Source organism: Lithobates pipiens, unplaced genomic scaffold (assembly GCF_037356315.1).
Source record: "Lithobates pipiens isolate NorthernLeopardFrog02 unplaced genomic scaffold, aLitPip1_a1.2 Scaffold_28, whole genome shotgun sequence".
Taxonomy (NCBI): Eukaryota; Metazoa; Chordata; class Amphibia; order Anura; family Ranidae; genus Lithobates; species Lithobates pipiens.
In genome coordinates, this window is record NW_027507789.1 from 169,482,443 (window position 1) to 169,554,531 (window position 72,089).

General features: G+C 43.3%; 1 protein-coding gene across 1 annotated transcript; it reads right to left on the reverse strand.

Annotated features, from left to right (window-relative positions):
- Window positions 1-20,211: 20,211 nt before the first annotated feature.
- Window positions 20,212-53,571, reverse strand: LOC143935775 (keratin, type I cytoskeletal 19-like). Its single transcript, XM_077459883.1, has 7 exons — window positions 53,058-53,571; window positions 46,518-46,600; window positions 38,212-38,368; window positions 29,476-29,637; window positions 28,298-28,423; window positions 22,768-22,985; window positions 20,212-20,529 (listed from the first exon to the last, which is right to left on the reverse strand). Exons 1-7 carry the CDS (start codon window positions 53,469-53,471, stop codon window positions 20,514-20,516), a joined length of 1,176 nt encoding a protein of 391 aa, XP_077316009.1. The 5' UTR covers window positions 53,472-53,571; the 3' UTR covers window positions 20,212-20,513.
- Window positions 53,572-72,089: the final 18,518 nt, after the last annotated feature.

A 72,089-nucleotide genomic window follows, 5' to 3' on the forward strand; every position in this document is an offset into this window, starting at 1 on the left:
ATGGAGAACCAGTCTGTCGGATTGTACTGGCCTGCCCTATGGATCTAACACATTTGGAATACAATTTAAGGGAAGTTGTACCTACTGTGGGAAGAGTCCTCAAAAGCACAGACCTGTAGTTGTACAGTTTATATATTTCCTACAAACTGCCACAATTACATGGAACTTTCCTGCCTTTTCCTTGGTAGACCAATATATAGTCTTCCAGGGTCCAAACTGTTGAATCCAGGTTCCAATCCACATGGTTGAGCTATTGCATTCTTTTAAGGGCTCGTTCACACCGGAACCCAGTGTGGGTAACCCACGTTCTCTGCACGCTTACTTTACTGCATTCAAAATGCACTTGGCGTTAGGTGTCAATATAGTCTTAATGACACTCCAAATGCAGATAGCAAAGGCAGTGTGTTTGCCTGCACCGGATGCAATTTGTGGACAAGTCAGTCCTCTTCAGGGTTGCCTTTTTTGCCTAGAGTACATCAGCAATCATTCTATTGTGTGTGCAGAGCAATCCCGGGGGTACAGTCCTGCCTGGCATCAGTCATTCACAAGATAGCGACACCTTTCCCCGTAACGCTCTGTTACATGCTCGGAGAGTTGTAATCTTCATTTTGTTGTAACTTGACAGGGTAGGTTTAAAAATGTTTTTAGCCAACATTTACTGTGTTTATGCTATTGGAAAAGTAACGCACATGTCCCAGTTTGGCGCTCTGCCTGCAATTTACAGTAAAACGTGATGTGCCCTGCTTGATTTACACAATGTTGCTATATTGTTGACAAAATGTGCTTCTTACTCAGTCTCAAGGGCACTTAAGACCTGCTGCTGACAGCTTTAAGGATTCGGAAAGGTTTTTATAGTCCTTGATGGCTGGAGTGCAAAGGAGTAACCTGCATGATTGCCTTCTGTATCCTAAACAAAAAATAAAAAAGGTTCAGTGCTTTTTCAATGGCCTCTTGATTCTGTTTGCAAAGCAACAAGAAATAGTATAACTATCTATCTATCTATCTATCTATCTATCTATAGAGGAGTACATACTGACTTAATGCAGAAGCTGAGGCAACTGTGCTCCATGAAATATTTAATAAAAATGTGTATTTACTAAGGTGAATTAAGACAATAGCAATTCTCTAATTTGATAAATTGATTCTCAAGTGATAAACCTACAGGCGCACATGAAAAGCAATCATCTAGAACAGGCTTTCTCAACCTTTTAACCCTAGAGGAAATTATTTTCAGGTCTCAAGGAAGCCTTACTAAGACCAATTCATCAGGGGTCAATAGGAACAATAACCCTTATACTGCTGGTCAGTGGGAAGAATGTTCCCCTTAAAGTGATGCTCAGAATGCCACCCTTAAAGACAGATAAAAAGATATTTGGTGTCATGCTGCTGGCTTTGCTAAGTGATGGTGAACCTTGAACTCTGTAGGCACCATCAATAAGGTGGTTCATCAGCCACAGCTCAAGGAACCCCTAGCAACCTCTGAAGGAACCCCAGGGTTCCATGGAACCCCAGGGTTCCACGGAACCCTGGTTGAGAATGGTTGATCTAGAATAACTTGCAGTTACTGTAACAGGTTGCATATCTGGCCAAAGGATCAGACAGAGAGTAACTGTACATCTTAGTTTACTAAATAGGTGCAAATTAGAGTCAGTAAAGCAAAAAAGGAAACAAAAAGGCAAATAGCATGAATACACTGCATAATGATAAAAAAAACTGATTCTGAAAGCTGAACCAACATGGACTTTTCACTGCATTGCCTCTATGGCTCAACCAAAATGACTCCATAACAGTTGTCTTCAAAATGTGGCCCGGGGGGCCGAATCTGGCCCTTGGGCCACTATTCCTCCCACTAATACAAGGTAATCTTCCTCCCACTGACACCAACAATGGGACAATAATTATTGAATTGAAACCAACAGTGGGGCAAAATTCCTTCCACTGATACCAATAATGGGACATTATTCCCCTGACACCAATGATAGGACACTATTCCGTCCAATGACACCAATGATGGGGCACTATTCATCCCACTGATACCAATGATGGGGCACTATTCCTCTCATTGATACCAATGATGGTGCACTATTCCTCTCATTGATACCAATGATGGGGCCCTATTCCTCCCACTGACACCAACAACGGGGCACTAATATTTCTCCTAAAACCAAAGATGAGACATTGTTTACTCCCACTGACCACAGCCCACCCCTTAAAGTCTGAAGCAGTTAACTGGCTCTTTGTTTGTAAAGTTTAGAGACCCCTGCTCTTTAACAATAGAGATTGTAGCTGAGAAGCACAATTTAGTAAAACAGTTTAGAACACAAACAGTTATTTCCACTTATTCTCAGCTTATCATCCCCCTCACCGAAGTCCAGGATAGCGCTAATAAAGGTACTGGAGAATGTCTGGAGAGATCTCTGGCCCAAGACACTCTGGTAGAAATCGGGGAGGGACTCCCCATGGTTGCAGGGTCTTCTGGAGAAGCTGAGTACTAGTAGGCTCTGGCACGGCTGCCCACCCGCTGGTTCTGATGGTGGAGTACCTCACACCTGGCTGAACATCACTTGTCTAGCTACCTCTGCCTCATCAAGTGTGGCATCTCTGCACATCTGAGGGAGGGAAGCAGATAAATGTATTTTCCCTGGGCATGTCCATGAACCCAGTAAGTTATAGTCAAAGGAGTTAAAGGGTTAAATGACTGTAACCTTAGTGGAAGCAGTTCTTAAAGATAAATTGGTGCATAATGTATATTTTTTTGATTTATAGACATCAACACACAGTTCCTTCTGTCAGGTCACCTTGAGGCGAGGTGACAGATGCTCACCGTAGGGATCAGGAGTGCACCGCAAGGCTGTGGACCCTACAGCTGACTGCTGCGGACGGGAGACAGGTTCCACTGGGGTTAAAATGTAAGATTCCCTGGGGCGCGGAGTCTAAGAGCCAGCAGGTGTTCACCAGAGCCTCGAGTGGTGAGGATGGACTTGGCTGCAACTGGCTCCAGGTCGCGACCCTCAGGGTCGCCCAGCTCACACCCACAGTAGGCAACAGGAGGATAGGGATGGTGAGGGACAAAGCCAAGGTCGGGCCACAAGCAGACAGGAATAGTCGAGACACGCCAAAAGGTCAGGATCACAGGCAAACAGGGATAGTCAAAGACACGCCTAAGTCGGTAACGGAACAACAGAAGGGCACACGGCAGGTAACAGGAAGCTAAAAACACAAAGGAATACACAATGATTGATCAGCACTGTTGGCATGCAATGCACAGGTTAATATAAGGTTGCCTGATAGGGCCTGGGGTGGAGCCATGCTTAGAGGAGAGGTTATAAAAACCACCAGGTGGAAGTGGCTGGCCTCTTAGTCTGAACACATGAGGGGAGGTAAGCAAACAGGAAGATCACTGCATAACCATGACAGTACCCTCCCTCTTACGAGGCCTCCCCCTCCCCTGCCTGGGTCCAGGCTTAAAGGGAAACTCCAGATGGAACCTCCTCAACAGATGAGGAGCAAAGACCTCAGATGCAGTGATCCAAGACCTCTCCTCAGGGCCCAGCCCTTTCCAAAGTACGAGGTACTGAAGAATGCCTTTACGGAGCCGGGAATCCAAAACTTGACTAACCTCGTATTTTAGATTATCCTCAGAGACCGAAACCGAAGTAGGGAGAGGACTAGAGGACTTGAGGACTAAAGGCTTTTTAGGAATGGGTAAGGGCATGAGAAGATCAGGAGTCTGAGCAGGGTCCCCCACACCCTTAAAGATGAGCTGGGCATCCATAACAGGACCACCACCTCTGGGCAGAGGTCAGTGGATCCCTGAGGTCAGGTTCGTTAGAAGGTGACATGTCACAAGAGTCAAGCTGGATAGCTGCAACACCAACAGAATGCAGAGAACCCTGAGAAAAAGATTGAAAACCCCTCCTGGCCGAATGAGGTATTCTATCCAAAGGATGGGTTGAGCCTCTTAAACGAGTTTGAACAGACATAGTAGCAGTAGGGTGAGGCCAGGTCACCGAAGGTGCTGAACAAGAAGCAGGAATCTCATTGGGCATGGGCTGGACTGGCATAACTGGTGCAGAGGTCGACTGAATAGTATTGTCAGGTATAGCAACCATCTCAATCGCATCACAGGGCATAGCAACTGTGGAACTTGCAGACAAGTTAGCCTGGCTGTGCGTCCAAGGGAGATTAGGGACAGGCAAAGGTAAATGGTTATGCGAACTGGAGTGAATGATCGACTCAAGTTCATAGGTGGGCCACTCATCCAGAGTACCACATGACCTAGAGAGTGCATCAGTCCCACTATTTCAGGACGCATCCCAGAGATCGCTATATACAGCGGGAAGAGCAGAAGATACTGGGATGAAGGTAACAGGAAGTTTCTCCTTTGGGGTACCCTTGAGTAGGCAGGAAGAGGAACAGGAGAAACCCCAAGCCAGGATCTGTCCAGCAGACCAGTCAACGTGTGGAGAATGGAGCCGTAACCAAGGAAGACCTAATATGATAGGAGATGAAGCCTTAGGTAAGACAAGGAAGGATATCCACTCCTGGTGGAGTGTCCCTACTGACATCTTAACAGGAAGAGTCTGGAAGCGGATAGGGCCCCCTGGGAGAACCGTGCCATCAATCGCCAAGACCACCAATGGTGTTGTAAGGGGAAAAAGGGTAAGTCTCATGGAGGATGCAGTTTCCCAATCCATGAAATTGGCAGCGGCTCCGGAATCCAGATATGCTGAGACCGAAACGAGAGGAAGCACCGACATGAAGCAATACAGAAAGTAGAAGACGAGAAGGTGAAGGTGATATTTCAGGGTCTAATACTCCACCTTCCAGATGTATTAGCCCTGAGCATTTTTACGGACGAAGAGAACAAGTGTCACGGAAATGACCTTTGGCCCCACAATAGAGACATAGGCCCAGAGTTCTGCGCCTAGCACGTTCTTCGGGAGATAACTTTGTCCGGCCCAACTGCATAGGTTCCTCAGTAGGCAGGGGGTGCTCCTCGGATCGAAGAGAAGGGACTGAGGGCTCAGGCTGCCTAAAGAACGGGGAGTGCTGGCGTCTTTTTTCCAGGGCCCTCTCCTGAAAGCGAATATCAATCTGGTTACACAAGGTGATGACACTGTCCAAATCAGCAGGAAGGGATCTTCCTGCTAATTTATCCTTCACTCTATCAGAGAGGCCATGTAAAAAGGTTGCAACTAGGGCCTCATTATTCCAGCTCAATTCAGCTGTGAGGATACGGAACTGAAGAGCATACTGTCCCACAGAAGCGGACTCTTGACAGAGACGTAAAAGAGCGCTAGCCGCAGAGGAGACACGACCCGGTTCCTCGAAGATATTCCGAAAAAGTTTCAAGAAATCAGACAGGCTAAAAAACACTGGATAATTAAGTTCCCACAGAGGGGCAGCCCAAGCTAGCGCCTCGCCGGACAGGAGGGAAATGATATATGCAACTTTTGCCCGATCGGACAGGAAGTTTTGGGGCTGAAGTTCAAAATGAATTGTGCACTGGCTAAGGAACCCCCTGCAAGCCTTGGAGTCCCCAGAGAAACGGGACGGAGCTGGTAGTTGTAATGAATGTGTGGCTGCGACTGATGCGATAGGTGCAGCGGCAGATAGCGGTTGAGGTTGTTGAACCGGGGGTCCTAATGAGGCCCGAACCTGTTCGACACGGGATGCCAAATCCTGAAGGAAACGCATCACCTGGGTCTGATGCGATTCTTGGGTATCAAGTCTTGCAAACTAAGCTCTGCAATGGATCATCTGCAGGAAACGGCACGTCAGCCGGGTCCATGGCTGATCAAACTGTCAGGTCACCTTGAGGCGAGGTGACAGATGCACACCGTAGGAATCAGGAGTGCACCGCAAGGCTGTGGACCCTACGGCTGACTGCTGCGGACGGGATACAGGTCCCACCGGGGTTAAAGCGTAAGATTCCCTGGGGCGCGGAGTCTAAGAGCCAGCAGGTGTTCACCAGAGCCTCGAGTGGTGAGGATGGACTTGGCTGCAACTGGCTCTAGGTCGCAACTCCCAGGGTCCCCCAGCTCACACCCATAGTAGGCAACAGGAGGATAGGGATAGTGAGGGACAAAGCCAAGGTCGGGCCATAAGCAGACAGGAATAGTCGGGACACGCCAAAAGGTCAGGACCACAGGCAAACAGGGATAGTCAAAGACACGCCTAAGTCGGTAACGGAACAACAGAAGGGCACACGGCAGGTAACAGGAAGCTAAACACAAAAAGGAATACACAATGGTTGATCAGCACTGTTGGCATGCAATGCACAGGTTAATATAAGGTTCCCTGATAGGGCCTGGGGTGGAGCCATGCTTAGAGGAGAGGTTATAAAAACCACCAGGTGGAAGTGGCTGGCCTCTTAGTCTGAACACATGAGGGGAGGTAAGCAAACAGGAAGATCACTGCATAACCATGACACCTTCCCATTTGTTGTTTTTCTATCCTATATTTTATAGTACAAGAGAATGAACACGGATCAACTGGTAATTGTGTGCCAAGCAAGGAAGATTGAAACACATGCAAAAAACAAAGGAGGGCTTATATTATAATTTACATAAGGCAGTTAGCCAGGCAAGGCAGATTCTGGAGGAGCCTACAGCAAAAGGGCCTCCATCTATCTCAGGTACAAGTGTTCTAGCACATTCCAGATGGCTGAGGGTACAAGGACAGAACCTAAAGTACTGAGATGAATGGGACCTCCAGTCCACAGCATGAGCAGGCCAGCACTAGAGTGCCTATATCCAACATCAATCCTCCTAGCTGCAGGAAGTACTGCAAAGTATGAAGTGAGAGCCGTAGGAGATAATGGACGGAGGGGCTGCATGACTAGGGGAGGAACAGGGGTCAGGTAACAGTCAGCTAGGTCAGAGTTGGGGGTATGGGTGTAGATCTTACCTGATTTGAGGTAGAAGTCAGAGAGGGGAGGGTCCAGAGGAGAGGGTTTTGCGTGGGGGGGAGGATCCTTCATCATTCCAAGAAGTTAGGAGAAGAGACAACTTCCTACCCTCCCGTCCTGGTGTTAGGAGTTATCAGACTAGACAGGTAATGAGCGTATGGGGTATATGGTGTTTGATGTTTGTTTTTTTTGTATGTGTTCTTTAAAAAATAAATAAATAATAATAATTATATATATATATATATATATATATATATATATATATATATATATATATATATATATATATATATATATATAATTAAATAAAAAAGGATAAACAAATTGGATATGGGTGTGATTTACTGAATGATGTATATTGTTCAATTTTGTCACAGCAGTAGGTGATTCAAGCGGTCATTGGGGGGTCAGTGAGGAAGTACATGGTTACAGGATTAGTGGGCCCCATTTAAGGTATGGTGCTTACATTTGGTTAGCAGTGGTTCTCCCAGGAGCTAGGTCCCCTGGGGGAAGGTAATATGGAAGTATGGGTGATGTCAGAGAGTCCTCGAGGCGGTTGGGGGGCACAGCTGATGACATAGACCATTCCAGTTATAAATTGTGCCTTATAAGACACCCAAAGACCTCTTGCTGTTGGACATTACTTTGTTAAAATTGGCACTTATGGGTATGCTTTACATGATGTTATTTTATTCTTTGGTTAATAAAAATTGGGCTGCTGTGGCCTTATAAAACCCATGTCACGCGGTCTGTGTCTTTAATTTAATGTTAAGGACCAAGGTTGACGAATCCTTTAGTCATGGCCCAGGGTCCTTCGGCATACCTACAGTTACTCAAGTGGCAGGCGGGGCGAGAGGCTATGGAGCAGCAGGCTGAAAGGGAAACTGTCTGTCTTAGCCTGGAGATGACTACGCTACCATGATAATGACCGGCTCAAACTTTTGGTTATCTTGAGCACATGGAAACACCTTTGGCTGTGAGCCACGCAGCCAAATTTACAGTCAAGGAGATCAACAGTAAAACTGAAACTTATTTGTTATCTTTTAAAAAACGTGTTGACAGTACCACTTGGCACTTGCCATAGAAACAGGTAATTCTGGTTTATGATGCCAGGGCTGGAGGTCTATGTGGAATTGCCCACTCAAAAGGATGATTTTAAAGTCATAAAGAATGCTATAAAGTGGAATTCTAGGATTTTACTAATATTAGAACTGCCCCCACCCCTTCTAACACTTCTACTAACTAACCTGTAGAAGAAAGATGCATATACTTATCTATTTTCAGGCCACCCTGGTCTGGTCACATAATCGTCAGCTAGCAGCACCTTTGGGGGACAGAACAGCGTAAACCTATGGGTGACATCACCTCTCAGGCATTCCAGCCAAATGCTCTCGCCTCTGTAGCCAGCACCTGCTGAGAAAAGAGAGATTATATGAACGGACCGGAGGGGCCTGAAAATAGGTAGGTACTCACCGACCACTTTATTAGGTACACCCGTTCAATTGCTTGGTAACATAAATTGCTACTCAGCCAATCACATGGCAGCAACTCAATGCATTTAAGCATCTAGACTCGGTGAAGATGACTTTCTGAAGTTCAAACCAAGCATCAGAATCGGGAAGAAAGGGGCATTTAAGTGACTTGGTTGTTGATGCCGAACTGGCTGGTCTGAGTATTTCAAAAACTGCTGATCTACTGGGATTTTCATGCTCAACCATCTCTAGTGTTTACAGAGAATGGTCCAAAAAAGAAAAAATATACAGTGAGCGTTGTTGATGTCAGAGAAGAATGGACAGATTGGACAAGGTCCCCCTCATGATGCCTGCACCTACCGCACAAGGGGTCATCTAGCCTGCCCATACTGCAAAGCTTAACAGGTGTGTAATGTGCTCTCAGTATAATATAAAGTTGGGATACTTTTTGTGCCACATTTAATGAACATAAGGTTATGGCTTGTAAGGCCTCATCCCATTGCTCGCCCGTGAGTTGACCTATGTCCCTTTCCCAGAGCGGCAGCGATTTTCAGGGGTGATCACGCAAGTACCATGCCAGCAGCATCTGTGTCAGAGAACTCACCATGTGAAGATCCGTCCCCATGTAGCAGCAGTTCACTTTCGTCCCAAGGATCATGCACGGTGTCCCCGTCAGAAGCGTGCGAGTTCCGGTATGAACGGACGCGCGCCAATATGAACACGTGGACGCACTCGCGCCAACCGAATGTTTGCACGTAATTACGCACGCACACGGCCACGTCCACCAATCCGGGCACATCTCGCCCTATATAAACGGGATCCTGACTTGATACCAGTGCTGGATTGTCTTCAGCTTGTCCCTGGAATACCTGATCGTTCTTGTACCTGTGACCTTGTTCCTGACTACCGGCTTGCTCGACTATTCTTTCGGATCATCCCTGTTTACTGCTTCCTGGACTATTTCAGACGTCGGCTTGGACTTCCTACTTCGGCTTGCTTCCTGATTTTGTACCTCATTGCCAGCACGTTACCAGACCCCTTGCTCGCCCCTGACTACGCACCTGCCTTCCGTTTGTGTACCTCGTTGCCTGCCAGTTGCCAACCTAGCCTGTTCCTGACGTGCAGTGTCTTCCTCACACCTTCTTGGCTCCCGCTGTATTCCACCAGTGACCGGCCTACGCCTCTTCATCCGGGAGCACCTAGTATCTTCAGGTCTTCATCTCCAAGTCGCAGGCACCTGCACCCTTTCGCTGCCTCCACACTTCCTGTTCCCACTTCCAGGGGTGTGGAGACCGGAACCATGCTAGAGGCCACCCCCAGCAGTCTGACTCCGTTGTAAGGTACGTGACAATCTGGTAGCATTGTGATATCATTCTCTTCGTACCGTCCGCAGTTTGCAACGCATGGTACACCGGGGTGGACGACAACACCCAGTCCAACACTAAAGTATTTGACCAACACAAGGCTCGCCCAGTGGCTGTTGCACCTCTTCTGCACCTGTGAGCCAAGCTTCCCAGAGACTAGAACCTGGAGCTCCTGGCAACAAGCTGACATGAGAAAATACCCTCAGATCAAGACTTGTGGAAGGCCTGGACACATCAAGAAAATCAGTCCTGAGCAGAAGAGGCCAATTGCACCTGGCCAACCAGCCAGCATTCATTTCTCTGTGCTGATTATCAGTGGAAAAATGAGGGGCAACAACACAACCCCAACCTATAGCTTGTCATGATTGGTAGCTGAACTGTTACTTGCTTATGGGATACTGGCACAGAAGTCACACTCATTTGCCTGAGCTGGTGTACAAAAATGGAATTCATCTCAGAAAAATTCCTTACACTCACTGGAGTTTGGGGAACCTGCTCACTTGTACCTGATGTGTGGGTTTTAATTGATTAGGGGTGGGTAGTGGAATGCTTGAGGCTGAGAGGTTAGAGTCCTGAATGAAATTCCCACACTGGTGCTGCTAGGCACAGACCTGCGGGCTCTGGTCTCATACTCATGCGTTTTCTGATGACATCCAGGATTCACCAACCAGAACACTTTGAACATACCAAGGTACTGTTTAAAGGGTACCCATATCCCCTTTCCTTGCTCAAACCCAGTAGACTCTCTTGAGCCGGACCCGGAAGTCTCTATTGAGCCTCAGCTGCTCTTCTCATTCACCATAAGACAGTTGGCTGGGACTTGTAGTACTGTCTTTGAGCAAGAACTGAAGACTAACCCAACTTCCAGCCCTCCTGTGGAGCATGACAAATAAAAGGTTTACTAGACAATGCAAATCTTAACAAGGAGGATCAGCCCACCAAAGGCAGTGAGGTTGACGTGGTGAATTGCAGCTCCTTGTACCTGACCAATTTTGGGGATAGTTCTTGAAGGTGACACATACAATTCCCCTAGCAGGTCACTTGGTAATCACCATGGTCCGAGTTAAGAAGAATTTTATTCTGGCCTGAAATTCTTACAGCCAACTACCATCAATCTTGTTGTGTAACTTGCCAGTGGGTTGGCAAAGTAGGAGATGCTCACAGGGCTCAAATATAACCTTCTAATATAATTGATGAATGTATTAGGAGGGGATCAGTGGATTAAATTGGGCCACTAGCCACCCCCAGCATTTTAGGCAAATTATACTGTATATCCTAAGCCCTTGTACACACGGTCGGACATTCCAACAACCAAATCCGTCGGATTTTGTCCGAAACTGTTGCATACACACGGTCGGACAAAGTTGTCGGAAAATTTTACCGACAAGTTGGAAAACTTGGTTCGTCAGATACTCCTATGAAAACAGTCCGATGAAGACCACACACACAGTCTCCGACCGTGTGTACAAGGGCTAATAGGATTGGACTATGCCACTGGTGTTCAGAAGCTGTGGCACTATCCTCTTTCAAGGTGGACATTGTCTCTAAAGCTTTGAAAGAAATCCTTATGAGTTGGGTTTCCTACAGAGCTTCTCAGTAATCAAGGCCTGACGTTTTTCTTTTTTCAACCTGATGCATACTCTCTGTCAGAAAATGTCAGAAAATACAGATGACACATGTCTGTGGGAGTATTTCATTGGGACCTTGAAACAGAAGCTGAGGATGTTAGTGGAGTCATGGGGAAGGGAATGAGAATATCTGCCTCACCTGTTTGCCTGCAGAGAGATTCCCTAAGAGTCCACAAACTTTTCGCCATTGGAACGCTTATATTGAAGACAAGTGGGAGGACCCTTGGACCTTTTTTGAGAAACTTGGATGGGCAAGACAGGTTGTTGACATGTGATGTATTATGTGCTTAGGTTCTAGGGAAAAAATAGAAACACTGGTTGGGATGGCATGGAAGAATATGATAAAGGTGAGGGGCCAAGCAAAAATGCTGGTATGATATGCCAGAAAGCGCATGTTCTACTGTCTTCACAACCGAATAAACTACAGGCAGCATGAGAGGGGCCATATCTAATCAGTGATTGAATGACATCACCGAAATTTGGCAAGTTTGGGAGAAAGTGGTGGACGGCAGAAAACTTTCCAAGTCAACATGCCCAAAACACGCCATAAAAGAAAAACATATGGGATGCCTGGCTGTGTACAGGCTCAGGCAGCCACCCCTAACTGCAGGCAATCACGTGGTGTGCAACTACATGACAACCAATGCTGTCAGCCTGTCAATACTTTGTAGAAGTTGAGGGGCCGCCGCCATTCGCGTGCACCTATCATTTCATCCACAAGTATCTGCTGATTCTTGCTGCTTGAATCCGGTAGATGCAGTTAAACAGTCGTGTGAAGCAGGCCTTAAAGTTTTTGTTACCCCAACATTTCATTTTCCTGATATGTTCCTGCTATACCATGTACTTGCAAGAAAAAGTATACTGATCTCTTTGTATTAAATCCTTTGTGTGAAATCCCTGGCGTTCCTGCCAGTCCCTCTGGTTTACTATTAAAAATTGACTACACTAGGTAGCAGAATGCACCATGGTCAGTTCTCTGGCTGTGCTGGGAACTCAGCCTGCTCTCCTCCAATGATCAGACTTGTCCTGATAACCCCCTCTGCAAAGCTATTCACTGGGAAGATCAGTGTACTGTTGCTTCTCCTCCCCCAGTTCTTATGCAATCGAGAACAGAGGGAATGTGATCATTTATAAATAAAAAGGGAAAGAAAAGGGAAAAAAATGGTACTCTATATTGTCAAAAGTACTGGAACGCCTGCCTATACATGCACATGAACTTTAATGGCATCCCAGTCTTAGTCCGCAGGGTTCAATTTTCAGCTTTAACAGCTTCAACTCTTCTGGGAAGGCTGTCCGCAAGGTTTAGGAGTGTGTCTATGGGAATGTTTGACCATTCTTCCACAAGCACATTTGTGAGGTCAAGCACTGATGTTGGACAAGAAGTCCTGGCTCGCAGTCTCCGCTCAAATTAATCCCAGAGGTGTTCAATCGGGTTGAGGTCAAGACTCTGTGCAGGCCAGTCAAGTTTCTCCACCCCAAACTCGCTCATCCATTTCTTTACGGACCTTGCTTTGTGCACTGGTGCGCAGTCATGTTGGAACACGAAGGGGCCATCCCCAAACTGTTCCCACAAAGTTGGGAGCATGAAATTGTCCAAAATATCATGGTATGCTGATGCCTGAAGTGTTCCCTTCACTGGAACTAAGGGGCCAAGCCCAACCTCTGAAAATCCCACACCAAAATCGCCCCTCCACCAAATGATTTGGACCAATGCACAAGTAAAGTCCAATACTTATTGTTCTATACTTTTGACAATATAGTGTAATTTTTATTGTTTTTTTTTTTTATGTTCAAAAATTTTTTATTAACAAAGAAAGCATAAAGTACATAGACATCAGCATTTCGACTTGTACATAAAACAGGAAGACAGAAACAAAATGTACTCCAAAATAAGGCAGATTACAATAAGATTGTCAAGATAGCAATATAAATACAATTGGTCGGAACCTATGAAACACAAGCCTAGAGGTCAAAACTTATAGACAAATACACGCAACATGTAAACAGTCTAGGACAGTATAACGAAGTGCGAAAAACTTTAGTTCTATGCATACCAAAAGCTTCAGAACATTTGCTATATAACTAGTGATATCCAGAATCACCTTCAAGGTGAACGAATTTCACAATCGAATGCCTTAAGAAGGTGGATAATGAGGTACAAGACTAAGAAGCAGAAGAGAGGAAGAAGTAAAAGAAAGAAAAGATGGGGAGACTAGAGAAAGGGGTAGTAAGAAAAAACAGGAAGGAGAGAGAAGAAAGTAAAGAGGGGAAGGGAGAAGAGAAGAACAGATAAACGAAGATTTCGGTCGGTCGACTCTCACTGGGTAACTTAAAAACATCTTTTAATCATTAAGACAGAGAAAAATTTTGTCACGGATCTAATAAATGGTGGTCGAAATGTGGAGGTAGGTAGTGTTCAGCCCAAGGTCGCCAAATTTTAGAGTGTCGAGGGACAGTATCCTGAATGGTCGCCTCAATTTTGCTATGTATCATTGCCTGCGTAACTCTGTTTTTAGTTTCGGTCAGTCGTAGGGTGGGAGTTTTCCAGGCTTTAGCTATTGTTTGTTTGGCTGCTGTAGTGACCTGCAGAGCAAGACGTATCTTTGCCTTGGTATATGAGCTTGGATAAAAATTAAGGAGGGCCAAAGCTGGGTCAGGATCTATTGTGATATCAAACAGGGTGGATAAGATCAGAAAGACTTCAGACCAGAAGCGTTTCACCACAGGGCATGTCCACCAGATGTGTAGATGTGTACCCCTCTCGGCACAGCCGCGAAAGCAGTTTGGGGAGTAGGAGGGTAGAAATTTTGCTATTCTATCTGGCACAAGATACCAACGCATGAGAACTTTATAACTCGCTTCCAGGGCCACAATATTTTGCGAGGAGATCTTAGTATGTAGCCAGATATCAGGCCAGTCGTGCTCCTCCAAGTGCAGGTCGAGGTCCCTGGACCAACACTGTGCATATGTCGGGAGCGCCGAGGGTTGGGATGTAAGATGTGCGTACAGTTGTGATATGATGCCTAGGGCATGCGGGTCGGAGTTACATATATTTTCAAAAATTGTGTACGTACCCCTTCCTCCTGCCAGGCCAATAGTCTGTTTTACAAAATGTGAAATTTGAAGGTATCGAAAATATTCACTGTTTGGTAATTGTTTTTGGGCCTGCAGGGAGGGGAACGATTTGATTGAGCCACCCGCCACCAGGTCGCATATGCGAGTTAGATCTGACTGTATCCACACTCGGAATGAGAAAGAAGAAGCGCAAGCAGGATGAAATTTAGGGTGACCAATATAAGATAGTAAGGGGGAGTGTGGGGAGATCAGCCGAAATGTCTTGCATAACCTATCCCACAACTTGATAGAGTGAAAGGTGAGGGGATTGGAGACGGGGCCTCGAACTGCGGGGGGGGAGCCAGAGAAGATTAGTTAGGGATATAGGGTGAAGATCTACCGCCTCTAGGCTCACCCAGATGGGAACTTCAACCGTGGCATGGTAAAGTGCCAACTGGGCGAGCTGGGCCGCGTGATAATAATGTTGGAAATGAGGTATGCCTAAACCTCCGGCCCTATAGTGGCGGAGCAAAGTGGACCTTGAGATCCTAGGTTTTATGGGGCCCCATATATAAGTAAAAACCCGGCTTTGGATTATACGATGAAAGTAAGAAGGTATTGGAATGGGGAGAACTCTATATAAATAGAGCAGCTTGGGGAGCAAGGACATCTTGACAGCTGTAATACGTCCCATCCACGAAATGCAGAGAGGACGCCAGTCCTGGAGCAAAGACGAGAGGTGCTTCAACATTGGGAGGTAATTAGCGCGAAATAAGTCTGCGGGGTCACTAGTAAGTTTTATGCCTAAGTAGGGAATAGAAAGGCTGGACCATTGGAATGGAAAATTAGTCTTAAGAAGTGCCATGGTGTCGCGCGGTAGTGTTACGTTAAGGGCCCTGGACTTTGCTTGGTTAACTTCGAGGCCGGATACTTTAGAAAATGTATCAAGGAGATCAAGCAAGTTGGGGAGAGTAATATGTGGGGAAGTAACAAACAGTAGAGCATCATCTGCGAAAAGGCACAATTTCTGGGTGGTAGAGGCTATTTCTAAGCCCTTAATATCCGGGTGAGCTCTAATAAGCGCGGCCAGGGGTTCAATAGCTAAGGCAAAGAGTTGCGGTGACAAGGGGCAGCCCTGGCGCGTCCCTCTACGTATTGGAAAGTTTTGGGAGCTAAATCCCGAGTACCTCACTGAAGCCTGGGGATCAGCGTATAGGGACATAATCCATTGAAGGAAATGGGGGCCAAAACCCCAGCGTTTCAAAATGAAGTGCAGATAAGGCCAGGAGACCGTATCAAATGCCTTTCTGATATCTAGGGATAAGAGGTGCATAGGAATCGAACGTGTTTTCGCAAGGTGTTGCAATAGGATGACTCTGCGTATGTTGTCACTAGCTTGTCTACGGGGGATAAACCCTACCTGATCTTTATGAATCAATTTGCCTATAATCAGATTGAGGCGCAGGGCAAGGACTTTGGCTAGGATTTTGATGTCTACATTGAGTAGGGATATGGGGCGAAAATTAGACCATAGAGTGTTGTCAGAGTTGGGCTTGGGGATCATAGCTATCGTGGCCATCAGGGAGTCTCTACCTAGGACCTGCTGCTTTAATAGTGCATTAAATGAGTTTGTAAGTAGGGGGGCTAATACGTCAGAGAATTTTTTATAGTAGTTACCGGGTAAACCGTCAGGGCCAGGACGTTTATGGGGTTTGAGCGACTTTATAGCCAATAGGACTTCCTCCGATGTAATCGGAGCATCAATGGAGTCCCTATCTGAAAGGGATAGTTCAGGTATAGACAGATTTTGAAATAGGGATTCAGCTTGGTGTTGGGAGAACTGGGTTTTATTTGAGTATAAGTCAGCCAGTTTTTCACGAAATTCAGCTAGTATCTTAACAGGGTTACTAGTATAAGAATTTTTGGTGACTTTGAGTCTAATCGGTTTATGAATCTTGTCAGGTTGACGAAGACGTAGGGCCAGGAAGGTATCAGGTTTATTCGCCTTGGTGTATAACGTGTGGTTAGCCCTACGAAGGACTTTGTCTGCCGACTCGGCTAGTAGAAGGTCTAGTTCTAGTTTGGTTTTTTCTAGGGTAAGTCTATGGGGTTCCGTGGGTGAGTCTTGGAACTGAAGGAAGTGTTGGTGGTATTCCTCTTCCAACTGTTGCTGCCTACGTTGGCGGTCTCTTTTTATGTGTGTGGCTAGAGAAATGCAACTGCCCCGAATTACCGGCTTATGTGCTTCCCAGAGGAGAACCGGGGATATGCCTATAGTAGCGTTGTGGCGTAGGTAATCAGTCATAGCAACACGGATATCAAGACAGAAAGTTTGATTAGTAAGATGTGCCTCATTCATACACCAAGACCCATTCTGGATTCTGGGAACCAATGAGGTAATAGTAGTGATAACAGCGCAGTGGTCAGTCCAGGGGATCGGGCGTATACTGGATTGGAGCACGACTGGGAAGGAGGCCACTGGAGTTAGAATGTGATCAATCCTAGAAAAAGATTTGTGAGGGTGCGAATAGAATGTATAATTCCTCTTCAAGGGATTGCATTCCCTCCGAGTGTCTAGGAGGGTTGCCGCATGGAACTGCTTCCTAAGCTGAGCCGAGAGGGAGTGACTTTCTGGTGTGTATGGTGATTTGTCTAGGTGGGGATGTAGGGTTAGGTTGGAATCGCCACAGACAAAAAGCGTGCCTTTGCAGTGAGTTTGAATAACCTGTAGGAGATGTGAAAAAAAAGGGTTAGGGTTGCCATTTGGGGCATAGTAAGAGACTAACGTGACTTCAGTGTCCTGGAGTAGACCAACTAAAATGATGTAACGGCCTTCAGGGTCCTTAATTTCCGTGATGGGTGTGAAAGGCGAAGAGCGGTGGAACGCTATCAGTACACCCCTATGTTTGGTAGATGCCGAAGCTGTAAAGACTTGAGGGTAGTAGGGGCTAAAATATTTGGGGGTTTGGGATAATGCAAAATGCGTTTCTTGGAGGGCTACTATCCCAGCGTTCAGGGAGTGGAAATTTCGGAAAGCCTTAACCCGTTTGTTAGGGATGTTAAGACCCTTAACGTTTAATGATAATATGTTCAGGGGGGCCATTTGCAGATAGGGTGTGAGATATCATAGGATAGTGTATAGGGTGTAGGAGTCGACCGACCGAAAGGAAATAAAAGAAAGGAGATAGAAGAGATAGAAGGGGGAAAAAAGGAGAAGAAAGAAAAAAACTTGTCTGCAGGGCAAACCTTAAAAAGGCAAAAGCCGTCGAATACCAAGGCGGTTTGCTCGGCAAGGTAATGCCCAAACCCCGGGGCCCCAAACATGTTGCCCGGGAGAGAGTGCATTAAATAGGGGGGGAGCAGTGACCGCTCTCCGCCGCCGCAAGGGTGACAAAAATGCGTGAACAAAACAATTAGCTGAACCAAGCAGATATTGAAATAAGAACAAACTAATACAAAGGAAACAATGATAAAACATAAGGACCTAGCCCAGATAACGGTATCACAGGGAGCGCTAGGGATATATTCAGGTTAAAGAATTATACCTTTACAAGACCATATCACAAAGGTTTTCAAGCAATAGGGAGGATAAGGGTGGGGTAGGTAAGGATAGGGAGGAGGGTAAATCAGGGTAGAAGTGGGGGAGAGGAGGTAAAATCTAAGGAAAGGAACAAGGGAAAAGGGGAGGAGATGGGGGATAGGGAGGGACAGGGTTGCATATGGGAGGTCAGTAAGAAAACTGTCATCATTCCGTACTAATTGAAGGTAAATCATGTAGACTTAAAAAAAAAAAGAAAAAAACACACAGAAACATTTACCAAGTTATAACAGGCGACCATGAAGCAAGTTCAAAGTTTCAGCGCCTCATTACAAATCAGGGGCTACCTGCATCAAAAAAATCTGGGAAAAAAAGATACTGAGAAAAATCAATGGAAGAAAAAAGAAATTACATACGGAACAGCCCACAAGTAGGATTCGGTGGAAGATGGCCTCCGGTACAGAGGTCAGTTGTCATCTTCCGCACAGTTGTCCAAATCCTAAAAGATCTCACAAGGGGAAATGGAAAAAAAAAAAAAAAAAACTTTTAGAAAAGTAGCATGAGAAAGATCAGGGGCACCTGATTAGCCAGTTCAGCGTGGAGGGCGAGATTTAGGAGTGGAGGCTATACCATCCGACAGCCTGGCAGGGGTTCCCTTACGAACTGATACAGGACCTGGTAAGTTGCGATGCGGTGTGGTCGGATAAGGGTGAGCCGCCGAACGAGCCGGTGTACGAGGCAGATTCGTCTCAGTGGGCGGGTCCGGGTGAGAAAGATGGAGGCCTTCCAGGAGACGCTGTAAGGACTCCGGGGATGAACAGGTGTGCTGCTGACCTTGATAGGAGAACTGAATAGCGAACGGGAATCTCCAGGTGTATTTCAGTTGATGGTGGAGCAGAATCTGTATTTGAGGTTTCATGGCTCGGCGTTTGGCAATAGTGAGGGGAGCCAAGTCTGAAAACAATTGATACATGTGCCCTTGGAATTGTAGGGAATCTTTGTTGCGGGCAGCATTGAGAAGCTGTTCTTTTGTGCGAAAAAAATGTAGCCGAACAATAATGTCCCTAGGTGGACCGTCTGCCTGCCGTCGAGTGAGGGCTCTATGAACCCTATCAAATTCTAAGCGTTCAATGGGTATGCCCGGGGCTAGTTCTTGGAACATGGCCGTCACAAAGGACTGGACATCATCTACTGTTTCAGGTATGCCCCTTACCCTCAAATTGGCTCTGCGGGAGCGATTCTCAGCATCCTCCCAGCGTGAGAGGAGGGTGACATTTTCTTCTCGGAGAGCTATTTGTTCCTGGGCTTGTTCCTGCAAGGCAAATTCGATGTCGTCTACCCTGGATTCTAAGGCCGCAGTGCGTTGGCCTATGTCGCGTATCTCTCTGGAGAGCCGGTCTGTAATTTGCTCCGATGTGGCGTTCAGGGCCTTCTGCAGCATGGTCTCCATGTGTTGAAGGAAATCACTGGGTATCATTCCGGACGGTAGCGGGGGTGCTTCTGAGGGGTTGTGTGTGCTCACCTCCCGGTCTTCATCACTGTCCGAAGTTTCTCGGCTGGGAGCGGAGGACACCTGCTGAGCAGCGAGGGCCTTCGCCGCCATTTTAGACGAGGCGCGGGCGAGGGCTTCCTTGATGGGTTTGGGTTTATTCTTCCCTCTATGGCCCGTCAGCACCATTCCACAGGATGCCAGGGCTGGCGGGGGTGAGGCACGATGCAGTGGGTTGAGGATTGCGAGCCTGGTTCAGCGGTAAGGTCCCGAAGCGGCGGCGGGGAGTGCGGAGCCTTAGCAAGACACGTCCGCCATGCTAGACCTCGCGCATGCGCCCCTTTATTGTTTTTTTTATATCTATATACAAATGGTTTGCCTTTCATTTCTATTTTAAACTGAATGGGATTTTTTACAAGGTGATCGTTTACAATCACTTTAAAGTCTAGCATCTACAAATCATCGAATTGTCAGTTTTAGGTGAATTGACTCTAAACATTTATAGATGAGAAAAGTGACTTTTAATTGATATTTGGAATTAACGCCTGAATTATTCTGATGTTACCCCGGAGGTACACATACCACACACTGGGAACCACTGCCATGAACTACAATTTAAACTCACACAACAAAAAAAGCTTCATAGCAAAAACTCCCTCTGTGTAGACAGGGAAGAGGGGTAGCAGTTAGGACTTGCCACAGGATATAAAGTACACAGAAAATTAAAACAAATACATAAAGTATAAAGGCTAATTGATTTCACAAGAGAAAATAATTTATTTGGGGATAAAGAATACTAGTACTAACTTCTACATGATCATCACATTGATAACAGTGTTCTTTAAAACATATCTCTGCTGCCAATGCAGTGGTTTGGCAGCAGGGGTTGGCTCTGCCAAATACTCCTTGTCTGTTGTTACAGTGTTTATACAGTTTCATAAAGCATTTTGTCATATATAAATGTCGTAAGAATACAAAAGTCCAGCCACGTAGGGTAAGTTTATTTGCGTATGCCGTAGCGTTTGTTTTCCTTCCATTAACTTTTCAGTATGTCTTCATTTGGGTATTAAGCTGTAAAATACAAAAGGCTCATGTTGATTATGTATAGTGCAGACTTGGAAACAAGTCAGGACACTGTCATTCACACCTGTCTTTAATCCTCTATTTTCCCATAGACAATGATATTAGAAATCTATGGTTCAAGGTTGACGTTCTCGTGCTATGCTGAACAATCCCCTCATCCTTTCAAGCCTTATGTCATGGCTCTTACCATTGGCTCCGACACATGAAAGAGGTAGTTATATTGTTAATACTTGATCATCTAATATTTAAGTGACATAATATCTTTTAATGGCCCTTTTTACCCTTTTGAACTTGGAAGTTTTTTTATTTCCATAGAACCTACAGTATTTGACAATAAAGAGACTCTGGGAAAAGTGCTCTGGTGAGACCCCCAAACCCCTCATATCTTCTATGCACTGTCCTGTTGTTCTGTTGGACTGTAATCTTAGCCCTGTGTAAAGTCTGCATTTGATCATGTCAAAATTTACAAAAGGTTATTTTTATTTTAAAAGGCTTTTACACATCAGGTGATGTTTTTCGGGTCTTGAAATTGGCTGCCCGGACCCGTGTATTACATCTTGGGTATTTATTATTAAAGGCTTGATAGAGCATATGAACAGCAAAAGAGTGCATGAAAAGTAGGTATAGTGGGTGTGTTTTTTTATTTTTTTTATTTATTATTATAGAAGAGCCAGTAAGGGAAAAGTTCTCTTTAATGTAGAACTCCAGCCAAACCTTTTTTTTTCATAGAGAGTGTAAGGATTAGAACCTTTACTTCATGCCACAGAGTCACTACAGGAAATATAAATCTAAATATTCCCCAAATTAATGTAAAATTCTCTCACGACAGGTGTCCCCAATGAAAAGCACTCTCTCTATTCTTGCATTGATAACAACTATTACATTTTGGGCTTCTACTCACTTTCTGGCCTGATCACAATAAACACCGAGAATCATAGAGAGGAGACGTCTACTTAAAGAGGAAGTAAAGGCAAAAAACAAACAAAAAAAACACACCCTGTAAGGCAAAGGCATAATGAGCTAGTATGCATAGCATACTAGCTCATTATGAATAACTTACCTGAGAACGAAGCCCCCGAAGCGGTCCTCTGTCTTCCTCTTCGCCGCTGCCACGGATCCTGGAGTGACTTCCGGGTCTCGCTGCTCCGGCACTGTGATACGCTCGTGGGATGGTACTTTCCATAGCCAATGTTTTAAGGTTATCTGGTTAGAGTCTAGCACCAGAATTATTGCTCTCGCTCTAACGTTCGTGGTGATACCTCATGTTTGGTGCAAAAAATGTTGACATATGCGTGCACAACCAACGTATGCGCTCTCTTCTGCGAGTGAGCACGGAGAGATGGGGGTGCTTTACATTTTTGACATTTATTTTTTTGCTTATTTATTTTAATTTTTATTTTTACACTGTCCCTTTAATTATTTTTTTGATCAATTTTATTCCTATTACAAGGAATGTAAACATCCCTAGTAATAGAAATAAATATGACAGTTCCGCTTTATGGAGAGATTTGGGGTCAAAACGACCCTAAACCCCCTTTACCTTTAAAAGCAAAAGCAAAAGTCCCAAAAAAAGTTGATCTTTTACTTTGAAAAAAAAACATTTGTTTACTTCCTCCCTAGACCAGAAGTGACGTCATGACATCACTATGGTCCTTCAAGACCATAGAAGTGATCAGAGATGATCTGATCTCTGTTCATCTCTTTGACCAGGTGGATGCACCGACAGGTCGATTCCCGTGAAATGCTGATAAAAACAGTAAGCCAGAGAAACACTATTGAGTGTTTGAGTGGCCAGGGGGGGCTTCCCCTGCCGCCATTTCTGAAAGTGATCCAGTGGATAATTCTGACTGCTTTCATTAGAAAGCCTTCCATCAACTGAAAAAAATACTGGGGTTATGGCTGATAGCTTGGTAAACCACTTGCAAACTGCAACGTATCTATACGTATTGCGGTCGGCAAGTGGGTAATAAAGGCCTATGAAAGGTTCTAATCTCTCCTCACTCTTTCTAAAAAGCTCACAAAACTCCTTTATAGTCTCTAAAAAAATTGTAACGATGTCTGTAAAAACTCTCTTGGATCAACATAAGTAGATCTGGAACAGAACTCTTTATCGGACAAGAAGCTGAGTGAACCAAGCCATTGCTGCCTACAGTAACTGAAAAATCTGTTTTTGGTAAACTTATTATTTCAGGGATTTTTTAAAATATTCACTGTGCCATTACCAACCTAGTTCCCCCATCTAGGAGGCTACGGTAAGTTGCGATCTCAGCTTCAAGACGTGTCTTTAAACTCAGGAGAAGAGTGAATTCCGAGATCTGATGATTGACATCTCCTCGTGTTTGTTGAAGCATAGATTCAACATAGGTAACATTTTCTTGTGCTTCTGTGAGCTGCGTGGCATATTGAGCATTCACATTGTCCAAAGTTGCATCTGCAGCATTTTTCTGCAACACAACAATAAAAAAACAATAGATTATTAACCCATGAAAATAATAATATTGTGTGCCTTCATGCATTTCAGATCTATTTTAAAACTAGAATGGCTATATGACACACTTGGACTGTAAGGGAAGGGATGTAAAATGGATATGACTTTGCCTGCTGTTAGGGAACATCTCTGGTAGGGATGAGCCGAACACCCCCCAGTTCAGTTCGCACCAGAACATGCGAACAGGTAAAAAATTTGTCCGAACACCGTTAAAGTCTATGGGACACAAACATGAAAAATCAAAAGTGCTAATTTTAAAGGCTTATATGCAAGTTATTGTCTTAAAAAGTGTTTGGGGACCTGGATCCTGCCCCAGGGTACATGTATCAATGCAAAAAAAGTTAAAAAAACTGATGTTTTCTCGGGAGCAGTGATTTTAATAATGCTTAAAGTGAAACAATAAAAGTGAAATATTCCTTTCAATTTTGTACCTGGGGGGTGTCTATAGTTTGCCTGTAAAGTGGAGAATGTGTCCTGTGTTTAGAACAGTCCAAGAGCAAAATTACATTTCTAAAGGAAAAAAGGTAATTTAAAAGTACTCGCGGCTATAATGAATTGCCGGTCCCGGAAATACACATAAAAGTTCATTGATAAAAACGGCATGGGATTCCCCCACAGGGGAACCCCAAACCATAATTAAAAAAAATGCGTGGGGGTCCCCCCAAATTTCATACCAGGACCTTCAGGTCTGGTATGGATTTTAAGGGGAACCCCGCGACAAAATTTAAAAAAAATGGTGTGGGGTCCGCCCAAAAATCCATACCAGACCCTTATCCAAGCACACAACCTGGCAGGCCGCAGGAAAAGAGGGAGGGATGAGAGGGCGCCACCCTCCTGAACCGTACCAGGCCACATGCCCTCAACATGGTAGTCCCCATAAAGCACCTTGTCCCCATGTTGATGGGGAGAAGGGCCTTATCCCCACAACCCTTGCCCTGCGCTTGTGGGGGTGTGCGGGGGGCTTATCGGAATCTGGAAGCCCCCTTTAACAAAGGGACCCCCAGATCCCGCTCCCCTGTGTGAAATGGTAATGGGGTACAAATGTACCCCTACTATTTCACAAAAAATGTTTGAAAATGGTAAAAAAAAAAACACAAGACATGGCTTAGGACAAATCCTTTATTAAAAAAATTACAAAATAAAACTATCTAACGAAGTCCTCTTCTCTCGCTCCGAAACCCGGTTATGTAACTGAGTGACCCCACCCCCTCTGACACTACAGGGAAGCCATAGGGATGTCCCTGTGCGTCAGAGGAGGACGGGATCACCCGGCAACGTAATGGTGTGGCCCTGCCCTCAGTTATAAAAGAGCTGTCATCTGAGAGGCCGGTTATTACGGCGGTTGCCTCCCATGAAGGCAGATCGTAGGCAGCATGTGGCTTTTTTTCTTTTTCGGTCAGTCGGAGCGAGAGAAGAATATGACTCCATGGGACAGTGTTATTTTTTTATTTTTTTAATAAAGGACTTGTCCCAAGCCCACTGTGAAATGGTAGGGGTACATTTGTACCCCGTTACAATTTCACACAGGGGGGGCCGAGATCTGGGGGTCCCCTTGTTAGGCTCATCCCTAATCTCTGGCAATAGTTCAAAAGATTCAGAAAGGCTGGGTTACATAGAATATTTCTATATGTCTCCCTGACAAACCACTAGGATGCTTATTGTGAGTTTCGCATGCTGGGGGATGATATAAATATTTGGGGTGACCTTGTGAGATCCCTCTTATCCCTGAGTTCCTTCCTGGTGAAGGACATGTGTTGCAAGGCTCAAAGGGAGGGTACCCATGTGTTCATGAGACAAGGACCGAGTCTGGGGCCTGGGCCCGTAGTGCCTTGCTTACCTAGAAAAAGTGGAGTCAAACCTGGGAAGGAGCACCAGGGAGGAACTTAAGCTGGAGTTGCCTAGGAAGCTGAAATTTAACTTGGACCTTACAGGGAGTCTTGTGTAATGCCCAGGAAGTCTGTGCTGCATCTCCTTCACAGTTGAGAGTTCAAGAATCACTGGATATCAGTCTGGCTCCTTTTAACTTTGAAGGCTGTGAGTATGACTTACTGGAGTTCATTGTTTTCTCTCTGTGTCCTGTGCCCTAGCCCTCTCTCCCTGGGTGCATAGTGGCTTTAAAGTGAATGGCCCCTACTATAAGTCAAAGACTTTACCTTGAGGTGTAATCTCAGCTTACCTAACCTCTGAGGGTCCTCTACTAGCCTATAGAGACTAAGGTAATGCTACATACTGTAAAGTTAAAGGCATAAGTGTTTACTTGAGTATATTACAGCATACATGATCTTTCATGGCTCCTGGCAGCAAAGATGGTAAACAGATGCATGAAAACAATACCTACATTGCTCTTCTTACCACAGACACAGTGCAGACTGTAGACAAGCTGCATATCAACAAAACAATGTTTAAAGCAGAGCTCCACCCAAAAAGAGAAGCTCCACTTGTTTGCTACCTCCCCCCCACTACCTTTCGGGGGGGGGGGATCAGCTACTGTTTTTGACAGTAACCCGTACCCACTTCCGGGTGACCCCGAAAGTTCGTTCCCCTCCTCCTTCCACCATTGTCGTGCCATTCAGAAAGTACAGAGCGCTACACATATGCGCAGTAGGGAACCGGCTGTGAAGTTGCAAGGTTTCCCTTACAAGAAATGGCAGGGGCAATACCCAAGAGCTGATTGAAAAATCAGCTGTGGTGCCTACATTGTGGGATCCCTGCACAGGTAAGTGTCTTAATATTAGAAAAATCAGCAGCTACAGTATTTGTAGCTGCTGACTTTTTTTTTTTTGGTGGGCGGCTGGAGCTTTGCTTTAAACTAGCCTGGATCTCTAATAGCAGCACTGAAATTAGAGAGTTACAAGGTTCTATTTGCAAAGTTGTTTGCTAGATATAATAAAATATCTAATATGTTCTGGAAGAAAAGTTATCATTTAACCACTTCAATACCGGGCACGTTTACCCCTTCCTGCCCAGGCAAATTTTCAGCTTTCAGCACTGCCACACTGAAAAATGACAATTGCGTGGTCATGTAACACTGTACCCAAACTAAATTTGTATCATTCTGTTCACACAAATAGAGCTTTTTTTTTTTTTTAAGTTTTTCTTTGTTTCTGTTATAAAATGTTGCAAATAGATAATCTTTCTTCATGAATTTAGGCCAAAATGTATTCTGCTACAATTCTTTGGTGAAAATAACCCAAATCAGTGTATATTATTAAGTCTGTAGCAAAGTCCACAAACTATGGAGTAGATCTGAAAATGTATAAATCCTGATGTACTGATGGTCTCATTTCTTGAGGCCCATAAATGTCAGGACAGTACAGATAAAAATATTTTTTTATTCATTTTTTGTAATGTATTTTTAACAAATATTTTTTTTAACACACTTTGACCAGAACAATATAATGTTATTATAGTAACATTGTACTACTCTGAGGAAGTGATCAGTATATATTTTTTTACATATTTGAATGAATTTCATTGAGTTTTTTTCCATGAGTCTTACCGAATGAAATTGATTTATTCAGTGGGTTTTGTTGTGATTAGCTGTGATTATCCAGAGCTAAACACATGGTACAGATTAGCCCAGTCTATACCATGTGATCACACTGACCAATCACAGCTAGCAACACAATTGCATACAATGGATGGCTTGAAAGGAAGCCATCCGTTGTTTACAACTGTCATATGACCTGCTGTTGTTGGTTACAGTGGTCACATGGTACCGGCAGTGGGCTGGTACAGTGATCAGTCATCGGCTGTGCTCGGTGGATGCAGCCGGTGACAGATCGCGTGGCCCGCGATCCGGAAGGATTTTATATGACATCCACCCAAAAGGACAAGAGGTTCCCGCCAGCATCATCTTGCCATGGGCCGGATGGGAACCAGTTAAAGCAACCCTATGCCTAATAAATAGGAAGAATGCCAGCCTGTTCAGTGGCAGGGAAGTTAGTTGCTTGATCCAGGCATGGGTGCTACCCATCATGGGTGTATCATATAGCTCCCGCTCCTGGCTGTGGTTCCTCCCATAGTGTATGTATTGGCTGGTGGGAGGAACCACAGCTATCAGTTGGGGCCACACCCAGAAATGTAGGATAACAGTGACACTAGGATCTCTACGAGAGCGTGAAGTATTCACTTGCTGCCTACAAGACAGGAATGTATACAAATATTTTAAACATAGCAACAGGGTATCTTTGAAAAGCCTTCATGTAATGGAAACACCTTCTACCAATTAACCATGTGTCAACTTTTTTTTTTATCTCTGAATCCTAGTATAATATGGAGCTAAGATGGGTGTGGACATTTTGAATTTATAGATAAGTCAATATAATTGTCAGTTTGTGTCATTAGTTATGACTCAACAGACAGAACAGTGACAGAATAATGACATTGCTTAAACAAATACTATGATGGATAAAACTTAAAGTGAAAAATTGAATTCTGAAATCATTTCATTTTGTTTGATATTTTAGAAAAAAAAAATGAAACCATCCTGTACCAGGAAGTTCCTCTTGAAATCCAATCTTTTTGAAGCTCACGATGTTAACTCACTGTCTATGTCAAAGAGAATTTACAGTACTTTCCATCAGAATAAACTCCGAAGGTCTTTGCGACGGAGTTCTGACCGAACGGACTTACCCCCACACAATCACACCAAAGTCTGTTTGTTTCTAATGCAATGACGTACAATGGGATTAGAAAGGGAGGTTCGATAGCCAGTAGCCAATAGCTGCCCTTGCATCATATTTGATCCATCAGACCAGCATACAAACAAACGGTTTTCCCCATAGAAATTGATTCCGTCAGAAAGATTTAAAGCATGTTCTATTTCTAGGTCTATCTGAATTTTTGAAGAAAAAAGTCTGATGAAGCCCACACACGATTAGAATGTCGGACAAAAAAATTCCATCAGACCTATTCTGCCGGAAAGTGTGGTCATGTGTACAGGGCATTAGAAGTTCACGCCGTTTTTTTATTGTAGTCAATGTCTGAATTGGGGAGATTTCCATTTTCTCCCATGCTAGTGATGTGAAATTTCTCCATTAGAAATTTCTCCATTAGAAACAGAAAAAACCCTGTCAACCTGAAACTAATTGGTGGACTAAAATGTACTTTTTTGGGGAACTTTGATGAAAGAAGACTGAATAGCCTATTGATGTCACCATGGTACCTGGGACATAGAATAGAATGTAAAGGTAATTCTCCAGACCAATATATTTTAACAATGCAGACAAGACTGTGTATGCTACATTATGGCTTAAGATTAATGACCTTGCTAAGTTCAGACTGGCGTTCTATTTCCAGTTCTTGCACGGTTTGCTTGATCTCTGTTAATTCCTTCTTGCACTTCTCTAGTTCAGTGGTGTTGATGTGCACCTCCTCATTCCATTCTTCCACCTGCAATTAAAAAATAATGATATTGGTATCCAACAACTGAGACCTATAATCTATTAAATTGGTAGCTTGCAAGATCTTTTATTTATTACATTGACACTTCTTGTGTTTGCTCAAAGGCACACCTTCTAATCTATTCAGTCTGTTCCTCTTGCTGATTTATTGTACGCATCCTTATCCTACTTCCTCTAGGATCCAGATGGCATTTTAATACTGAATCTAGAAATATATCATCTACACAGCAAGTCCATGTAGTCCATAGAACTCACAGACATCGCTTAAATGTTCAGGAGTCTTATTTGGCTGATGCTTTGCCATTAAACGCATGCTGTACTGTAGGTATATGAAGTACCTCTAGAATTCTTCACTTTTTTATGAAAGTATTTTCTTTTTTTTAGATATTTACTATGCCTTTTGTATCACTTCTGTTTTTTTTTGTATCAATAACTATGTGTGCCAGACCCAATCAGGACAGGGGCTTTTGGAGGGGACAGCAGGGTAGCCTCTTGTCTACTGACTATGGGCCCTGGCATTTGAGGGGGGCTACAAGAATTCAGCAAGATGTCCTGTTATATAATGCAAGATGGCATTACCACATTTAGCAATCAAGGAAGCCATGATGGTCTCTGTCAACTTGAAACTTGAAATTTAGAGAACATGTACTTGAAGGCTCCCAGGTTGGGTGCCAGGCGGTCCCTCGCAATATGTATGTATATTTTCTGTATACTATTGAGTTCCTTAAGAGCTCATTGACACTTCAGCGCTGCATTAATGAATGAGCATTAATGCATGTAGGGCCCTGCAATAACATGCATTAAGGTTAGGGCAGCATGTTCATTTTTAATTGGCTGCCAATTTACCACAAAGCAACCAAAATCAGACATGGGCCATTTTTTCCCAACACGGCACAGTGCAACACATGACATGTACATTGTAGTATTCTGCAGTGCAGGGGCATAAAGAAACTATGCGTGCCACTAATAATTTGTTAATACCATAATTATAAATTGTCTCTATTTGTTACTTTTAATATTTATTGGTAATGACTTTCTCACCTTTTTATCAAACCAGGATGCTACTTCAATACGCTGTTTTCCAATCATCTTCTCATACTGATCTCGCATATCCTCCATGGCTTTGCCAAGGTTTACAGTTGGAGCAACATCCACTTCAACATCAATGGTACCAGATGATTGCTTATGAAGTTCACTTATCTCCTGCATAGGGTTAAATATATAAATCAGAATAGCTTATTAATGGATACCAATGAGGCTATGCAGAACCCACCACCCAGAACCCACATTAACGTATACAGCCTCACTCCAACTTCAAAAAATATACAGTATTTTGGCTCCATTCCTTCCCTCCTAGTAATGCAACAGAGGTTTTTTTGATTTGAGGAAATATTCCTTTAATCAGGAAAAAAGGGTGCCTATGGCTGGTACATGAATGTCCTTCTACAGAAGTAATTGTAGGAGTAAGATATTTTTCTGTGTGGTGGAGACATCCATGCTCACAGAATAATCGCTTACCAAAGTTCCCCTGGCCTGGGGGAACATATAGTGGGGAATTTATGCCAAATGAATTGAGTACCAGTTGAAGGATGGTAAATCTCAAAAGAAAAAATCTCCCAAACGGGGACACAGACAACAATAAAAAGCTGAAAGAGATTCTAACTAAGTTCTGCTCTATCTATAAAAAATAAATCTATAAATATTAAAAATTTGACAGGTTAAACTTGCCTGTGCATGGCACATTGACTGATTTAGAGAGTAGATATTGTTTGCATTGTTTATGTATTTTATGTGAGTAATATACAGTGTTTATTCTGTATTTGTAGGCCCTTTCTATGGGTGATTTTATCTGTAAAATAAAGAACACAAGTGACCAAAAGGAATTTGCCTTTAGATAACTTTTTTGGTGCTTTCCTTTAGTTATTGTCCACTAGACAATGCCAGACTAGAATTAAAAACAGATGGGCAAGCCAAACCCACATCTGCATACATTAAAAATATTATTATAATGGATTTAAATATAAAATCAAAGGAGGCAGTACAATTGAAAAATGTCAAGATAAGAGGGTTGGGAGGGCCCTGCTTGAGAGAGTTTACAATTCATGATCATTATAGGGCCACAATGCAGGATAATGTCTTGGTTATTTTTACTATATATTATTAAAGATACACACACACCGAACCCTTTACCTAGTGTATCACCACAGCGCTTAAATGACACGAATTCTACACCTTAGCTGCCACTTGTTACAAACTATCAAAATATATAAAGGTGCATACAAAACTAGTGCTAAAGATATAATTAACTAATTAGCTGCACGTGGCGCTGTTACCTGTGTGCCTTTCAGTCAACACTCCCTAATCTTCTAGAAAATCATATCCCACATCATACAAAATGTGATAAATAATAAACACTTAGGTAAATACCCAAATTTACATTTAGATTAAGTATACAGTGACATAAATGAGCAAACGTGAATATAGTCCATCTGCCAAATACTAAAAAAAATCTAGAATGTATAAAAAAATATATTATCCAAAAAAAAAAAAAAAAAAAAAAAAAAATTATATATAATATCCAAATAATAAAGAGTCTTTTTATAGAAGCGTGAGATAGTCTCCAGTGTTTAAATCTCCTTATACACGTGACTCCTTCACCACACCATCCGTGCTTAATGACCCCCCTTCGTGAAAAAACTCACCAAATGCTAAGCCTTACACTCTCGTGTGAGGCAAAAGGGCTTGCAACAGATCTCTCAAGATGTAATTCAGATATCAGCACATCCGATTTTATCTTCTCCAATTGCGTACTTCAATGTGTATATATGAATACCTCAAAGATAAATCACAGAGGGAGACCCCAATAGTGTAATACTGCAATCACTCTTTAATGTAAAAAATCGCACTCTTTATGCACTCACATGAACTTAAAAGGGTAAAATCACTTCAAAAGGATAAAGAAACTTGCTTCACAAATCCACTCCACAACAGCATTCTGAATACGTCGGGGCATTGGTGGTCACAGCGGACTTATTAGATACGGTACTGGATCACTTAATCTCACCCCTCCTCGTGCGTCCCGCCTGGTCCCACACAGCAGGTCCGTTCGAAAAAGGCGCCTTCAGATCAGATGATTCAGTTCACTTAGTCCTGTACCTCCTTCCCAGCTCCGTGTATGTCAGCTCAATGTTCACCAGATAGCCACGCCCCCGACATGTTTCGTCATATCAGACTTATTCATTTTTTTTTTTTTTTTGGATAATATATTTTTTTATACATTCTAGATTTTTTTTAGTATTTGGCGGATGGACTATATTCACGTTTGCTCATTTATGTCACTGTATACTTAATCTAAATGTAAATTTGGGTATTTACCTAAGTGTTTATTATTTATCACATTTTGTATGATGTGGGATATGATTTTCTAGAAGATTAGGGAGTGTTGACTGAAAGGCACACAGGTAACAGCGCCACGTGCAGCTAATTAGTTAATTATATCTTTAGCACTAGTTTTGTATGCACCTTTATATATTTTTACTATATGTATATGTTTACTAGTGAGCTAGTGTATATAGTTATTAGAGTAGGTAAATTTGGCTTGGCTGGCAGCCAAACCTGGGTTGAATCTAGGTCAGGGCTGAGTGACTCAGGGAGGCTGGATGACTCTTCAAGCAGCACCTCTGGTAACACCCCCTGTTCTCTGGAACCTTGAAGAAGATTCCAGAAGTAGAGGGTGGAGTCTAGGATTAGCTGCTTGGAGTATTGAGCAGGGACACAGTCAATCCCCAGGAAAATGGGCTGGCAGGGTACGGGCACCTCATAAATACTCCTGGGTCATACCAGCAGGGGCAGTCAAGTGGAAGATGGAGAAAGAGTGCTGAAGAAACCATCAGAGGCCCTTGAGGGTGCCCCCTAGTCTGGTGGGGTGACCTTGGGCCTGAGGCTCTATCACATGAAGGATATCCTTCCTGGATGCACAGGAGCAAGTATGAGGACAGTGGGAGAGAGTCAGCATGGTCAGAAGTTCTCCAGGGTTAGTCAGCCGGGTGTGCTGGTGAGTGTGCAGACTGGGAGGACTGAGGAGAAGTAGCCAGGAGGGCTAGCAAAAGGGGCAGCTGCAACCAAGTGGGCTGGCAGTGCCTGAAGAGGTGGTGCTGGGATCAGTAGCCACAGTGATGTAATCTGGACACTGGACTTTGCTACACAACCAAAGGGGTCCGGGGTCCTTGCCTGTGAAGGCTCTTGCTTTGATCTGGCTGAGTGCTTTTCCAGATCCACTTAAAGTGTCCCAGCTGAGTCTATTTTTGCAAGCAAGTGCTGGAGGCAGCAGAGCAGTGTACATAGAGACCGTGTATAGCTGTATATAGGATGTTGAATGTTGTCCCTGAAGAGTTTTTCTGAAGCCAAATGGGCATCCCATAATACTCCCATCCCCATCCAAGTTTAAATCCCTCAATAAAACAGAAAAACAAAGTACTAGGCGGTTTACTGACTCAAGCATGCCTGTGGAAATTTGGTGTGCTTAGCTGTGCAAGGTGAGGGATCCCAGTTCACCAGCAGCTCCTACATGGGGTACGCTACATGTAGAAATTCTTAAGGCATAGGTTCAAAAAAATGTACCCTAAAACCTGCCTCTAGAGCAGCCTTTAACTCAACCTTTTTACTAGGGAGCAACCCTTAAAAAAGTTATCAGGTCTCACAGAACCCTTAGTGGGTTTTTTTTTTATGTCTACAATCAGTAAGTTAGCAATAGCAGTCTATAGTGAAAATTGTAGACATTTAACAGATAATATTTTACTGACTGTGAAAATTACATTGGCGGCACTGGTGTACATCTGTGTAGATTGGAGATCAACCTACCAATGCTCTCTCCTCAAGGAATCCTTGGCAACCTCAGGAGGATCCCCAAGGTTCCACAGATCCCTGGTTGAGAAAGGATGCTCTAGATCAGTGGTCTCCAAACTGCAGCCCAGGAGCCAGATGCAGTCCTTTGTTTTTCTTAATCTGGCCCTTGGGGCATTATTCCCGATGATGTATCCAAGCATTGTTTACTCTCATTGAGGCCAGTACATTTTCTACTTACACTGGCCACCCCCAAAAATGTCTGAAGGACAGTAAACTAGCCCTTTGATTACAATTTGATTAAAAAGTTTGGAGACCCCTGGTCTAGAGTATATGCCAATTTACTTTTTTCTTTTATTTTCCAGTGGTGAGAAATCTATGTATGTACATGAAATGGGACTGAGAGGCAATGCTGACAACACTGGCTGGGATTTCAGTGCAGCAAGGGCACTGTGTTGTCAGTCCAGACAGGAAGTTAGGAGCACACTGGATTTCTGGCAGATAAGTAGGTATTTTTCTGTACTTGCAATATTTTGAAAGTGATAAAACATGGGCTATATAATGAAGAGATGTGATGATTTTTTTTTCTTACGTTTTATCTTTTCTTGACATAACAAAAAGTGTATACATCTTGTCAGTCACACCTGTCCTTCTGGCCAATACCAAAAAGGTTTTGCCAGGTTATCAGAGGATTCTCTGGCAGACCCAATGACTAACTCTTTACAAATATTACATATTTTATGGAAACTGGTGCTAATAATTCAGGAGCTGACAATACAAATGCCATTACATTGTCTCATATTTAGTTACCACTCCTTTTAAAATACCTACTGGAATTTCAGTAAATACAGAGATGACTGACAATCATGTATTAAACTTTAATACAGTGTATTCAACTTTGTGTAATTTAGTGATGTCAGTAAAGTTGTCAGAATGGGCTATGCCCTACTAACAGATTATACTGACTAAGAGGCTATCTGAGACACTATGCAATTATAAGTTCATAACTAAGAATGAGCAAAATAGAGAGTTTTAATTTGGGAGAATGTTAGAAATTTCAGCAAAATGCCCTTTATTTGGCAAAATGCATTAAAGTCAAAGGAGAAGGCGAAAGTAATTTAGTTTTTGCAATGGTACAATGGTACCTATGGGGTGCTGTACCATGTGCTACACCATGAAAATACAGCATGTGCAATTTTTTTTGTTGGTGCTGATGCAGCTCATGCAAAATGAAAGGTATGCCTTAGGAAATACACATTGATGTACAATATACTACATCCATGCATACAGTAACAATTGTGCCTTTACTTCCCTTAAAGGTATAAAGAGGGTCGAAAATGGCCCCTGGTGGTTACAAAAGCTAATTTCAACTTTCCTCAACCTGTTTTTTGTCCAAAAAAGTCTCTTTATTAGCTTCCTTTATTAGACATGTGCACACTGAAATATTTTGTTTCGGAATTTCGGTTTCATACGAAAAATACATTTATTTTGTTAGTCCCAAAATTAGTTTTCATTTATTTTGTTTCATTTAAAAATGCATTTATACGAAAATCCAAATGAATTAAGGTTGAATCTGTCAATTGAGGGCTTATGGTGTCTGTTGGAAGCTGTAAGAAGATTTTATGAAGCAGCTAAACTGTACGATGCCGCAATGGTACATTTGCGGTCGAATGCTCCGTCCACAAGCTATAGTAGAATTCTAATGTTGTTTGACTAGTAATAATTAGAATTATTATTACTAGTCAAACAACATTAGAATTCTACTCTAGCCTATGGGTGGAACATTTGACCGTAAATGTTTGCTCACACAGATCGCAATTGTCACCATCATGTCGAATCTTATATCTCTCTATATATCGAACTGTTGTTGCAACGATACAAAAATATAATGGATACCAAAATAAAGCATTCTTTTATTTTGGATCTTTTGGATTTCCGAATTTTGCGCGTTCATTAACGTTTTGTTAAAACAAACAGGAAAATCCCAGAAATTTGGACAAAAATACATTCCGATAATGAATGCAGGTGTCTTTCATTTATAAGACATTGAAGGCTAGGCGTGCCAGCTGCCACAGTACCATGCTTAAGCTATGTATTTCTCTTTATTAAATCCCCCTGGTTAAGATAAGAAATCAGATCCCAGAAGTGTTGATTCCTGCAAAGATGTCAGCCAATGATTTCCGTTGATCGAAGAAGCAGCATATGGCAAGGACAGCAGGTGAGGTAAGTATTAACCTTCAATTTAAACTTCAAGAGAATTTTTTTTCAGACTTTGATATTGATGATATGGGGTATTATTAAATAGAGATACTCTCTCTCCATCCCTATAAGAATATGTGGGCAGGAGTAAGTACCCCTTTTAAGGAAACCTTTACCAGGGTGGGTTTTGTGGATGGGGCTAGTTTAGTCCTGTATAATCTAGAGCCACAAAAAGCCTTAGGTATAGAACCCTTTCGGAATATACCTGGAACAGGCCTCGTTGGAAAACCCACCTATGGGGACCTACAGTAAGGACACAATGGAAGAGTAGGGTGTTCATCCTATGTTAATGTTAGACTTGAACTGTGCAAAATTATTGATTTTGGGACAGAAAGGGTGGAGGTGAAGGGCGTGCTGACCAATAACTGATCATTATGCTTATGCTACAGTAAAAATGTTAAAAGGCTGAACATGTGGACCCTTCCCATCCCTTGAGATGGGCATTGGGCCTGAAAAATATGAGTTACTGAAGATAATAACATCTCCACGTTACTGGTGTGTGTACACTATCTCATTCCTGAGCAGGAGGATGATGGGAGGGGTCCTTGGCCAATATGGGCATTGTTGCCAGCGAAATGGGGCCGTGCTAACATAAACAGTATCTCAAAAAAGTGAGTACACCCCTCTCATTTTGTAGATATTTTATTATATCTTTTCATGTGACAACACTGAAAAAATGACACTTTGCTACAATGTAAATTAGTGAATGCACCGCTTGTAGCTGGCATCAAAAGTGAGTACACCTCTAAGTGAAAATGTCCAAAATTGGGCCCAATTAGCCATTTTCCCTCTGCGGTGTAATGTGGCTCGTCAGTGTTACAAGATCTCAGGTGTGAATGGGGAGCAGGCATGTTAAGTTTGGTATTCTCACTCTCACTTTCTCATACTGGTCACTGGAAATTCAACATGGCATCTCATGGCAAAGAACTCTCTGAGGATCTGATAAAAAGAATTGTTGCTTTACATAAAGATGGCCTACGCTATAAGAAGATTGCCAAGACCCTGAAACTAAGCTGCAGCACAGTAGCCAAAACCATACAGCGGTTTAACAGAACAGGCCTCAATATGGTCGATAAAAGACGTTGAGTGCACATGCTCAGTGTCATATCCAGAGGTTGTCTTTGGGAAATAGACATATGAGTGCTGCCAGCATTGCTGCAGAGGTTGAAGGGGTGGGGGGTCATCCTGTCAGTGCTCAGACCATATGCCGCACACTGCATCAAATTGGTTGGCACGGCTGTCGTCCCTGAAGGAAGCCTCTTCTAAAGATGTTGCACAAGAAAGCCCGCAAACAGTTTGCTGAAGACAAGCAGATTAAGGACATGGATTACTTGAACCATATCCTGTGGTCTCATCAGGCCAAGATAAACTTATTTGGTTCAGATGGTGTCAAGCGTGTGTGGCACCAACCAGGTGAGGAGTACAAAGACAAGTGTGTCTTGCCTACAGTCAAGCATGGTGGAGGGAGTGTCATGGTCTGGGGCTGCATGAGTGCTGCCGGCACTGGGAAACTACAGATCATTGAGGGAACCATGAATGCCAACATGTACTGTGATATACTGAAGCAGAGCATGATCCCCTCTCTTCAGAGACTGGGCTGCAGGGCAGTATTCCAACATGATAGCGACCCCAAACACACCTCCAAGACCACCACTGCCTTGCTAAAGAAGCTGAGGGTAAAGGTGATGGACTGGCCAAGCATGTTTCCAGACCTAAACCCTATTGAGCATCTGTGGGGGCATCATCAAACGGAAGGTGGAGAAGCGCAAGGGTTAAGAGTGTTAAGGCAGTGCTGGAAAATAATGGTGGCCGCAAAAAATATTGACACTTTGGGCTCAATTTGGACATTTTCACTTAGGGGTGTACTTACTTTTGTTGCCAGCAGTTTAGACATTAATGGCTGTGTGTTGAGTTATTTTGAGGGGGCGGGAAATTTACACTGTTATACAAGCTGTACACTCACTACTTTACATTGTAGCAAAGTGTCATTTCTTCAGTGTTATCACATGAAAAGATATATGACTTTTGTGAGATACTGTATATTCATTGTGCAGTGTACCTATGTATGGATTTACTAAGTTGATCACTGAAGTAAACTGTACATTAGATGGTCTACATTAACAGATTCAGCTTTCATACAACCTAGTTTGTTAATCCTGTAGACAAATAAGCAATTTTCAATCTAACCTTGAGCCAAATGCTATTAATATTAACTGCCTAATAAACCAATGTACCACTTGCTTGAAGAGAAGAATAACCAAAGCTTGTTTGGTTATGGTTTTTGTGTGGATTGCCGGAGTACACTTACTTTTGCAATCCTGTGTCCCAGAATTAGCCAACAGTGGGCTAAAGCCTGCTGTTTACCGATGTCAAAGATCTACTGCAGTCTCTGGATGTTCCACCTAGATGCCTGGCCAGCAGCTGATTTAGCCTTCCAGCGCACCACTGTGAGCCTGAGCCAGTCGATCCTGCCCCCTCTCCTGCTGGGCACTCCAGTGAGTGCTGGAGGGGCAAGGCACAAAATTACGACTGACAGTCAACGCTCTCTGCTCAGAGCAAACACAAGAACTGATTAATTAGCTGTCACATGATCATTTGGGCTTGCAGGCATTGCATTATAGGTGAGTAGGCATGTTAGTTTTATTTACTTCACGTGCTTCTTTTATCTCCACTTACTTCAGCATGGTTCCTCTTGAGGTAAGCCAGTTCCTCATTCAGATTCTCTATCTGTGCTTCAAGCTCAGCCCTGGCAAGAGTGAACTGATCTATAGCTTTACGCAGCTCAATGGTGTCTTTTTCTGTTATGAAACGGAGAGCTTGCTCATTCTCAAACCTAGGGGAAAATTTATCCGGTTACAAATGCTACAATATAGTTCTAAAATGATCTTTTCTTCCTTCAGCGGCTACAATTTATCTATGCTCAATTTTTTGGACACTGTGCCATATCGGTTTTAATTTCTAAAATGGAAGCCAAAGCATCATAATAAAGAAACAGTTCAGTAGTAGTCCCCCAGCTCATGCACTGCAATACATTGTAAAAGTAACAATAATTACTTCTAAAATCAGTTTATAGTACCCTGCTATCTTTTTTTTAAAAGATACAACCCAGGCAGAGGCATTCCTGCAGAGGCTCTAGATCAGTGTTTCTCAACTCCAGTCCGCAATGCGCCCCAACAGGTCATGTTTTCAGGCTTTCCATTATTTTGCACAGGTGATATGATCAGTTCCACTGCCTTAGTAATTACCACAGTTGTTTCATTTGAGGGAAATCCTGAAAACATGACCTGTTGGGGTGCCTCGAGGACTGGAGTTGAGAAACACTGCTCTAGATTCCTGGTGCCCAACCTGTGACCTGAGTGCCACATGTGGTCCTTTGGTACTTATGTGAGGTACTTACATACCTATGGTGAGGCCATCGAGTCCCAGTTGCTAGTAGTGGAAGCACTGATTTGCAACGATTCTAGAAGTCTCATGTAACATATTCACAGTCACTCAGTCTCCTGCAGGGTACCGCCAAGGCCTTCAACTATATCTGTAGCATGTCACTAATCTCTTACCATATTCATAATTGTGTCATCAGTCTTTGACAATCCTATGCAGAACAAAATATATTATGTGCAGCCCTCAAGGGATCTTAGGGGCTACAGTTGAGGCCCCCTGTTTCTAGTAAGTTAACCACCACTGCTCTTGATGATAAAATGTAATGTAGTTATATGACACATAGGGGCTGATTTACGAAAGCCGTGCGCCACCAGTAGAGACGCACAGCTAAGCGCAAATTGTACTCTACCACTTTGTTGTGTACACCCCAACTTATTAGGTATTTTGGGGTTTATCAACCACTTGCCGACCGGCTCACGCAGATATACGTCAGCAGAATGGCACAGGTGCACAAAACAACGTACCCATATGTCACTCCATCATCGGCGGCTAGCGGGCGTGGGACCAATGTGTGCCGCGGACGGGTGGCCTGTGATTGTGGTGCAGAGAGGCAGAACGGCGAGATGCAAACAAGGCATTTCCCTGTTCTGCCTAGCAACATGAGAGGGATCTATTGCCCCCCAGTGATCGGGAGCAGTGATCTCTGTCATGTTCTAGTGAGCCCACCCCCCTACAGTTAGAACACACTGAGGGAACACACTTAACCCCTTGATCGCCCCCTGGTGTTTAACCCCTTCCCTGCCAGTGACATTTACACAGTAATCAGTGCATTTTTATAGCACTGATCGCTGTATGAGTGTCAATGGTCCCAAAATAGTGTCAAAAGTGTCTGATCTGTCTGCCACAATGGCAGATCACTGCCATTGCTAATAAAAAAAGAATAATATAAAAATGCCATAAATCTATCCCCATTTGAAGATGATATAAATTTTGTGCAAACAATATATGCTTATTGCGATTTTTTTTTTTTTTTATACCAAAAATATGTAGAAAAATACATATTGGCCTAAACTGAGGAAGAAATGTGTTTTTTGGGTTATTTATTATAGCAAAAAGTAAAAAATATTGCTTTTTTTTCAAAATTGTCGCTCTTTCTTTCTTTATAGCACAAAAAATAAAAAAACGCACAGGTGATCAAATACCACCAAAAGACATCTCTATTTGTGGGGGAAAAAAATAACATAAATTTTGTTTGGGTACAACCTTGCACGACCATGTAATTGTCAGTTAACCCTTTGAGGACCATAAGCCCCTGTACGCACGGTCGGAGATTTTGCCAACCAAATCCGTCGGATTTTGCCCTTCGGTTTTAGTCCGACGGATTGTGTCCGAAACTGTTGCATACACACGGTCAGGCCAAGTTGGCGAAAAATCCGATCTTTCAGAACGTGATGACGTAATTTCGTTACGATGGGACTACATTCAGGCTAGTAGCCAATAGCTTTGATGTAGGAATTTGATCTGAGCATGCGTGGCACTTGGTCCGATGAAAATGCTCTACACATGATCGGATTAGGTCTGTCCGGCCCAGTTGGTCGGGAAATATTTCCAACATGTTGGAAAATTGGGTCAGACGGAGATTCGCACGGAATCAGTCCGATGCATACCACACACAGTCGGATTATCTGACGACACGGTCCGATAAGACTCATTCCGACAGATTCTCCGACCGTGTGTACAAGGGCTAAGATTACCATCAATTTTTTTTTTTTTAAGTTCTTACACTTCAGTTGCTGTAACTAAGCCATTTTATGAAATAACTGGCAAGATGTATTTGTTGATAAGAACTAATATTTTCACTCAAACCAAAAAAAAAAAGTATTTTAAGTTCTTAATCAGATGATACAGGCATTTAAAAACATGGGACAAATATGTCCCTTGGTCCTCAAAGGGTTAAAGCGAAGTAGTGCCATATCGCAAAAAAGGGCTCGGTCAGGAAGGGGGTAAATCCTTTCCGGGGCTGAAGTGGTACTTACTAATCTGGGGTGTACACAGCAAAATGCTAGAGTACAATTTACCTAATGGGGAAACTATTTAGATAGACCTGTGTGTCCCCAAGGAAAGACATTGGTAGGGTTTTACCCTCACTTCCTCTTTGGCTATGTGACAGGACGTGAATAAATTTGAAGGAGAAAGTAGCAAAATTTGGGAGGTGTCTACACCTTATCACCCTGCACCCAAAAACTGAGAAGACTTCTAATCCCTCTGCACTCTATCCCCAAGCAAAAACAAGAAAGGATTTCATTTAGTTTAATTTTGCAAAGACACATTCCTATGTTCAACTGTAATGCATGTCAATGGCCCATTTAGATATATAAACTAACCTTTGATAAAGTCACGTGAACAGTGACGCAACGCATCGGGGCAGTGATTTGGGTGACGTTCGTTACCGATCTTAGCTGGGATCGGTAACAGCTTGCAGTATCGCTGTATTTTATCTTCTTAATTGTAAGTTTTCTACTCTTTATTAAGCCGTTTGTCCTTAATACTACACTATGAAGTCCCTCCTTTTCTCTGTTTAAAATTCCTTGGCCGAGTGTTTGGAGGACCTGGACTGTTTTTCAGTGGAGGACAGAGACCCATAGGAGCAGGGGGAGCCTGAGACTGGATTGGCCGTTGTAATTATCTGTAAGGCTGTCTGTTTCTTTTATTTGAGGTGAGAGGCTGGGGCAAACACTACCCACTATTGCACTAGAGAGTGTGCTGGATGGGGTCACTGGTCAGGTCACTTGTGCAGCTGATGAACTAGATTGCATTGTGAAAGGAATCGGCACGATTTGATTGCATTGCACAGTGTATGGGAACTTGTTTTTTCACTAACTTTTCGCACCTACTATTTTTTACAATTTATATTTTTTTTAGACCGTTTTTTTACAGGGTTTGTGCACATATATGGACTATTTTGGATACCACAGATTTTTTTACTGCAATTTTTTGTTATTTTCAGCACTTTACAAGGACCACAGCAATGGAACGCTCTACCAACCAACGTCCGCTTGGAAGAAAACCACCAGGTCTTCAAGAAAAAACTCAAGACCTTCCTCTTCTAAGAAGCTTGACAACACAGCTCATCACAGCGCCTTGAGGCGATTCAGTTCGCGTTGTGAGCTATACAAATTATTCATTCATTCATTAGGTGCTATTTATCTATTTACACAGATTGTTTTTTATCTGCACAGATTCTTGCAATTTTTGCACAAAACATTGCTGCACATTTATTGTTGCACTTTGATTTTAATTATTGCTATTTTGCACAGATTGTTTATTTTTGAACATATTTCTGCTATTTTTGCACTTATTGCTAGATTGCACGTTACGGTGTTACTTTGCACTTTATTTTTGCTCATTTGCACGGATTATTTCACACTTGAGAAATTATAGTATGTACCTGTCATGTGAAAGATGCTTGTTTAACCACTTGCTTACTGGGCACTTAAACCCCCCTCAGTCCCAGACCAATTTTCAGCTTTCAGCGCTGATGCACTTTGAATGACAATTGCGTGGGCATACAACACTGTACACAAATGAAATTTTTATAATTTTTTTCCCACAAATAGAGCTTTCTTTTGGTGGTATTTAGTTACAGCTCTGAGTTTTATTTTTTGCTAAACAAACAAAAAAAGATGCAAAAAAAAATAAATAAATCATATTTTAATAGTTTGTTATAAAATTTTGCAAACGGGTCATTTTTCTCCTTCATTGAAGTGCGCTGATTAAGTGGCACTGATAGGCTGCACTGGTGGGCACTGATGGGCTGCATTGGTGGGCACTGATAGGCTGCATTGGTGGGCACTGATAGGCTGCACTGGTGGGCACTGATAGGCATAGTTAAGGTGGCACTAATAATCACAGATAAGGCGGCACCGATGGGCACAGATAAGGCGGCACTGATGGGCAAAGATGGGCACGGATGGGTGGCATGGATGGGTGGCACGGATGGGCACTGATAGGTACCACTGATAGATGGGACTGATGGGCACTGATAGGTGGCACTGGTAGGTGGCTCTGATAGGTGGCACTGCTGGGCACTGATGGGCGGCACTGCTGGACACTGGTAGATGACACTGATGGGCACGGATATGTGGCACTGGGGTGCAGCACCTTTGAGGATTGTGGGCACTGCTGGGTGGCACTGCTGGGTGGCACTGCTGGGTGGCACTGTGGGCACTGCTGGGTGGCACTATGGGCACTGCTGGGTGGCACTGACGGGGGGCACTTACTTTTATTAAATGTGGCACTGCAGGGGGCAGATGGGCACTGCAGGGGGCAGGTGGGCACAAGCAGGGCTGGCCGTGATCGGGACTGATGTCCCGATCATGGCCGCCGGTGATCGGCTTTTTTTTTTCTTTTTTCTGCTGACAGCGCGAGGAGGAATAATAGCCGATTACCGGCTCCGTTATATCACATGATCAGCTGTCATTGGCTGACAGCTGATCACGTGATAAGGGGTCGGGATCGACCCCTTGCACGGATCGGTGATCAGGCGAGTCTCATGGACTCGCAGATCACAGAGCGTGCCGCCGCGGGCCGCTCGTACACGGGTCTACGTCTATTGACGTTGTCCCGGAAAAGGAGATCCGCGCTGTAGCCGTCATTTGGCTATAGCGCGGATCTCAAGTGGTTAAATAATCGTTATAACATTGGATTTGAAGTAATTCTACTTATTATTGGAAGCACGGTCATTCATATTGATTGTTATAGCATTGGTTTATTAATCTGTGGCTATACAATTTTGATGGAAAAATTTATATAAGGACGCTTTTATCTCTTTGGATTTATCTTTCTGGAATTTCCAAGGGATTTATATTTTACTAGTCAGTTGTTTAAGTATTTGTTTTTAGTAAGCGCCACATTATTTAATATTTTTTCAATGGCCCATTTAGACCTTGTTTAACAGAAACACCAGTTGCCTTTCACTAGCAACATTTGTTAGTCCAGTCCTGGAAATTTGCATCTGCTTTACTATTAATTTCCCTAAAAATTGGGTTCCTGCAGCTAGATGCGTGACCGCTGTGTATGTGAGATGCGCAACTGCTGTATGTGCGGAGGTATGTACCCATGACGCATATCTGGTTCCTGGAAGCGATGGCCAGCACACAGGATTGACATCACGTCCCTACAGGAAGTTGCTTGTACTGCTGCTAATTTCTTCCCACCACCATGCCCTGCTCACTGTTCTCTGAGGAAGAGATGATCCTTATTTGCAAATTAAGATAATTTCCTATTTTTTTTTACATGGCGTGGTGTTTGGGTGGGAGGGAACATGCAAACTCCAGGCAGATGGTGTCACAGGTGGGATCCAAACCAGTGACCCTTTTTGCTGCTAGGTGAAAGTACTAACCACTACACCAGGGATATGCAATTAGCGGATCTCCAGCTGTTGCAAAACTACAAGTCCCATCATGCCTCTTCCTTTGGATGTCATGCTTGTGGCTGTCAGAGTCTTGCTATGCCTCATGGGAATTGTAGTTCTGCAACAGCTGGAGGTCCGCTAATTGCATATACCTGCACTACACCATTGTGCTGCCCAAATACATACCTACAGATGTAGATTCTTGTGTCCAGAGAAGTTGGGTAGATGCCACACTCCCAATTCTGGAGGCATAATAATGGTCTAGCACAGGGGTCTTCAAACTATGGCCCTCCAGTTGTTCAGGAACTACAATTCCCATCATGCCTAGTCATGTCTGTGAATGTCAGAGTTTTACAATGGCTCATGGGATGTGTAGTTCTGCAACAGCTGGAGAGTTGTAGTTTGAAGATTCCTGATCACTCTAGCATGACTTGAAAAAAAGTGGTTTCTCATGTGCCTTGTATAATGCCTAAGAAATATAGTTTGGAAAAAAATGTGGGTCATGACACATCTACATTCCAAATTTGCCACTTAGGATGGTCATGCACTATGCAATTTGATTGGTCAGTCTCTGTCCAACTCGATATTTAGACAAAATAGGTAATAGGAAGACAAACTTGAACAATTCATTCAAATTATAGGAAATCAATCAGGCTCTTGCACTAAATCTAATTTATTTAAGATCTAACCGATTGCAGTGTATGGTCACCTTAAAGATCAAGATCTGAAAATATACATTTATTGGGTTTAGAAACACTTCTCTGTTCTTTGTAATGTATTGAAAAAAAAGAGAAAAAAAATGTCAAAGATATATTAGAAGTGATAGGAATGAGATTAGCATCAAAAGGGTTAATTAACTGAGATCACCTACTAATTGCCTAACAAGACACATCCAATGAGATGAAATTAACCAATTGGATTGGGCGTACGCTATTATCAATGAGAAAACCACAGTTACCCTACTGACAGTTGCAGTTTACATACGCGGGTACTTATTATCGTTATTTGCGATTCAAAGTGCACTGGTTCGCATGTTTGGTTAATGCCTTTTCCAGCGCACCAATTAATGTATGAACTAGCGCAGCACATTCTTCTTAGTAAATCAGCCCCATGGTTACATGGGAATAGATTGTGAAGACAACCAATTTCTGTGCATAGGGGAAAATACAGCAATGTTTTGATGCCACTGGAGTGCTACACCTCTGCTGCCTACACAAAGCCATGGCATCAATTCATTGTGGTTGCACCACTATGATCCATAGCATAGCTCCCAACTATGCCTGATTTCGAGGGACTGTCCCTGATTTGGAGCAATGTCCCTCTGTCCGTCATTCCTTCTCATTTCTCCCTCATTTTGGTCTGATCTATATAGATGTATATAAAATGCACTTTTTATCTATCAAAAAGTGTTTTCCAGCACTAAACCTTTCTAATTTCTAAATTGCTGCATTTGTAATTTCCAGAAGCCAATATAAAGGAATAGTAGTGGTAAAAAAAAAAACACTTGTGAGTTTAACCAATCTTGTTTTTTTTTTACAATTCTCATTTAAGGGGGCGTGCCCTATACCTGCACACTTTTGCAGATAGGTGTTCCTCATTCCCAGCTCAAAAAGTTTGGAGGTATGCCAAAGGGATCTGGGCCAAATGGTAGTGCCTAATTTATTAATACTTTCAACTAAAGAGCAATAATGTAAAAGGTAAGACATCAATTGATGGAGACAAATTAAGATTGACAGTTATGGAAAATATCCAGATAAAACATTAATCTTAGAACAAAGAACCTGTTTACTTTAATGCCTTCCATCCCAATAGCAGTTATTCACTTTTCGTTCACTCCCATGTTCCTCCATTCAACCACCGGGAGTGTGAAAAGGAACCTTGTATGCCCTTGTTACAGTATACACAGGGCTAGGGACTCGTGTTCTGCCTCCATGTGACAGTTTTGGGCCAATCACCAAGCACCAGTGCTGTCACCTGACAGGAAAGACAATGAGTCATATGCTACTTCTTACCTAGAACTACTAGATATATTTTTCTCCCCTGGCAACTGAGAGGGGTGAAAAAATAGCATACTTCTATGAAGGGAGACCTTAGAACCTAACTTTTCCTTTCCCCCTTATGGGTAAAGCACATGTTTTCTTTAAGTTAGCAAATTCACAGGGGCAAAAAAATATTACATTTTCCTTACTTCATTCTGAAGTCATCAGCTGCCAACTTGGCGTTGTCTATCTGGAGCGTTATGGTAGCATTTTCCACAGTGGCGCTTATGATCTATCACGATGAGGGGAAATTAATGAATTATTAAATTATTAATTCATGAATAAACAAAAATATACTTCAACTGAATTAAATAAATCTTATATTTGGCTACATTTAGTAATAAAACTCAATAGATATCTTAAAACCAAAGGCACTCATAGACATTGGATAGCATTGTCAGTTGGATCTGTGAAGATCTATGGACACCCTCGAAGAGTACTGCACAAGCATGATTAGGCAATAAAGTGATTGGAAATGTTGGAAAATATTGTCCAATTGCTACCATTTATGTTGTGTTTGCAGCAAGGGAGGTTATTTTTCCATTTGTTCCTGCTAAGCACTAACAATTAAGCCAACTGAGCGGTTCTTCTTACAGCCAAAACTAGCAGTCAGATATTGAGTTTCTAAAGCCCCGTACACACGAGAGGATTTATGTCCGACAGACTTCCGAAGGAGCCCTGCCGGAGTTCTGCCGGAGTTCCGACAGAGTTCTGACGGACTTTTCGACTGAGCGGACTTGGCCACACACAATCACACCAAACTCCAACGGATTCGAACGTGATGACGTACGACTGGACTCGAATAAGGAAGTTCATAGCCAGTAGCCAATAGCTGCCCTAGCGTCGGTTTTAGTCCGTCGGAATAGCATACACACGAGCAAATTTTTCGAAGGGACCGGGTCCGGCGGAGTTCCGTCGGAAAAATTTGAAGCATGTTCCATTTTCTAAAGTCCGTCAGACTTTTGCGAATCAAAAGTCCGTTGCAGCCCACACATGATCGAATAGTCTGACGGAATCATTCCGTCGGACTTTGGATGTTGAAAAGTCCGCTCGTGTGTACGCGGCATAACTCTTCTCTGATGTTCTTGGCCAACTTAACCTCTTGCCAACTGCTGCACGCCGATATACGTTGGCACAATGGCAGCAGAGGACAAATGGGTGTACCCGTACCTCCCCTTTAAGAGGCGGGGATAGCAATCGCATACACGCCTGCCGTGTACAGCGTGACCGTGCCTGCGGGACCAGTGGACTCGATGTTTGCCGGTCTCCTAGGGGTTGGTGTCATGGAGCCTCAGAACAGGGAAGTGCCTATGTAAAGAAAGCATTCCCCTGTTCTGGGTTGTGTCATGACAGAGATCACTGCTCCCTGTCATCGGGAGCGGTGATCGCTGTCATGTGACTTGGAGCTCATGCCCCCCACAGTTAGAATCACCCCCTAGGACACACTTAAACCCTTCATTGCCCCCTAGTGATTAACCCCTTCACTGCCAGTGTAATTTACACAATAATCATTGCATTTTTATGGCACTGATTGCTGTATAAATGACAATGGTCCCAAAATAGTGTCAAAATTGTTCGATGTGTCCGCCATAATGTCGCAGTCCTGATAAAAATCGCAGATCACCGCCATTACTAATAAAAAAATAAAAAATAAAAATGCCATAAAACTATCCCCTATTTTGTAGACGCTATAACTTTTGCGCAAACCAATCAATATATGCTTATTGCATCTTTTTTTTACCAAAAATATGTAGAAGAATGAGGAAATGAGGAAAAAAATAATTTTTTTAAATATTTTTGGGGGATATTTGTTATAGCAAAAAGTAAAAAATAATGCGTTTTTTTTTTCAAAATTGTCGCTCTTTTTTTGTTTATAGCACAAAAAATAAAAACCGTAGTAGTGATCATATACCACCAAAAGAAAGCTCTATTTGTGGTAAAAAAGGATGTAAATTTTGTTTGGGTGCAACATCACATGACCGTGTCAGTTAAAGCAACGAGGTGTCGAATCGCAAAAAGTGCTCTGGTCTGGAAGGGGGCAAAATCTTCCTGGGTTGAAGCAGTTAAAAAGACACTATCACTTTGCTCTTCAGGCAAAAGTAACAGTGTTAGTTTAAGACCCCTTTCACACTGCCAGCATTTTTCAGGCCCTACAGCACTAAAAATAGCACCTGTGTAGCGTTTGAAAAAAAGCAGCTCCTTTGACTTCGTCAGAAAAAGTCCTGCCAGCAGCTTCTTTGGAGCAGTGAAGGAGCGGTGAACTCTCCGCTCCTCCACCGCTGCTCCCTATTGAAATCAATGGGGCAGCACTGCGATACCACTGGCAAAACACCAATCTGGCAGCATTCTGCAGGTGGATTTAACCCCATTTCGACCGCTAGCGGGGTTGAAAACTGCTCCGCTAGCGGCTGAATAGCACCACTAAAACTACGGTAAAACGGCCCTAAAAATAGCGCCGCTTTACCACCGACGCCTGGGGTGGCTCGGTGTTAAAGCCATCTTAAGCCCTCAACCAATTTATACTAACTACTACAGATGGGCGAATGGTTCGGCCCAAGCATAAGTTCGAGCCAAACTTTCGCTGTTCGAAAGTTCGGCAAACAGCCAAACAAACGGGTTGTTTGACCGTTTGTTCACCCCCCCCGAACTGACCACAATGCATTGCGGCGCCGAACAGTTCATTGCAAGCCCTAATTGACTGAAGCAGTGAAGGCTTCCTTCAGCCAATCAGGGCACAGAGCGCTGTCAGAGTCATGATTGGACACTGTCATCATGACCTTATCCAATCATGGCCATATATTTACAGTATACGGTCGGCAAACGGTTAAAGAGTAGGTAAACTCAACATTTAATATTCCCGATATGTGCCTGCTGTACCATATACCTGTATTAAAAAAGTATCCTGTTCTCTTTGGAGAAAAAGCTTCCTTTTTGTGAAATCCCTCTGCTTTCCTATTAAAAACTAACCATACTAAGCAGAACACACCGTGGTCAGTTCTCTAGCTATGCTGGGAACTCAGCCTACTCTCCTCCAATGATCAGACTTGTACTGGCACACAGACCCTGCACAGCCTTTTACTAGGAAGATCAGTGTGATGCTGCTTCTCCTCCCCCAAATATGCAGCTGGGAACTAAGGGAATGTGATCACTTATAAAAAAAAAAAAAAGTTGTAATTTTTTTTTTAATATGTATACACAAATGTTTTACCTTTCAATTCAATTTTAAACTGAATGGGTTGTTTTACAATGTGAGGGGTTACAATCATTTTAATGCACACTGCTAAAGTTGCAACATTGCAAAATTCATACAACAGATTGCACTTGAGAGGCAGTCCTGCAGCCAAACGCAAGCCTTTTAACTGACTTTCTCCAAAATTCAGTATGTAATATAATTAGTATAAAAACATTTGTTTGAACAAGCACAGCAAACACTTTAGTGGCTTGCAGTACTTAAGTCATTTTACTTCCCAATTTACCACGAGATGTAGTTTAATTTTAAAATGTCATTATTGGGTAATCAAAGATCTAATTTCTTTACAAGCAAAATGAAATGGCAAAGAAAATAAAACCTAATAAAACTCTTTCAAACCACTACAAAAAACAATTAGGTGTGGAGAATTGTATTCCACAGTAATCTAGGCAAAGTCAAATGAATACAAATGTTAGGATTATGGCGTTGCTTGTAAAGCTGTCGTGTAGATACTATAAATTGGCATTAAAAAGCTTAGTGGTTTTCCAAAGAAAAAAGTAGCCAACAGCATTTTACCAAATCTAGTATGGTAATAAAACATTATTAGGCTTTACAAGATTGTTCAACACACTCCTAGTCCTTAAGGTAGTTGTACTAGAAATGGAACTGTGTCTCTTGTATTCCAGCATATATTGTTACAGAATGTATGGTACCAAAACATTTCTGAAATGCTAATTAAAGCATTTAAACAAGCAAGTATTCAACAACTTTCTTTCTTGTTTTAATAGACATAGCAACTTAAAAAAATCTCATTAAAATATATTATTATCTGGAGAAATGTGGAGATAAAAAACAAACTGTAAAATCCCATTTGGGGTCCTAAGGCTCATATTGCATACCTCCAGGCTATAGCAAATTTGTAATTCTAAGTTTGAATGGGTGAAACTATAGGGGGGCTTGATACCCAAAATAAACTTTTCCATTCACTAAACATGTAAACAAAGCTCAGTCCTCATAAACTGCTCCATCGGCTGTTTCAGACACAGTTCTTCTTTTCCCAAAACATGTAACCCAACATGATTAAACAACTCTGGTACTGATATGCAAATTTTGACTATTTGTCAAAAGTCATTAGCAAAGGGTTCATCTCATGTTTTGACCGTTCCTCCTAGTGGCTGACATAAGCTGCCTGCTGCCCTCCGCAGAAATCAATAGCTGAGATGACTATCACAGGAGGGGCAAAGGTATCTATGACTCCCTGACATTTTCATTTCTATGCTGTACCAAAGACAAGGAGGTCTGAGATGCCATTGTTTGTCTGGTTGCAGACTTTTCCTTTTTGAAAGACAAGATGGTGATGCCAAATGGTATGGATGGACATACTGGAGCAGAGACTTTATTCACTAACCACACATGGGTGTGTTGATTATTAACTGAGTAGTTAAAATTTTGGTAAAATTTTTCCTAGGGTCCATACACTCTGGCTTAGGGTCCATGCATACTGGCTTGCTGCTCCTAGAGGAATTTCATTTTTTGCCTGTAGATGCAAATAATGTTATCCCGTCCATGCACATTAGGTCATTTAGAGGCATAGTTTAAGCTCAATTTTTAGAGGCATAAAAAAACCTTCATTTTTGAGAGCAGTTTTCTGGCTCTCAAAAATGCTCCTAGTACAAATAGGCTCAAACAATGCTCACAATTAGCTTTTTTTTTCTGCCAAGAGCACTGGTATTTATGTAAGCCTGTGGTCATGGACCCTTAAAGTGACTCTATTGCTATTTTTAAAAACTGAAATTAACAACTCCCTACAAAACTGTGAATAACTGTCTTGCTGCCTACACTGCTGAACTTTGCAGAGCTCAATGAATCTTGCTAAAAAGTCTTCTAAGTTTGAAATTTTTATGACTTTTTATGGCATCCCCAACTGTGCTCTGTGGTTCCATTCATCAGTTACTACATCAATACAGAAGAAATAAGAGAAATCACTTCTTTTGCCGCGTACACACGATCGGAATTCTTGTCGGAAAAAGCTCTGATGGTTTTCCTGATGGAATTCGGCTCAAGCTGTCTTGCCTACACATGGTCACATCAAATTCCGATCATTTATAACGTGGTGACGTACAACACGTATGACGTGACTAGAAAAAGGACGTTCAATAGCCAGTAGCCAATAGCTTCTGTCTCGTAGTTGAATCTGAGCATGCGTGATTTTTGGCGTGCCGGAATTGCATACACACGATCGGAATTACCGATAGAAAGTTTTTCCGTCGGGAAAATTGAGAACATGCTATCAATTTTTGGCTGGTGGAAATTCGGACAGCTAAATTCTGATGGAGCATACACACGGTCGCATTTTCCGATGAAAAGCTCTCATCTGTCTTTTTCTGGCCGGAATTTTCGGTTCTTGTGATAATGATGACCAGGACACCAGTAGAGGGTAAAGCTCAACCCCAGGGACACAGACTGACCCTCAGGGGTTCTTATACCTTACAACTCTTTTTAAACCTACAAAAATGTGTTTTGCCTTGTCTTTCTGGTGGTACATAAAGCACCATGGGAAAGATTTTAAGTGAGGAAAGAAATGTTGAGCCTCAAGTGAATCTAATTGGCTCTGTTACAAAGCATAATACATTGCCACAGCTACTATAAAGTTATCAAGTTGGTAGATGTCATATCAAGAGTGTTTATATCACAACATTTAGGGATAATGATGCCAGACAGGGCCCACAAAATAGTCCCTTTCCACCCCATTCCATCTATTTGAGATTCATCAGCCAGAGAGAAGGGACAATGTTAGGGGGAATCGGTGCATTGGGGGGACAATTACAGAACAATGCACAGTCTGTGTCTGTCCCTGCTCCCTGCGATTGGCACCGAACCCTCCTGTATCCATTCATAACTGAGCATAGTAAACTGAACAGCCCCTGTGTCCTGTTCACTCATCTTCAGGAATTTCTGTATTTTTTAAAAAAAAATTGGGGGGGGGGGGAGTTTCTTGTCTGATAAGCCGTACGATGCCTTGTGATTTCTAAATATTGTATAGCCCTGCCAAAGAGCCACATTTTTGGGGATCACAGAATCATTTGGGTTTCAACATCTAAAAGAAAACACCACTGACCTATTCCCCACATACAGTATCTCACAAAAGTGAGTACACCCCTCACATTTTTGTAAATATTTTATTATACCTTTTTATGTGACAACTCACTTTTGTTGCCAGCGGTTTAGACATTAATAGCTGTGTGTTGTGTTATTTTGAGTGGACAGAAAATTTTCACTGTTATACAAGCTGTATACTCACTAGTTTACATTGTAGCAAAGTGTCATTTCTTTAGTGTTATCACATGAAAAGATATAATAAAATATTTACAAAATGTGAGGGGTGTACTCACTTTTGTGAGATACTGTATATAGTCCATTAAGGGCGCAGCAGGTAATAATTCTAACATTCTTCATACATTAGTATTATAATCCAATAATGTTATAATAGTTGAGTTACCTGATTTTGCAGATTCCTTAAAACCTGAAAATGATGGTCATCATTTCTTTGCAAGTTCACGGTATTCTTGCTGTACCACTCTCTAATTTGTGCCTCCAGATGGGCATTAGAATTTTCCAAAGAGTGGACTTTGTCTATGTAGGAGGCCAGTCGGTCATTCAAATTCTTCATGGTCTCCTTCTCATTCCCAAAAATTTGAATTTCTTGGTTTCTGAACTGTAGATGACCCCCGGCAGTCACTGTGTTTTGTGAAGTAGCAGAAATTCTGGTGCCCAGACCTCCTGCTCCAGCATAAACACTGGAAGCATACCCACCTGCTGATACTTTTCTGTAACTTATTCCACCAATGCTGGGGCCCTGGGCAGAGCCAGCTTTTACAGTGGTTACCTTCTTGAAACCAACTTGACTGTACATTTTCAAAAAAAAAAAGATACAACTAGGCCTATACCAAGCTCCCAAGCTCTTTCTGGGATATAACAGAAGTTAGACTCTTCCTTTGAGTATTTGTAGTTACCTAACCTTAGACTAACTGTATTTAAATAGTAAATTTTCCGTGGTATGTTTAAACAATGATAAGTTGGCAGGTATCATTGTCTGGTGGTGTCATCTCCTGTAGGTCATTGGCCGGTATCAGGAATGCTTTATTTGTTCTATCTATTTAGTAACAACTGTGGAATTTCAAGGGTCAGCCATCAACTCATTTTTAATGCTGACTTGTAAAATCCCCCCCAGCAAAATTATATTTGGTTCATCATTTTTACTATGTAGGCTTTGCTGCCATTGGTCACTAAGTATGTTGCCATTAACTTTCTGGCTTGTAAAACTTTAATCCGGAAAGAGATAAACAAATTAAATTGCCCCTCCACAGCAGATAAAGATTGTATTCTCTTGTTATTAGAGGATGGGCTAAAATACAGTAATTTCCACCTTAAAGCTGAAGTTTATTCTGCCTATGTTTTGCCTTTTTGAGTTCTTCCCTCTCCCTCATCAACATGCTAATAACATTTAAAAATAAAATGCTCAGTTTTTAGTATATTCTTTATTTTAGACCCAGTGATGTTCGCACTGGGTCTCTGTGCTTCTCTATGCAATGCACAGCGATTATTTTTGATGGGAAGGTCTCACAGGGTGCTGTACATAGCTTGCTGAAAACATCACAGCACCCTGCCTCGGTACTCCTCTCAAAAGCCCTCAACCTTGATGAGAGTAGTGAGCTCCTCTTAGGAGGAGTTATATAAATATTACATTTTAACAGACCATGAGGCCGCTTTGCAAATAACTCCTGGAGCCACGTGAGGTGAGGCCGCCCATGACTTCTGGTTGAGTGAGTGGTCACTGCTTCTGGAGTCACCAAGCCCTTAGCTTTGTAGGCCCACTGAATGGCCTGAACAATCAATGCTGCTATAGATCTGGAAGAGGCACACATTCCATCCATTATTCTTTCCATGAAAAAGAAGAAACAGGTGGTCAGACTGACAGAACGGAGCTGTAGCTTCTAGATACTGACTCAGAGATTTCCCGACATCTAGGGGATGAACACTGGAATCTCTGGCAGATCTAAATGTTGGAAGAGCAATCTCCTGATTGTCATGAAACACAGATGAAACTTTTGGAGGTTAGAAATGGCTCCTTGCATCCCAGAGAGCTGATTTCAGAGACCCTCTTGACCGATGTTATAGCCACCAGGAAGGCAACCTTTAGAGAAAGTTCCTTAATAGAGGACTGATCTGTATGTTCCAACTCTCTTCCTTAGAAGAAATCCAGGACAAGGGGAAGATCCCACTTAGAAAATCTTGGCTTTTTCTGATGTCTGAGCCTTACTGCTCCTTTGAAGAACTGCCTAATAAGAGGGTGTCTGGCCCAGGAAATGCCCGTAAAGGCAGAAATTGCAGAGACTTAAATCTGCAGTGAGCTGACTGACAAGGAAAGATCCAAGCTCATTTGTAGGAAGCCCAGGATATCATGTATCTTTGGATTATTGCAAGACCCTGCAGTGGAAGAGGTGTAGTCTGCAATTTTTTTTCCAAATCCTCTGGTAGACCATGTTGGTACCTGCTCTTCTGGCATGCAATAACGTGGAGATGGCCCCACTTGGACAGCCTAGGGCCTCCAGCCTTCCCCTCTCAAAAACCAGACCATCAGATGTAGATGGGCCGGGCATGGATGTAGAGTTGCCCCTTGTGATAAAAGATCTGGTCTGGAGGGCCCAAAAGCTGGGTCCCGGAAGCTGAGTTGCATCAGCAGGGGAAACCATGGCCTGTTGTCCAGTATGGGACTAACGCCACAATCTCTGCTTCTCCCATCCTGAACCTCCACAGAAAACCGGAGAATGACAGGAACTGGGGGAAAGGCATAGGCCCTGTGGAACCACCAATGGTCTGTCAGAACATCTACCCAAAAGCCTGGGGACAACAAGACCTTGTCTACTATCTCTCTAGTCTGAAGTTGCACGGGGAGGCAAACAAGTCTACTTTCAGAAAGACTCCCAGGGACAGGACCCCCTTGAAGACTTTGGGTTGGAGAGTCCACTCATTATTGTCTAGATAAACTCCTGGTTCTTCTGGGCCCAGGTCAGGATGGGCTCTACTTCCTTTAACAGGGAGAGACTGCAAGTACCCCCCTGTCTCTTGATGTATGAGACTGCCTTTGTGTTGTCCACTCTTAGGAGAACTGAGGCTCCTGCTGTTAAGTGGTGAAAGGCCTGTAGAGCGCAGAACACTGCATTTTCCACTGAGCCCACATAACCCTGGGTGTTGTTGCTACCATGGTGCAGATGATTTTTAGGCATTGTGAGGCTCAGAGATGATAGGACATTTCAAGCTGAACTCTGTCCTGGATCACTGGAACTTTTTCCAGGGGCAAGGAGATGGTGCTCTTGAGAGTATCAAATTGAGCCCTGAGGAATACCAGGGACTGCATAGGATCTAGATGGCTCTTTAACAGGTTCAGTAGCCAACCGAATTTGAGTACAGTGGAGATGGCCTGGGATCTGTGGATTAGCAACTGCTCCCTGTCCCAAGATAACAACAGCAGGTCGTCCAGATAATGATACAGATGGATACCTCTGGTCCTGATCAGTGCCACTACAGCCAACACGAGTTTCGAAAACACACAAGGTGATGTCGTAAGCCCAAAGGGGAGACAGGTGAACAGCAGATAGACTTGATCGACAGCAAAGCAAAGGTATTTCTGGAACTCTGACCCTATTGGGACATGGAAGTAAGAGTCCTTCAGATCTATAGACATGAGGCAATCTTCTGGCTGGAAAAAAAAGATCTCAGTTGTTTATGTTACTAAGAAAAGCTAAAGCGGACATTGTATACCTCCAAGAAACACATTTTAGATCAGATAATATCCCCAAACTTTTCAATCCAGAGTATCCAACAGTATTTCATGCCACTAATCCAGACTCCAAATCAAAGGGAGTATCTATTCTGATATCTAAAAAATGCCCATTGCAGATCCAAGATACTTTGATACTAATGCAAGATATATTTTTCTAAAAGGCAAATTGCATAACAAACTCGTTACTTTGACTAATTTATACACCCCTAACAAACAACACGTTCCTTATTTCCGTGAAGCCTTACAAAACCTTAGTACATTTCACGTAGGCATGCTCATCGTCGGGGGTGATTTCAATTTGGCCTTGAACCCCTCACTTGATACGTCCTCAGGTGCCTCCTCTATCACGCATAGGGCTCTTCGGGCAATAAAAACACAGTTATCTAACATGGAGTTACACGATACTTGGTGCACATTGAACCCAAACTCTAAAGATTTCACTTTCTATTCCCCTCCATATCGTAGATACACAAGAATAGACTACTTCTTCTTATCACAACCGGATTTGGATCTAATTCATTAAGCTACAATTGACCCAATGGTAATTTCAGATCATCACCCTATTTCTGTCACAATCACATTTTTTACATCCAACACTAGACAATCAATCTGGCGAATAAATAGCTCTATTTTAACAGATCCAGTAAATGTAAAGCGTATAAATGATCGCTTGTTGCAGTATTTTCAGGAGAATGATTCCTCCGAAATTACCCCGGTTACCCTTTGGGCGGCACATAAGTGTGTCCTACGGGGAGAACTAATTTCCATAAACGCTCAATGTCAAAAAGCTAGACAAGCTCTGATATCCAAATTATCGGATAAAATTCATTCCCTGGAAAGACAGCATAAACAATCATTGGCTGATCAAACTTTTCAAGTTATTAAAAACTAGGGAAGAACTTGTAGAAGAACTAGGGAAATCCATACGTCGCAAATATGCCCTATCACAAAAAACCTTCTATGAGTTTGGGAATAAATCCAGCAAATTTCTAGCTAAAGCCCTGCACTCTAAAAAAGCAAATACTATCATTCATTACATAACGAACCCCAAAGGGAATAAAATAGAATCATCCAGTGGAATTGCAAATCAATTTAAACATTTTTTTTCTAAACTTTACAACATACAATCCCATTCGCAGATAGGCTCAAACTTTTTTTGCTAATCGTATACTTCCTCTTTTGTCCTCTTTGATTTCTCTGGACCAAGTGGGATTTGTCCCAGGCAGAGAAGCTAGGGACAATACCCTGAAGGCACTCAATATTCATCATTGGCTGACATATTCCAACACCCCTGCGTTTTTCCTTTCCCTCAATGCGGAGAAAGTGTTCGACAGAGTGGCCTGGGACTATATGACGGAAGTCTTACGCAAAATAGGTTTCAAGGAATGCATGATGAACTATATCTTAACCTTATATTCGTCCCTAACAGCAAAAATCAGAGTTAATGGTCTTCTGTCGGATGCTTTCTCCATGTCCAATGGAACTAGACAGGGTTGTCCCTTATCCCCCCTTATATTTATACTAACCATGGAACCCATTCTAAGCAATATTAGAGCCAACAGACATATTAAAGGAGTTGAAATAGCAAATACTCATTACAAATTAGAGGCTTACGCCGATGATATTCTTCTTTTTCTTACTGATCCCATCATAACAATTCCAAACTTATTGAAGGATTTTGACCTTTTCAAAAAAATCTCCAACCTCCAAATAAATTTATCCAAATCGAAAGCACTCAACATTTCTCTGCAGATTCCATTGTGTCGCAATGTCAGTCCAATTTCCCGTTTGGCTGGGATGCATCAGCCATAACCTACCTAGGGATACAATTGCCATCAAAACTACCTGATCTTTACAATAAAAATTTTGCCCCCATTTTAAAAACCATACAGAAGAACCTTCAAGAATGGAACAAAGGCAATTTTTCCTGGTTTGGTAGGGCAGCGATTATAAAAATGAATTTACTCCCCAGACTCTTATACTTACTCCAAACAATTCCTATAAAATTACCGCCAGCCTTCTTCTCCACATATAAAAGATTATGTTTAAAATGTATCTGGGCAGAGAAACCATCACGGGTCAAATGGGGTATTATTATTATTATTAATTTATATAGCGCCAACAGTTTACGCAGCGCTTTACAATGTATAGGGGGGGACAACACAATTACAATACAATACAAAAGGTACAGGAGGGCCCGGCTCGTAGAGCTTACATTCTAAAGGGAGGGGGTGGTGGTACAAAAGGTAATAGCTGCAGAGAATGATTTGATGGGGGTGGCTCTGGGACAGTTAGGTGGGTGTGGGATAGGCTTCCCTGAATAAATGAGTTTTCAGGGAACTCTTAAAGGTGGACAGGGTAGGGGCTGAGCGGACAGACTGGGGCAGGGAGTTCCAGAGGATGGGAGAGGCTCTGGAGAAGTCTTGAAGGTGAGCATGAGAGGAGGTAACAAGGGAGCTAGAAAGCAGGAGGTCCTATTGAAAGGGGGAATAGGTCTTCCAGATATTCAAAAGTATTACTGGGCTTGTCATCTGACTAGAATATTAGATTGGAATTTACATCACAAGACAAAGGCCTGGATAGGTTTCGAAGAAGCTGTCCTCCATTTACCAATGTTTTATTTACCATGGATCAATCCACAAAAATTAACACATGAGTTCAGATCACATCCTCTAATAGCGCCCACATTACAAATCTTCCATTCGGTTTGCAAGAAGCTACACATTGCCTCAGTTCCGGGCCCACTAACCCCAGTTGACCAGAATCCGGACTTCCCTCCTGGTATTTCGCCTAAATCCGATGCTGACATATCTGCAGTGGAACCTATGAGAGCTAAATCCTTCTATCACAATGGTCAGATATTATCTTTTCAAGAAATTTTAGCTAGTTTCCCTGAAATGAAAATTCCTTTCTTTAAATACCTTCAAATAAGACATTTTTTTGCAAAGCTCTAACTCCCAATCTCAGTGGTATAGAGACCATACGACGTTCGAAAACTTATGCTCCAAAACAGACACCTCATTTCATTTACCTATTCTTTAATGTTCCCAGATGCTTCTTTCTCAAATGACACCGCATGTAAGAAATGGGTAAGGCCGCGTACACACGCGGGGACTGTTCGCTCAACTTTGTCCGTCAAACAGTTTCAGCGAACAGTCCGCTCAAAATTAGCATGGACGGACTTGCCCACACACGACGAACGAACAGTTTGCTGAAACCGTGCGCGATGACGTGAACGGCACGTACGACGGGACGGAAAATACGACGTCCTATACACTGCATTACAACTTTCGGCGTGTAAATCCTTTCTGAGCATGCGCGGAACTTAGTTTGACGAACAAGCCTACACACGAGGGGACTGTTCGCTGAAACCAAGTTTCAGCGGACAGTTTTTCGGAAATTCCGAAAAACTTTGTTCAGCAGACTGTTCGCTGAAACTGTCCGCTGAAAGCCCACACACGGGCGGACTGTCTGCCGAAACACTGTTCAGCGGACAAAGTTGGGCGAACAGTCCCCGCGTGTGTACGCGGCCTAAGAGAACTGTCCTTGGATTTAACACACGAGGACTGGCAAAACATATATACACACATACATTCAGGCTCCCTAAATGTTAGGCCGCGTACACACGCGGGGACTGTTCGCCCAACTTTGTCCGTCAAACAGTTTCGGCAAACAGTCCGCTCAAAATTAGCATGGACGGACATGGCCACACACGACGGACGAACAGTTTGCTGAAACCGTGCGTGATGACGTGAACGGCACGTACGACGGGACGAAAAATACGACGTCCTATACACTGCATTATAACTTTCGGCGTGTAAATCCTTTCTGAGCATGCGCGGAACTTAGTTTGACGAACAAGCCTACACACGAGGGGACTGTTCGCTGAAACAAGGTTTCAGCGGACAGTTTTTCGGAATTTCCGAAAAACCTTGTTCAGCGGACTGTTCGCTGAAACTGTCCGCTGAAAGCCCACACACGAGCGGACTGTTTGCCGAAACACTGTTCAGCGGACAAAGTTGGGCGAACAGTCCCCGCGTGTGTACGCGGCCTTACTGCTCAAGAAAATGGATACAAATTATACTCTAGATGGTATAGAACGCCTGACCGAATTCACAAATTCCATTCTACTATCCCTCCCACATGTTGGAGATGTAATCTAGCGCACGGTTCTCTTCTCCACATATGGTGGGATTGTCCTTTAATCCAACCATATTGGAAGGAAGTCCATAAGCTCATCACTAAAATCACAACCTATACCCCAGACTACACACCAGCTCAATACCTCCTGCATCATACATCTATTCCACAATCGACTTAAAAGATCCCTCACATTACATCTTATAAATGCAGCAAAGCTTTGCGTCCCCATTCATTGGCGTTCTTCCTCTCCCCCCTCTATTTCTGAATGGCTCCGCAGAATAGAGAAAATAGCTGAAATGGAGGGCTTGATCTCTCAAGCGAAAGATATCTATATTAAATTTCATAAAACGTGGTCATGTTGGTCACATTTTAAGTGCTCGACTACATATAACACCCTAATATCTGTCGTTGGTTAGCTTGACCTGGGGACCCCAACTTAATATAATAGAATAAATTACATTTCACTGCTTTTATATAGTAGCTTGTACTCAATTCTGGATACTAATCCCTTATAAGGTAGACGACCATGTTGGTTGTAGCTCAGATTAACCACTTGCTTACTGGGCACTTAAACCCCCCTCAGTCCCAGACCAATTTTCAGCTTTCAGTGCTCTCACATTTTGAATGACAATTACTCAGTCATGCAACACTGTAACCAAATGATTTTTTTGTCCTTTTCTTCATACCAATAGAGCTTTCTTTTGGTGGTATTTGATCACCTCTCGGTTTTTTATTTTCTGCGCTATAAATGAAAAAAGACCGAAAATTTTGAAAAAAAATGAATTTTTCTTCGTTTCTGTGACAAAATTTAGCAAATTAGCAATTTTTCTTCATAAATTTTGGCCACAATTTATACTACTACACATCTTTGGTAAAAATAACCCAAATTTTTGCATATTATATGATCTGTGTGAAATTTATAGAGTCTACAAGCTATGGTGCAAATCATAAAGATTTGCAAAAAAAGATCACATCTGATGTACTAAGGCCTATCTCCATTCTTGAGACCCTAACAAGCCAGGAAAGTACAAATGCCCCCCAAATGACCCCTTTTTGGAAAGTAGACATTCCAATGTATTTAGTAAGAGGCATGGTTAGTTATTTTAAGTTGTCATTTTTTCCCATAATTCTTTGCAAAATTACGATTTTTTTTTTTTTTTTCACAAAATTTTCATTGTAATAGCTTATTTCTCCCACACGGAATGTGCATACCACAAATAACACCCCAAAATACATTCTTCTACTCCTCCTGAGTATAACGATACCACATGTGTGAGACTTTTACACAGCCTGACCACATACAGAGGCCTAATTTTGAAGTAGCACCTTCAGGCATTCTAGGAGCATAAATTACACATTTCATTTCTCAACCACCTATTACAGTTTTGAAGGCCCTGGAACACCAGGGCAATGGAAACGTCCAGAAAATGACCCCATTTTGGAAAGCTAACACCCCAACGTATAATCTATGAGGCATAATGAGTCTTTTCAATGGTTCATTTTTTTCCAGAAGTTTTCGGAAAATGTGGAAAAAAATGAAAACGCATTTTTTTTTACACAAAGTTGTCCGTTTATAAGATATTTCCAACGCATAGCATTTACATAGCAAAAATAACACCCCAAAATACGTTCTACTACTCCTCCTGAGTATAACGATACCAAATGTGTGAGACTTTTACACAGCCTGACCACATACAGAGGCCTAATTTTGAAGTAGCACCTTCAGGCATTCTAAGAGCATAAATTACACATTTCATTTCTCAATCACCTATTACAGTTTTGAAGGCCCTGGAACACCAGGGCAATGGAAACGTCCAGAAAATGACCCCATTTTGGAAAGCTAACACCCCAACGTATAATCTATGAGGCATAATGAGTCTTTTCAATGGTTCATTTTTTTCCAGAAGTTTTCGGAAAATGTGGAAAAAAATGAAAACGCATTTTTTTTTACACAAAGTTGTCCGTTTATAAGATATTTCCAACGCATAGCATTTACATAGCAAAAATAACACCCCAAAATACATTCTACTACTCCTCCTGAGTATAACGATACCACATGTGTGAGACTTTTACACAGCCTGACCACATACAGAGGCCTAATTTTGAAGTAGCACCTTCAGGCATTCTAAGAGCATAAATTACACATTTCATTTCTCAATCACCTATTACAGTTTTGAAGGCCCTGGAACACCAGGGCAATGGAAACGTCCAGAAAATGACCCCATTTTGGAAAGCTAACACCCCAACGTATAATCTATGAGGCATAATGAGTCTTTTCAATGGTTCATTTTTTTCCAGAAGTTTTCGGAAAATGTGGAAAAAAATGAAAACGCATTTTTTTTTACACAAAGTTGTCCGTTTATAAGATATTTCCAACGCATAGCATTTACATAGCAAAAATAACACCCCAAAATACGTTCTACTACTCCTCCTGAGTATAACGATACCACATGTGTGAGACTTTTACACAGCCTGACCACATACAGAGGCCTAATTTTGAAGTAGCACCTTCAGGCATTCTAAGAGCATAAATTACACATTTCATTTCTCAATCACCTATTACAGTTTTGAAGGCCCTGGAACACCAGGGCAATGGAAACGTCCAGAAAATGACCCCATTTTGGAAAGCTAACACCCCAACGTATAATCTATGAGGCATAATGAGTCTTTTCAATGGTTCATTTTTTTCCAGAAGTTTTCGGAAAATGTGGAAAAAAATTAAAATGCATTTTTTTTTACACAAAGTTGTCCGTTTATAAGATATTTCCAACGCATAGCATTTACATAGCAAAAATAACACCCCAAAATACGTTCTACTACTCCTCCTGAGTATAACGATACCAAATGTGTGAGACTTTTACACAGCCTGACCACATACAGAGGCCTAATTTTGAAGTAGCACCTTCAGGCATTCTAGGAGCATAAATTACACATTTCATTTCTCAACCACCTATTACAGTTTTGAAGGCCCTGGAACACCAGGGCAATGGAAACGTCCAGAAAATGACCCCATTTTGGAAAGCTAACACCCCAACGTATAATCTATGAGGCATAATGAGTCTTTTCAATGGTTCATTTTTTTCCAGAAGTTTTCGGAAAATGTGGAAAAAAATGAAAACGCATTTTTTTTTACACAAAGTTGTCCGTTTATAAGATATTTCCAACGCATAGCATTTACATAGCAAAAATAACACCCCAAAATACGTTCTACTACTCCTCCTGAGTATAACGATACCACATGTGTGAGACTTTTACACAGCCTGACCAAATACAGAGGCGCAACATGCAAGAAACACCGTCGGCGTTCCAGGGACACATAGCCTGCACATACCAAGAATTACACCCCCAAATACATTATGCTCAGCAAAGGGTAAAGAAAAGATTACCTGTGGTTTTAGAAGCGCAGTTGTCCACAGGAGGATATCACTGGTCCAGGCAGCAGGCAGGGACTTGGTCAGCAACAGCGAACACAGTTTTTTAGGCAGCAGGCAGGGATACTGTCCATATTACAGTCCAGGGTTAGTGCAGAGATGTCAGCAGTGCCAAAAATATTGGTCCTGGTAGTAGGCAGGTCCTTGTGGTGTGGTCAGTGCGGCATGATGGCAGTAAGTCCTACAGGCAGCAGACAAAAGTAGAGCCTCGTTCAGGACAGAATGGGGATAGGGGTAGAGGCTTCTCCCTCCCAAATCTCTTTGAAGCCTCCGAGTCTCCAGACCCTAATCTAGGAATAAGAAAACAAAGAAAATTGTTTTCTTCTTACAGAAAAACTATACTGGAGCCCCTCACATATGTGAGACCCCGTGTTGAATCCCACTAGTCCAGTTGCAGAATACAAGATCAGTCCAAGAGGCAGGCAAATATCGTGGTCAAACAGTCCAAGGTCAGTTCCAGATCAGGCAGAGATATATACAGAATCGTTAGACAGAAGCATGGTCGAATAACAGTCCAGGGTCAGTTCCAGATGAGGCAGAGGTATGTACAGAATCGTTAGGCAGAAGCGTGGTCGAATAACAGTCCAGGGTCAGTTCCAGATCAGGCAGCGGTATGTACAGAATCGGCAGGCATAAGAGTGGTCAAATAACAAGCCAGGGTCCGTTACAGAGCAGGCAGTGGCATAAGGGGTGTGAAGGTGTATGAAGGCAGGAACTGAGGATTATGTTTACCATACTTCACTAAAAATTTATTGAAGTATGGTAACGCCGAAAACAGTCGCCTATACAGAGGCCTGGTTGGGAAGGACATTGTGCACAATAATAAGATGTGTCTTTTCTGACTCCTGCTTTGGTACACACCTTACATCTTTTTTGGCGTCTTTTGCCTGCTGGTGTGGGGGGAATTTTATCCGGAAAGTGGCGCTCGGAGAGTCGACTTACAACGTCTGATCGGATATTTTCTGGTGGGCCGTTTGGGAAAATAAGGGCTGTGAAAACGTCCTCCTGGTAGCCAAAGAAACGTTTGGGGTTTTGGGTGGCGTTGCTGTAAATTACATATGAATTGTAAATGGCCAATTGAAAAAAATAAATTACTACTTTTTTGTACCAATGATATGTCCGTCTTGAGACCAGATATGGTTCCATCATTTGGTCGTTGAAGTCGACTCCTCCCATGAACAAATTATACTCTGAAATACATTTGGGTTTCTTTACGGGGCCATTCCTTCTGGGGATTTCTACGAAGGTATCGTTGTGGATAGAAGATAACATGTACACATCTCTTCTGTCCCTCCACTTCACTGCCAGAACCTCCTTGTTTCTTAGACTTGCGGTTTCTCCTTTCCGCAGCTTCTTGTTCACCAGACTTTGAGGAAAGCCCTTCCGGTTCTTTTTTACAGTGCCACATGCTGGCGTCTTCTTCCGGTGAAGGTTGTGGAACAGGGGCAGAGATGTGTAGAAGTTGTCTACATAGAGGTGGTAGCCTTTATCCAGTAGGGGGTATATGAGGTCCCAAACAATTTTTCCGCTGGATCCCAAATAATCCGGACAATTAGGGGGCTGTAGCTGGGTGTCCTTCCCTTCGTACACCTTGAAGGAATATGTGTACCCTGTGGCTCGGTCACATAATTTGTAGACCTTCACCCCATAGCGGGCCCTTTTGCTGGGCATAAATTGCTTCATCCTAAGCCTGCCACTAAATTTAAAAAGGGACTCATCCACACATATGTGTTGGTCCGGGGTAAACAATTTGGGGAATATTTCAGAAAAATAATTTAGTATTGGTCGAATTTTGTAAAGGCGGTCAAAATTTGGATCATTTCGTGGAAGGCATTGGGAATTGTCACTGAAATGTAAGAACCTCAGGATCATCTGATACCTGCTTCTGGGCATTACCGCGGAGAAGAGCGGTGAGTGGTGGAGGGGGTGGGTTGACCAGTAGGTACGTAATTGGTTTTTTTTGTTGAGTCCCATATTAAATGTGAGGCCTAAAAAAAGCTTGAACTCCTCCACCGTTAGGTCTCTCCATTCGTAGGGACGGGCATAATAGGAGGTCGGATTTTGAAAAATACATTGTTGTGCATACAGGTTGCACTGGGCCACAATTGACGCCAACATGTCCTCCGTAAAAATTAAATAAAAAAAATCGATGGGGCTAAAATTCTCCGTGTCCACCTGGACTCCTGGCTGGGCGGTGAAAGGGGGAACATTGGCCTCTCCTGAATTAGGAGGAAGCCACAAGGGGTTCTGAAGGGCATAGGGAAGGCCAGCATGGCTCCTAACCCTTTGGGGCTGAGATGACACCCCACTGGTACTTGGCCTTTCTTGCTGGGGCACTGCGGTGCTGGTGGACGGCATTGCGGTGCTGGTGGACGGCACTGCGGTGCTGCTGGACGGCACTGCCTCACTAGAACGCCTTCGCTTGATGGGCCGGATATCTTCCTCCTCGGATTCATCAGTCAGTGTTTCACTGCTGAGGACTGGCTCATAAGTTACGTCGGCTTCAGAATCCGAATCCGAAAAGGAATCGGAAGAGGAGAGCTCCCCGTTGCTCTCGTCGGCCGCGGAAATAATTTGGTACGCCTCCTCAGCGGAAAAGACGCGTTTAGCCATTGTAGCACTGATGGGCACTGATGAGGTGGCACAGATGGGCGTTTTTGAGGTGGCACAGATGGGCGCTTTTGAGGTGGCACAAATGGACACTGATGGGTCAGCACAGATGTGCACTGATTTATTGCACAGATGTGCAGATTTGTTGCACGGATGTGCACTGATGAGGCGGCAGATGGGCACTGCTGAGGCGGCAGATGGGCACTGCTGAGGCGGCACAGATGGGCACAGCTGAGGCGGCACAGATGGGCACTGCTGAGGCGGCAGATGGGCACTGATGGGTCGGCACAGATGTGCACTGATTTATTGCACGGATGTGCACTGCTGAGGTGGCAGATGGGCACTGCTGAGGCGGCAGATGGGCACTGCTGAGGCGGCAGATGGGCACTGCTGAGGCGGCAGAGATGGGCACTGCTGAGTCGGCACAGATGGGCACTGCTGAGTCGGCAGATGGGCACTGATAGGTCGGCACAGATGTGCACTGATTTATTGCACGGATGTGCACTGATAAGGCAGCAGATGGGCACAGATGGGCACTGCTTAGGCGGCACAGATGGGCACTGCTTAGGCGGCACAGATGGGCACTGCTGAGGCGGCACAGATGGGCACTGCTTAGGCGGCACAGATGGGCACTTCTGAGGCACAGATGGGCACCGATTGGTACAGATGGGCACCGATTGGCACTGGCTGGCACTGGCTGGCACTGGCGGGCACTGGCGGGCACTGACGGGCACTGGCGGGCACTGGCGGGCACTGGCGGGGCACTGGCGGGCACTGGCGGTGCACAGATGGAGCACTGGCGGTGCACAGGTGGGCACAGGTGGGCACAGGCGGTGCACAGGTGGGCACAGGTGGGCACAGGTGGGCACAGGTGGGCACAGGTGGGCACTGGCAGGGTAGATCTGGGCACTGGCAGGGCACTGGCAGGGTAGATCTGGGCACTGGCAGGGCACTGGCAGGGTAGATCTGGGCACAGGTGGGGTTTTTATCCGTTTACTGACACTTTTACACTCACAAACACATTCGGTCTCCTCACACGCTATCGCTGTGTGAGGAGACACGTTCGGCAATGGGTGATGATCTCATTTGTTTACATTTGAGATCATCACCCATTGGAGGAGGCGATCGCGCTGTAAACGGCCGCTGTGATTGGCCGTTTACAGCGATCTGTGATTGGCTGTGTCCAGCGGACACGGCCAACACAGATTTTCCCCGATGCGCGCTCCCGGGAGCGCGCGGGGAACTCTTAAAGGGGACGACGTCAATAGACGTAGTCCCGAAAATTGAGATCCGCGCTATACACGTCTTTTTACTATAGCGCGGATCTCAAGTGGTTAAAGCCATACAGACCACTACCTTATATATAGTCTGATGTTAGGACTCAAATTATTTTCGCGCACAGTTTGATCCCATTAGGGGTGCGTGAGATAATATGGAATTTACAGATTCATTGTTACTCTAGTTTGTTACACCTTTTTGTGGTTTCTTATGAGATGTAGGTATGCGACTAATATGACTCCATATATACGCATGTGTTGTTTAAATCAATTTTATCCAGCTTGGAGTAATTTCATCTATATGATAGATATTTACAAGTGTGTTTTTTTTTTGTTTCATTTTTAATTTTTATTTTATTGATCTATGCATTTCTACCTTATGCCAAATATCAATTAATATTGTTGCTTTATTTACAAATTCTGTATTTCATGATTACAATGATATACAGATTTATGTTTTACTATGTGTATGCAACATGCAATTTTTGTTTTATCAATAATAATCAATAAAAACATTGAAACAAAAAAGTGGGAAGTATGTGCAGGTGAGGGAGAGGAATGTGGAGGGTCGAACAGTGGGCACTATGTACAGGAGAGGAGTGTGAAGGGTATGACAGTGGGCAGTATGCACAGCAGACGAGTGTATAGGGTATGACATTGGGCACTATGTATAAGAGAAGAGTGTGGAGGGTATGACAGTGAGCAATATGTACAGGAGTGTGGAGGGTATGACAGTAGGCACTATGTACAGGAGAGAAGTGTGGAGAGTAGGACAGTAAGCAGTAATTACAGGAGAGGAGTGTGGAGGGAGGGTATGAAGGTGGGCACTATGTATAGAAGAGGAGTATGGAGGGTATGACAGTGAGTTGTATGTATAGGAGAGAAGTGTGGAGGGTATGACAGTGGGCACTATGTATAGGAGAGAAGTGTGGAGGGCATGACAGTGGGCACTATGTATAGGAGAGTAGTATGGAGGGTATGACAGTGAGTAGTATGTACAGGAGAGGAGTGTGGAGGGTATGACAGTGGGCACTATGTATAGGAGAGAAGTGTTGGAGGTATGACAGTGGGCACTTTGTATAGGAGAGGAGGGTGGAGGGTATGACAGTGAGTAGTATGTATAGGAGAGGAGTGTGGAGGGTATGACGGTGGGCATTATGTATAGGAGAGGAGTGTGGAGGGTACGACAGTGGGCACTATGTACAGGAGAGGAGTGTGTAGGATATGACAGCGGGCATTATGTATAAGAGAGAAGTGTGGAGGGTATGACAGTGTGCAGTATGTACAAGAGAGAAGTGTGGAAGGTATGACAGTGAGCAGTATGTACAGGAGAGAAGTATGGAGGGTATGACAGTGGGAACTATGTACAGGTGAGGAGTGTGGAGGGTATGACAGTGGGCACTATGTATAGGAGAGAAGTGTGGAGAGTATGACAGTGGGCACTATGTATAGGAGAGGAGGATGAAGTAATCTGGGAAGGAAAAATGTAAAGGTTTGTGGAAGGATGTTTAGGGACTGCGTAGTGGTTAAGCGGGCCAGACATGGATTGAAATTACACCAATTAAGCAGAGACCAGCCATAGTCGATCTATGTATGGGCTAGCTGGTTTTACACAAGTCAACCTAATAACCGACTTAAGTACAACCAGCCTGTCAGGTTTTCCCCAAAACAATCAGTGCTGCCAGCTATAGTTAGCAACACTAATCATTGTATTCACTGGGAGAACACAATAACACTGCGGGAGTGATTGCCCCATTCACAGGCCAGCAGGTGAGAGGGTGTGTGGGGACAGGCTGGGGAGAGATACTAGTCAGTCCCTGGGTAGGCACTGGTTAGTATCAGAGCCAGATACACACAGGTTACATACGCCACGATTGTTAGAGCGAGAGCAATAATTCTAGTACTAGACCTCCTCTGTAACTCTAAATATGTAACCTGTAAAAAAATGTAAAGCATCGCTTAGAACAAAAAATCGTGCTAACTTTAGTGTTTTTTTTTTTTTAATGAATGAAACAATTTCTTTGCAAAAAAAAGTTTGAAAAATTGCTGCTCAAATATCGTGTAACATACAAAGTTGCAAAGACCACCATTTTATTCCATAGGGTGTCTGCTAAAACAGTATATAATGCTTGAGGGTTCTGAGTAATTTTCTAGCATAAAAAAAGATGATTTTTACATGTAGGAGAGAAGTCTCAGAATGGGCCTGGGTGGCAAGGGGTTAATTATCATAAGTAATATACAAATAATTATTATAAGCTCTGTGAGTTCATCTGCTCAGTCTGCTGCAGAGTGTTCCTGCTTGTATTTAAACTGGCCGCTCTGTATGTAGCTTTTGACAGGCTGTGCAAGGAGCCCCGTGTCTCCGGAACCATAGATGATAGCAGCCCCAGTGCTGCAGTGGGTCTTTAGCTACCTACCCCCCAAATGTGGGGTCTCCGGGACTCATGATCGCCGAGCTACAATCCGCAAAGTCGATCTTTTATTTCTATTTTTTTGGGGCAAATGGGCCTATCTTGAGAAAGGGGCCTGGAGCTGCAGCTCCAATAGCCCCTATGTTAATCCGGCCCTGCTCTGATGGTGTCTGCTTGGCTGAGATCACACCCCCCAAAGAGCTATGCAGTATGTACCATGGCGTTTTTAATTTATATTGTCATATAACACGCACAGGCTATTTTCACTCTGTTTTCAGGGTGAAAAAGTGTGTGTAATACACCAATAAATATGGTACAGTAGGTGCCGCCGATATTGTGTTTCCAGCGCGATCCTGTCGTGCTGGTTCCCGGCTATAGGCTTCTCTAACCAACGCGATCCTGTCGCACTGGTTCTTGCGCTGGCTGCAATAGGAAAATGTCACATTTTTCTATAGTAGCGAGCACGAGAGATCAGCGACAATGTCGCCTCTCTAATGTGACCTGCATGCCTTCAGGGGCATACCAGGCCCTTAGGTCTGGTAGGGGTTTTGAGGGGAACCCACTATGCCGAAAAAACGGCATGGGGTCCCCCCAAAATCAATACCAGACCCCCATCCGAGCACCCATCCGAGCATGCAGCCTTGCCAGTCAGGCCTTCAGGGTGGCGGCGGTGGAGGCGGTGGCGGCGGTGGCGACGGCGACAGCGACAGAAGACCGGGTTAACGCTAGTAAAAGAGCTATAAGAAGATAAAGGAGGCCCGGCAAGAAGAACTGAAGAGCGGGACAAAACCCTGAAGTCGGAAGAAGACCCCCGGATGGCAGCAACGACGAAGAAGAAAGCTCCTCCACTAGTAAAAGAGCTAGAAAAAGAGCAGAAGATAGCGGAGGAGTCTGGCGAGAAGACCCCCCAAGATGGAAGAAGACCCCCGGAGCTGTCTAATAAAGTATTTTAAAAACTTGTGTTGTGTTCTTTTATTTACGCCGGGTGGGGGGCCGGGATCTGGGGGCTCCCGGATTCCAATAAGCCCCCCGCCCGCAGTCCCCAACAACCAACGGCCAGGGTTGTCGGAAGAAGCCCTTGTCCTCATCAACATGGGGACAAGGTGCTTTGGGGTGGGGGGGCCGCAGTGTTCAGAAGCATCATGCTGAACTTATTCTGCTTAACATAGCCCCACAAAACTGGATATTCTAGTGTTTGTCAGTTCCAGTGATGACTCACTCATAAACAAAGTTAGGACCACATAGCCTTGGGAGAGGTGTCACCCTCTAGGCCCTCGTTCCAGCCCTGGGGCCTTGAATTAGAAACACAGCCCTCTAAATCTCAGATGGGAAGGCTTCCCAAGGAAGGATGGACCCATGAAAAACAGGGAACAGCTGTTGTGTCAAAGGTTGGTAGCTTACAAGACTGGCAAGATTTTCTATAATACAGCTCTGAAACAGGACATCCAAAGTGACTGGGAGGTAAAATGCAATGACAGGAATTTTGCACTTTGTCTACTTTCTGTAGGTGAAGAAGGGCAGGTCCAGGTTTGAATTCAGTTTAACTCTTTAATAATGAACCTAATAGGAGGTGGAGGAATACCCCAAAACTTGATAATGAGTCTATGACAGCTTTTCTGGTTTGAAATCATTGGGTGGGTCTCAGCATTCAGAAGTATCTCACATAACTGGTAAACAGCCCCACACACCTGGAGGTTCTAGTGTGTCTCAGGTCCAGTGATAACTGTAGCAAAGCAAAGTTAGATCCACATGGCCTCCAGAAGGGCATCACTCTCTAGACCCAGGTCCCACCACTGGAGCCTCAAACCAGAAACA

Excerpts from the sequence above, each read along its gene's own strand:
- LOC143935775 (XM_077459883.1), bottom strand. The coding sequence starts at position 53,471 with ATGTACAGTCAAGTTGGTTTCAAGAAGGTAACCACTGTAAAAGCTGGC. Across the intron at positions 29,638-38,211 it reads TCAAGAGGAACCATGCTGAA|GAGATAAGTGAACTTCATAA; the intron begins GTAAGTGGAGAT and ends AACCCTATGCAG. Across the intron at positions 22,986-28,297 it reads GCCAGTCTGAACTTAGCAAG|AAAAATGCTGCAGATGCAAC; the intron begins GTCATTAATCTT and ends GTTGTGTTGCAG.